At 36.3% G+C, this 72,089-nt stretch overlaps 4 protein-coding genes, 1 long non-coding RNA gene and 1 pseudogene across 9 annotated transcripts; 3 read left to right on the top strand and 3 right to left on the bottom strand.

The window, feature by feature from the left end:
* The first annotated feature begins 6,171 nt into the window (after positions 1-6,171).
* Positions 6,172-10,371, top strand: LOC125187747 (putative glucuronosyltransferase PGSIP7). Its single transcript, XM_048084380.1, has 4 exons — positions 6,172-6,491; positions 8,322-8,782; positions 9,008-9,155; positions 9,526-10,371. The coding sequence occupies exons 1-4, from the start codon at positions 6,262-6,264 to the stop codon at positions 10,064-10,066; spliced, it is 1,380 nt and encodes a 459-aa protein (XP_047940337.1). The 5' UTR covers positions 6,172-6,261; the 3' UTR covers positions 10,067-10,371.
* Positions 10,372-25,456: 15,085 nt separating this feature from the next.
* Positions 25,457-29,736, top strand: LOC125187690 (probable pectinesterase 68). Its single transcript, XM_048084319.1, has 5 exons — positions 25,457-25,814; positions 26,295-26,484; positions 27,014-27,220; positions 29,107-29,345; positions 29,443-29,736. The coding sequence occupies exons 1-5, from the start codon at positions 25,528-25,530 to the stop codon at positions 29,597-29,599; spliced, it is 1,080 nt and encodes a 359-aa protein (XP_047940276.1). The 5' UTR covers positions 25,457-25,527; the 3' UTR covers positions 29,600-29,736.
* A 2,171-nt stretch (positions 29,737-31,907) lies between these two features.
* On the bottom strand, positions 31,908-41,902 carry LOC125190770 (annotated as a pseudogene).
* An 8,943-nt stretch (positions 41,903-50,845) lies between these two features.
* Positions 50,846-54,995, top strand: LOC125189207. 5 transcript variants are annotated; one of them, XM_048086485.1, is made up of 8 exons: positions 50,846-50,947; positions 51,677-52,014; positions 52,627-53,110; positions 53,216-53,221; positions 53,446-53,744; positions 53,982-54,189; positions 54,284-54,344; positions 54,648-54,995. In XM_048086485.1, the coding sequence occupies exons 2-8, from the start codon at positions 51,718-51,720 to the stop codon at positions 54,700-54,702; spliced, it is 1,410 nt and encodes a 469-aa protein (XP_047942442.1). In that variant the 5' UTR covers positions 50,846-50,947; positions 51,677-51,717; the 3' UTR covers positions 54,703-54,995. The 5 variants fall into 5 exon arrangements, with proteins under 5 accessions (XP_047942442.1, XP_047942443.1, XP_047942440.1 ...); XM_048086486.1 differs by having other exon boundaries at positions 53,982-54,211; XM_048086483.1 differs by having other exon boundaries at positions 53,982-54,344.
* Positions 54,996-55,652: 657 nt separating this feature from the next.
* LOC125191087 lies at positions 55,653-56,444 on the bottom strand. Its single transcript, XR_007171047.1, has 2 exons — positions 55,987-56,444; positions 55,653-55,900 (listed from the first exon to the last, which is right to left on the bottom strand). It is a non-coding gene; the product is annotated as an uncharacterized LOC125191087 (long non-coding RNA).
* A 7,333-nt stretch (positions 56,445-63,777) lies between these two features.
* LOC125189929 lies at positions 63,778-64,635 on the bottom strand. Its single transcript, XM_048087146.1, has one exon. It carries the CDS (start codon positions 64,633-64,635, stop codon positions 63,778-63,780), a length of 858 nt encoding a protein of 285 aa, XP_047943103.1.
* Positions 64,636-72,089: the final 7,454 nt, after the last annotated feature.

The raw sequence follows: 72,089 nt of genomic DNA, 5'->3' as shown, positions 1-72,089 counted from the left end.
AGAAATTAAATTTCGTGGGGTCGAACTATATTATAAATATTTTAATTTTATTAATTATTTTTATAAAAATATATTTTAATATCAATAATTCATACGAGCGTGGATATTCTAAAACAACATACTCCCTTCATCGCAATCTTGGATACAAAATTTAAGAAAATGATGTTTAGAGAATTAAGTGAAAAAAAAATAAAGTAGAAAAATAGTAAGTACAAAAGCAACTAAATCTATAAAGTAAAAGAATAATTATATTATATTTTACTAAAGAAAAAAAATGACTTACAATAGACGTCCAAAAAGAAACACGAGTCGCTTGAGTGTACCTTTTTCTGTCACATTCCAAATTTTTAAAAATTAAAATTAATTTGAATATGAATAAGGAGGTTGAAAGTTTAAATTATAAAACTGAAATTAGAAGAAATTAAGAAATATTTACTTCATATTATAAGTATGAGTATATTTTAGATAAGTTTATTCAGTGATAATATATAAAAAAAAAATACTCCCTTCGTCCCCAAAGAGTATGAACATTTGGTTTGGCATGAGTTTTAATGCATAATTGGAAGAGTAAGAGAAAAACAGAAAGAAAAAGTTTTTACAGTATTGTTAATGAAGAATGAGGCTCACCTAATTAGGAAATTCATACTTAGTACAGTCTAAAAAGAAAATAGTTCATACTTTTCAGGGACAGGGTAATACATAACATTAATTAAAATTATTAGACAAGAATATACGTTCAATGACTTCTGGGAATTAATAGAAATAAAGAGGGAAATTTTCAAAGCCATTTTACAATTAGAATTTAAGATTCGTAATCTTTTCAAATTAGCAAATTATGGGTACATCTTTAATGATGCCATTTAATTATAATGTCTAGGTCCCTATATAAATATTGGGAAGAAAAAAACAATAATGACAACCTTCCTTTTCTCTCATCACCCATGAGAAACCCATTTTCTTTTCTCTCTCTTATGCAATACAACCGAAAAGCCTCTTCTTCATTCTCTACATTTCTTCATTCTCGACATCCGCCGCCTCTGCCATCTCGCCGCCTCTAGATTCCGGACTTGGTCCTGCCTCAGTTCCTTTCTTCCTCTCTGCTCGGTCTCATATCACACTGCATGAGGTGGGGGCGAAGACGCGTATGCCGTAGGGTCGGAGGTCAAAGAAAGGAGCTTTCCGGCGGTACTCCGGGCAGGGTGGTGGGGTCGGCCGACCCCACCTGGATCCGCCGCTGAGTATAAGCTATTTTCGAAAAACAAAATAAAAAATAAAAAATATACTCCCTCCGTCCCGGATAATTCGGGTCACTTTGACCGGGCACGGGTTTTAAGAATTGTAATGAAAAATGGGTTGAAAAAATTAGTGGAATATGGGTCCTACATTTTTATATTAGTTTTATAATAAAATGTGAGTAGAAATGAGTTAGTGGAATATGAGGTCCACTGCCAAAAATGGTAAAAGTGAAGTGGAATAAATTATGTGGGATGGACTGAAATGGAAAATTGAGACGAATTATCTGGGACGGAGGGAAAACTACATAACTTAACAATTGATAAAATATTTGTGAATTTTATTCATAACTAGGTACTTCATAGAAGTTAACTACTTAAAAGTCTTATTATATAGTATAAATGTTACAAAACAAATAGACATATAATAACTTCAAAATAGAAAGTAGAATAAATTAATTACAGCAAACTACTCAAGTCTCTTATAGAATATAAGTACAAGTAAAGAGGAGTAAAATTAAAATTAAAATTAAAATACAACAACTAAAAAATAAAATGCAGCAAAATAAAAGGGAATATGTAGTTGAAATCGAATAAGAATACAAATAGACAATCTTCAACAGAGAATGGAGAAACTTCAAATAGGATGGAGAACAAACAAATGCTACAAAATATAACTGTAAAAAGCTCTCCCAACCGGGAATTGAACTTGGGTCTCTTTGTAGACTAGGTGGGTTTCTACCGCTATACTACAAAGGTTTGATTGTAATAGCATTACGATATACTCCATCCGTCCCATATTACTCGCATTTTTCATTTTAGTCTGTAAATTTGGGATTGACTTTTTAGTGTAATTAAATTAGAACTTTAAGTGTAATGAGACATTAAATGAGCTCTTGACTTAATCTAACATATTAATTAAATGCATTAATTCTAACTTAAACTATAAATAGTGTAAGGAGTTTGTGACGAGGCGAAAAGCAACAGTGCAAGTAACATGGGACGGAGGGAGTATGATTAAGGCCTCAAATTTTAGGGGTACAACTGTACCCCCTTGTTCTACACTGGATACGCCAGTGGTGCTCATACAAAACTCAAATCAGTGTATACGGGCAACTCGAGATCTACTTCTCACCCAAAAGAGATAATGTAACATTATCATGACGGGTTTGTTTTGTTATCATTATATGTTAGAAAACATATACTTTCTTTGTCCCCAAATAGTATAAACAATGAGTTCGGCACGAGGTTTAATAAATAAGAGAAAAAGTGAGAGAGAGAGAGAGAGAGAGAGGGTAGTGGAAATAATGTTAGTGGATAGTGATATCCATATTTTTATAATGGTATAATTTGTTAATGGTACTGATTTAAATTGTAAATAAAATTATGTGTATGGGTAATATGTTGTTTAAACTTTTCAAAATTAGAAAGTTCATACTTTTCAGGGACGGACGAAAAAAAAATAGTTCATACCCTTTAGGGATGAAGGGAGTACTTTTTTCCTCCCATTAAGTTGAAACATGCATTTGTTTTTCATCACAGGATCTTATGTAGTATTCCCTCGTCCACGATTAATTGAGTTCGTTTGACTCGACTTAGATTTTTAAAAATTACAGAAAATTACAGTGGAGAGTGGGGTGAAATAAATAAATGCACGTTGCTTTTGTAAAATCGAATTCTCATGGCTTTAATTATTTGAATGTAACATAGAACAAAACTAATTATTTTGAATTAGTTAGATATGCACAATGACTAAATATCTCTACAGAGTCCCGCTTAGTTGATAAGCAATTTACTCTTACACATTCAAATGCTCATTGTATCTGATTTGGTGAGTCAAAAGAGTATGATTTGGTGAAGGGGGTTGTGACCATTAACGTGCCGAGGTGGGATGGACTCTAATTTTGATTAGTTTTACGAGTCTATTTTGCAACATTATTTATGTTCAATCAGTTGACGAACTTGAGATTTATGATTGCTGGACAGAACACGCTTTTATTAACTACAACTATTGATTTGATTTGCTATGTCCAATTTTCACTAGATCCAAATATAAATTTTTTGCTTTTGTCTTCTTTAAGAGTACTATAAAATACATTCTTCTAATCTTAATCTATTGCTCTCAGTAATAATTTTATTTTAATTTAAATTATTAAAATATGTAACTTAACCCAACTTTAAATTTGTATTATTATAGGGGTCAGGTTGTTCTTAAAGTATATATGGGCAAATTTCATCGAAAATGGAGAGTCAAATGTGCAATCATTAAAATCTAACTATTAATATTCCCACTTTACTAGTGTGGCATGCACATTAATTTCTCATTAGTATAGAAAACAATCAGATATATTTTTCAACATTTATGACTAAAATATTTTATAGATGTATAAAATATAAATTTATGTAGGTTTTAAACTTCGGAAAGTTAACTTTTTTTTATTAATTCTTATCATAATTGGTGGAGGTGAAAGGTTTTATTAGAGGAACCTAGCTAACGGTTTTTAGAACATATAAATTTGGTTTTCAATGCATAATAATTGATATTATATACACTTAAAAATGAAATACAATGAATAGTGCATCACATATGTGTGATACTAGCAACAATAACATCAAATTAAACTAATATATTAAAGCAATTTTTAAAAAAAAAATCATATCAATAAATTTTAAATCAGATTTATGGCACAAAATCTTCATAATAAATTTAAATCATATTTATGGCTCAAAATATTTAAAATTAAGGTACGGAAAACACACATCTTGAAGTCCTTATACCAATACATCTTGTTTTATTGGATTCTTTTATAAATATTTGGTTCATTAGGTTCTTGTACCAATTTGTTTTATTTTATTAGATTATTATACAATTTTTTTGTTTTATTAAGTCTTATACTAAAGCATATTGATTTGAAAGGTTCTTTGGTTAGTATTTAACGGCCTTTGATATTTAATTAACATTTTTGTATTAGTTAAACTTATTTGTTTTTTATTTATTTATTTATTTTAAAATTGACTTAGTTGCAATATCGATTCAAGAATTATCTGGAAAAATGATAAATTTATAAGTTGATAACAGACAATATCAATAAAGTTTTCATTTTTAAATGATTTTTTGTGTCAATATTGCAACGGAATTAATTTCAAAATAAAAGAAAAGAAAAATAAATAAATGCAATTAAAAAAAAGTTGATTAAAATCTGAATTTCATTAAATAAAGATCCAACTAAATTAAAAATAAAAAATCTAAACTTTTTTAAGTAAAAATGCGTTAGTATAAGATCCTAGTGAAATAAAAAATTATAAAATAACCTAATCAAGCAAAATACCATATACAAGAAACTTATATACCAAAAATATATATGTGTAAATTTAATGAAATAAAATGCATGAATAAAATGATATATAGACGTGCTTTGTGCACTAAGTAAATTTCCATGAGAGTAAATTAGGGGTGTGCATTCGGGTTTCGGTTCGGTTTTTCGCCCAAACCGAACCGAACCCGAAAAACCGAATTTAGGCTAAAATTGAAACCGAACCGAACCGAAAAACCGAAAAACCGAAAACCGAACTTAAAAAACCGAACCAAACCGAAAAAACCGAAATTTCAAAACAAAACCGAAAAAAATAGTATATTTTAATATATCTAATTTATTTTATTTTATATATACTAATAGAATATAAATATATATAATATAAAATTAATATAATATATATAATATTTATTATATAAAAATATATTAGAAGAATATATATTATATATATGATATAATATACTAAATTAATAAGATAAAAATATATAATAATATATTTAAAGTTGGGTCTTATTCTAATGCTTATAGCACCCTAATCCAAAATCAAGACTAAATCTCCACCCTTGGATTTTAAAATGAGTGGATGAGATTAAAGCTCACAAATCTTAATAAATAGTAGACAAAATATCAACAAAAGGGTAATATCGTCATTATGTTATCATATGATAATTTTCGTGGGTGTTTTTTTATATCAACATTGTGTATTACAAATATCAACAATATGATATAAGAATATCAACATTAGTACAAGAAAATATCAACACATATTTATTGAGATTTTTACATGGTTTTATTGAGATTTTTTGATGTATTTGTTGATAAAAATCTGGTTATCAACATTTACGAAAACTAAAATAAAAAATATCAAATTTCATCATCCGAACGTCGTCGGAACATATGCAATTGAGATATCGTTGGAATCCTTATTAAATTATCTTTAATTTGATATATTTTTTGCGAAAAAATAATTTAAATTGAGAGAGTTACGTAAATTTAAAGATTTGAGATGATTTTGAGGAGAGAGAAAGTAGTTAGTTATAATTACTACACATAGGATTTGACATTAATACCCTTTTAATTTAATTAATAATTATTTAAATTTAAAATATATTACACTTGACATTATATTAACCACAAGATCTTCTAATCTAATGGTTGAAAATTGGTCTCAATTTGGGATTGGTAATTAGTTAGCAATTGATTACATCCCTATATTTAAAATATAATTCGGTTTTTCGATTTTTTTTTCGCCCAAACCGAACCGAACCGAAAAACCAAAAAAACCAAACCGAATTTTAAAATTTCAGTTTGGTTCAGTTCGGATATTCGGTTTTCGGTTATTTTGCTCACGCCTAGAGTAAATGCATAAGTACAACTAATTCATTGCTCCTACCTTTTCCTCTTCTTCCCAAAATTAAGTCAACTAAAATCCTCTTGTGTGATGAGAATTAGCATCTTTTTGATAATTTCAATAGTAATGGAAATTAATTAAATTTGGAAAAACACGCATTAATAACAAGTAAATAGAAAGAAAGAATAATTCAAGAATTAGATTTGACCCCCTCTTTTAAAAGACCATGTTTCCTCTCCCTTTCCCCTCCCAAACACACACACACACACACACACACACACATATATATATATATACACACACATAAAGTGTGTTTCTCGTTCTCTTTTCACGCAGAATAACACACACACCCACACCACAAAGAATGAGGTTGATTTTATTAGGATTGGTGATTTTGGTTAGTTGTGTTGGTGCAGCAGCGGCGACGGTGCACAGAAATGCGTATGCTACCATGATGTATATGGGCACACCAAGGGACTACGAATTCTACGTCGCCACACGTGTCATGCTCAGATCGCTCCGTCACCTTCAAGTCGATGCTGATCTCGTCGTTATAGCATCTCTCGATGTCCCTTCCCGCTGGGTTCAATCTCTGTAAGTCCATTTTTTTTTTCTTGAATTAGTTCTTTATTACTTGATTGTTTAAATGGTAACTCTATTTGATGATTTCTTGCCGTTTTTGCCGATTTATTTTTAAATCTCTAAAATATTGTGCTGATCTCATCATTATTATTTAAAAATATTTTTTGTTTACTGGTGTGATTTTGTATATTTAAATTATGTTTGGTAGTACAGTCAACTAATGTTTGAATTCAAGGTCGGTCGACCAACTTAATTAGGAATTATTCTGCCATTAATCTCTCAATTTTCTAGAGATTTTATATTTACGAGGATATATCATCGTTATATATAGGTCGCTAACAAAATCCATATACTAAATTAGATCGAGGATACATTATTTTTTTGTGTGTGTTTAAAACATTATGAAGAATGCGATTTTATGCTTTAATAATGATTGTGACAAACTATAATAGATTAGCTTATACGTGTTGCATATTAATTGATTTATTTATATGGAGTTGACAATTTAAAGAAGTGGCAAGGGGCACATATATGCAACTTGCTATTACATGAACATAGAAATAGTAAAGTGAATAAAACGAAAGCATAGATTGAGGCAAATATTCCAAAGTGGATTGTCGAGAAAAGGGTGGTTTTCCCAATTCTGACTCGGTTGGATATATATTTTTGTTGCAATTGTTGTTTATTTTATGTTTTTCATATTGATAATATATGAAAAAACAAATATTGTGGTAGACAAAGAAATTCCCCAACCCACTACTTCTATCGATATAAATTGTTAAAAGTCGTATATAATTTGAGTTCAATGTTGACCACATCACTCGAAAAGTATATCTGTATAATTAACTAATTATTCACCGCAATAGTCCTCAAATTTTTTCACCCTTGATATATCTGATTCATATATTATGTTCGAATATCTTATTATCTTCCCAAAACAATGCGTTATAAGGAAATATTCTTTTTCACGAATGTATATGCATTCTTAGTAATTGAAAAGTGTTTGATATTTAATACTACTTTCCATTTTCTTTCATTGGAATATTTTAATGAATAACACTTGAAAAGGAATGTGTGTAATAATGAAGAAAAAGAGTGATGCCCCACTTATTATTAATAAGGAAATATGTGAACATATATAGACTCATTAAAGATGCTAGCCTGGCCTCAGCCTTAAAAATCATGGATATCTGAATACATATGTATTCTTCAATTCTTTTGTTCAAAAGTTTGATTCCTGCTGCTGGATATGGAGCAATCATTGCGTGAAATTTAATCACGCATCTGAGTTTATTTAAATTTATTCAATTTGATGGATTTTGGGACAACTGCGTAGTTAGAGCAGCCTTAAATCCTGGCTTGAAGTTTAATCACACAAAGTTTATTTAAATTTATACAATTTGATGGATTTTGGGACAACCATGTAGTTGGACAGTTGCATGTTATTTAAAACTATCAATTTATATGTACATTATTTAAATTCATGATTGTGATATGGCTTGCAAATATCAAGTTGTAGAATCCTTAAATGGCCTCGGCTGAATAAAAGTCCAGTTGTCCGAAAATATTGACATGTACAAATCATAATTGCATAAATTATTTTTTTCTCTCTTTCTGCAATTCTGATTGATTAAAGTCCCCATCTGTAATATGCCTGGACCATACGACAAGATCAGGCTAATTTTTTTGAACTTGCTTTGTATAGTAGTTGGTAGTATTTAATTTGTGAAGCATCCTCGATCGAGTAGTACATGACATATAATCTTCAAATTTGTTTTCTTTCGTATGATAATGAGTCATGGCAATCAAACGATACCTGATATGATAATATTTGACTTGCAGACAAGAAGAAGATGGGGCTAAGGTGGTGAGTGTTGAGAACATCAAGAATCCTTACAGCGAGCAATCCGAATTCGATTGGAGATTCAAACTTACACTGAACAAGCTATACGCATGGAAGCTCGTACAATACGATCGAGTCGTGATGCTCGATGCCGACAACCTCTTCCTCCACAAAACCGATGAACTCTTCCAATGTGGCCAGTTCTGTGCTGTCTTCATCAATCCATGCATTTTCCACACTGGACTTTTTGTTTTGCAGCCGTCGATGGCCGTTTTCAACGACATGATCCACGAGTTAGACATCGGGAGAAGCAATCCCGATGGCGCGGATCAAGGATTTATTACAAGCTATTTCCCCGATTTGCTGAATTCACCTCTCTTTCTTTCTCCTCCAAATGGAACCAAGCTGGATGGGACTTACCGCCTTCCACTTGGATACCAAATGGATGCTTCCTACTACTGTAAGTGTGATAGATTTCATCCTAAAATCAATTGGTGAATAAGAAATGGCTTATTAAACTTATAAACAATGGTTTAGTTCTCTTCTTTACATTTTGCTGTAGTTATTTATGTTTCATTTGCCGACAGTAAGCATTTTTCTTGATTTAGGGCAGTTGAATATATTCTTACACTGTTTGCTGTTTTGCTTTTTTTGAGATAATGATTTGTTTTTTCCCTTAATTTAGATCTAAAACTCCGGTGGAATGTGCCTTGTGGTCCGAACAGCGTCATCACCTTCCCGGGGGCATCGTGGTTGAAGCCGTGGTACTGGTGGTCGTGGCCGGTCCTCCCGTTGGGCATCGATTGGCATAGGAAGCGCCTTCAAACTATAGGGTTAGTTTTCTTTTTCGTTTCTCTTGAATACGGGATTAAAGAAAATGAGGCGTTCTTCTATGATTGAGGATTAAAGAAAATGATAGTATTTGAAGAGTTAATAGAAAGAAAATGAAGTAGAAAAGTGAAAGAAGGAATAAAGTAAGAGAGAATAAATGTATTGTTTGTTTGCCAATATGGAAATAACTCATTTTAGGTCGGGCATCCCATAAAAGAATACAAATCATTATGGTGGGACGAAGACTGTAATTTCTTATTTAATTATTTATAATATGCACAGTCCATCATTTGGTAGCATATATTGTCAAATGAGATTTATGGATCATATAATCTCAATCTTATGCATTGTTACCTTACTTTTTACCCACAGATATGGTGCAGAGATGTCGATTGTGCTTATCCAGACAGTATTTTACTTGGGGATGATGGCCGTGGCACGCCTAGCTCGGCCTAATTTATCGAAGCTTTTCTACCGTCGCGAAGAGAAGAGTGTCTTCTTGATACAAACCGGGTTCAAGTTGGTCGCCTTATGGTCGATTCTTGCTGCCTATTTAGTCCCAATTCTCTTCATTCCCTACACGATTCATCCAGTGATAGGATGGAGCCTCTACTTTCTTGGATCCATTTCACTCTCGATTGTCGCGGTCAATGCTTTCTTGCTCCCATTGCTGCCTGTTCTGATGCCGTGGCTCGGATTCATGGGAGCTCTTATTGTCATGGCCTATCCGTGGTATTCAGACGGCGTCGTTAGGGCGCTCTCTGTGTTTGGTTACGCATTTTGCAGCTCGCCCTTTTTGTATGTGGCGTTTATGAGGATCGTGTCTTCGTTGCAAGTTTCGCTTGACAGGGAAGGTTTCATGCCCAGATTGGGCGAGAGTGCATTGCCCTCTGGGTTGAACAAGCTCTGTTGAAACATGAAAAAAGCTTGTGAACTGCAAATATATGCTTGAATATTGGAGGGGAATGTGGAATTGGATTTTCACACATTCAAAGTGGTTCTGGAATTGGATTTTCCAATGTAGATGTTGATTTGGTTCATTCTCTTTCTTGTAAATTTCTATAGACAAACTATCAGATTTAACTCTTTTTTTTTTCTAGTTGGTTACCAATTGGAAGGGTAAGTTCATTCTTTAGTAATCTCGAGGTTTAAAATTGTAATTTTTGTATAATACAAAGACTAAAGAAATTTTTTGTATAATATATTTATTTAAAATAAAAGGCTAGTTAAAATGATATTGATTGTAAGTTGTTGCTTCTGTTTTTTATGCATTTAGAAAGAGCCAAAAATGGCAAGCAAAGATCCATCGCACAAAATATGAGGTTGAAATGGCTAACAAAAACAGCAAAACACAAAGAAGACATAAGAGCAACAAAAAGAAGTACTAAAAGCAACCGAGCAAAAAAACACCCCAATACAACATCCAAGAATAGTATAAGAAGAAGAAAAGTCCATCCCCTAACTTGACCAAGCGACACTACTATCACTATTTAGAGCATCCGCATCGCGGCTTGATGTTGTCTCGGTCTCGTCTCGACGAGACGAGACAGCATCGAGACAGCGTTGCGACGCTGGTCTCGTCTCGACGAAACGCGACATCTCATCACGCGACGCGTGCGGAAGAGGCCGGCCTCGAGCTGCCGAGCCACGCACGCGGGCCACGTGTCGCGCGCTGGCGGATGGTGTGACGCCCACTCGCCGGCCCGCGAGTGGGCATCGGAATTATGACGTAATAATTTTTTTTTTGTAATTTGAAAAATTCAAAAAAAACAAAAAAAAAAATTTAAACGGTCAAATAACCGTTGCAAACGGTCGATTTTTTCAATTTTTTTTTCTTTTATTATTCTATAAATACTCCATTCCTCTTTCATTCTCCATTTTACACACAAACACTACACTTACTCATCTATTCTTTTCTCTCCAATTGTTGAAAAAATGTCCGCCGATGGAAACTCCAGCGGCGTCGGCTCCGGCGGCGGCAGGCGACGCTCCGGCGGGTTCGACTTGAACTCGTTCGACGATTGGGCGAGCATGTACAACTTTTTGGGTACTCCCGGTTCGTCACCGGGCACCCAAGCCTCAACGACTCTGCCGGCGTAACAAACACCACATTTTGATGTGGATGCATACTATCGTCCCTCCCACCCCAGAGGTACGGGCAATCGCCGGGATTATCCCAAATTCCAGAGAATTTTTTGCCGCCTGAACGCACTTTGACCGACTGGCCAATAGGCAGGATCGATGTCAATGCCGAGGAGGAAGAGAAGGAAGAGGGAGACCACCACGACGTTGTGGGGGACGGCGGCCGTCTTCCATACAGCGAAAAAGAGACGTTGGCGTTGTACGACGCTTGGATCAGCGTCTCGTACGATCCCGTCGTCGGGAATCAACAAACCCACATGTGCTTCTGGAAAAAAGTCACCGAAGTTTACAACGCATGAAGGCCGAAGAAGACCATTGCCCGCAACATGAAGATGCTCCGCAGTCACTGGGACCGATGCGACAAAGATGTCAAAAAATTTTGCGCGATATACTGGGCAGAAGAGGCGAATTACCAAAGCGGAGCCAGTGGAGCCGACATTCTAAAAGCGGCGTTGCGGGTCTTCAAAGACGACTTGGTAAATATTTCAAGTATGTCGAAGTTTGGTCGCACGTCCACCACCTTGAAAGGTGGGCTGGAGGTGTCGAGTTGGGCTCGGGCTCAAAACGCACGAAGCACACGACGCGTGGCCACTACTCGTCTAGTGATGGCGGCGAAGGCAACACCTCACAAGAGGGCACGCCAACCGATGATTGAGGGGGGTCTTCTTCCGGTTCACGGCGTCGGCCGCAAGGGACCAAGGCGGCGAAGGTGGCGAGAGCGAGGGGGAGAGGGAGGGGGAGGGGGAGGGGCCGCGGCGAATCAAGCCAGGCGGGTGAGGGCTCGGGCTCCGGCATGGGCACGGGCTCGAACACCCTAATGTCCATGTACCTGGTCGCCACGATGGCTGACACTTCAAAAATGAATCCTCGCCAATTTGAAGCCCATATGGACGGAATTGAGCATTTGAAAGCTCAACTTGGTATTCGGGATCGATCTAACTTGGGTGCACCGCCGACTTCGCGGGATGATTCGCCGGCGGAGTAGTTTTTATAATTTAAATTAGAGTATTTTAATTATGTATTTTTAATTTTTTTTAGGATTCTAATTATGTATTTTTTAATTTTTTAGGCCTTTAAATTGTAATTTTTATTTTATTTAATGAAGTGTGTTTTTATTAATTGAATTTGTTGGAATTAAAAATAAAAATTGAAATTGAATGAATAGTTAAGGGATGAGATGGTTAAGAGATTGAGGGATGCAGGTGTTGTCTCTTAGTTAAGAGATGGGGTGAAAAGTACAGTGAGGTCCATGAATAGTGAAGAGATGAGACGGTTAAGAGACAGAGATGCGGATAGCCTTAGGCTCCATTCCAACCTTTAATAACCCTCATAAGAAGATCTTCTGTTGATTAAGTGAGTGAGAGTGCAGACCTAGGGCACCAACTTAGTGCGTGGTAGTTTATAAAATTAGTGGAGTGTAAGTTCTACTTTTATATATTAATTTTATAATAAAATGTAAGTGGATTGAATTAGTGGAATGTGAGGTTGTTTACAAAAAGTAGTAAAGTAAAATGAAACATATATTTGGGCACATCCCAAATGAAAAAGTGGGTCATATAATAAGGGACAGGGGGAGTACTATAGCTACAAGTCAAGTCTACTTGTTAAATAATTAATGAGACCTCGTACTTGGTTTAACCAACAAGAGCAACTTATCTCAACATGATCCATTGAACGTTATACCATACTTCAGTGTCATCAGTCATCTAATATAGGAAGTGTAACATCCCGGAATTTAGAACCCTAATTTTAGAGCCCTAGAATTAATTGTTGATGACGTGGAATCGAGAATGCATTTATTTCATGAGATGTTATGGTCGAATTGAGTTTAGGGTTTGTGTTGAAAGTTTGAAAAGTCAAACTATTTTATCTAAATGATGTGGCATGTGATATATTAAGTTATGAGATTATGTGGCAATTATTTGTTTAAGGGTGAGTGAGAATATTAGAGAAAATTTTCATAAATACTTGTCACCCTAATTCTTGTAATTTTCGAACCCTAGACCCCCTTTGAAGAGAAATTCTATTTCTTCCGGAATTTATTTAAGCCTTGGGATATTTAACCAAATTAAATTCCAAGAGCCAATTATTTCCTTGTTTAAAGATGGAAAAATCGAGCCCCCTTATTTTACTAGTGATTTTCGAAAATCACCATATTTGGGAAGGAAGGAATTATTTTATTTGGCTCCTTACTTGATTTCCTTCCATACCTAGAATTTAATTATTCTACCAAATTTTTCCATACCTCAAGAGATCTTGCCTTACCTTATTCTAGGCAATATTTGAAAATCCATGCCTTATGTAACTAGGCATAGGAGGCGCCATTTTTGACTCCAAGAATGGGAGAATTCTTATTTTATTTTACTCCGTGATATTTTATTCTACTCCGTAAAAATATACCAAAACAAAATCATGGCTAATTGGAAGGCCAAATTTTCGAAAAAATACCATGCTTGATACCTAGCCTATTTTTGTTAATTCTTCTTCCCTACTTCACAATATTATTTTATTTTATTTTATTGGGGAGAATGAGATCTTACCAAATATTCTATTCTAATTACCTAAAGATCTTGTTGAGCACTATAAATAAGAGAAACATCAACCCTAGCCCCCATAATTTTCGGCCCCCACCCTCCCACACACTCTCTCAATTTTTCTTCTACTTTACTCCATTAATCCTTCATCCTTTGAGAAGAAATTGAAGTTTAATCCAAGAACTTTGAAGAATCAAGGCTAATACTTGTTTTCTACCGATTGTTTTTCGCTAAAAAGGTATTTTGTTTATAAGTCCTTCTTATTCTTCTTCTACTTCTTCTTTTTCTTCTTCTAACCGATTAATCGGTCTTCTTGAACCCTCATGCATCTTGGTTGAGTGAAAGAGGGATAAAAAGGGGTGTGAGAACATGTGTATGTGTGTGTGCCGTGTGTGCGTGTGGCGTGTGTGTGTGTGCCGTGTGTGTGTGTGTTGTTGTGTTGTGTAGTGTGTGTTTGATGGTTAAACAATCTTGTGTGATAAACATGATCTTGATTAATTGGTAATGATAAGATAAATCGTGGGAAGAGGGAAAAGTAATGAGACATGCATGAGTAAGAGTAGTATTGAACCTAATTTGTGATATGTGCCTATGTGATTAAAAGGTGAAACTTTGGTTGCAAAGCCGGATAACGGAAAAGCGAAACTACTCGAAAACTAAGCAATCGAGGTGGGCTTTACTCTAAAAACTCTCTTTTATTTTATCAAAACGTTGTTTGGTGTTATAAGGGTGGTTTAACTGTTATGCCATGCCTATGTCTGTTTTATTGTGATATTGTATGCCTGATGCCTAGTTTGTGAGTTCGCTCCATTGGGCTATATGGCTATGGATATGATTGACGAATTCGGGTCTGAGTATAGGCCGCAAACCCTACCAGGCTGTGTACACGAGGGGATCGGGAGCCGTCCTTGCTAGTCGGCCGGTCTCGTGGGCGAAAAGTGTGGCCACACTTTCGTCGCACCATGGAATGATTGTGATTGTGGATTATGTTGAGGAAAATGGGAAGTTATTTTGACTGGCCAGTCTATGGAAACTATATTTTGTGATACTCGTGATATTCTTTTATAACTGCTTAAAACTCGAGTTCACTTGGTAAGGGTGACATAACTTATAAAATGTTTTGGCAATGAGCTCACTGAGTATTTCAAAATACTCAGCCTTGCATGTGTTTTCCTTATGTGCAGGTTGAATGATGACGAGCGGTGGCGGGTGTTGAGCAGCTTAATTAACTAATATGGATATGTTGAACTCTAAGTGTAGTTGTGTCACCATACATAGCTATGCTTCTCTCTTGGTCGTTCTCCGCTGAATTTTTTATACTCTTTAGAATTTCTTTTTGGAATATTTGCATTTCGTTTTCGGTTGTGGCCTTAGCCCTTTACTTGTGACTTTGTCTCGGATACTATGGCGTACTCTTAAGGTTTTGATCATCGTTTATGATATCTATCTTCCTTTGAACTTCTAGGTTAAGTTGTTGCATTAAATACTCTGATATTTCTTCCAATTCTTTTGGTCAGTACTCTTTAAATGAAACCCTAGCCTACGTTTACTTCTTTTGAGTCGGTTTGGGTAGCAGCCGCCGCATTTATTGTACCCTAAGAGGGCGGGCTGTTACAGGAAGTGACTTCGAATGAACACTAGCAACTGTTTGCAAAAGATTGTCCACATGTTACATGTCGAGAATATCCATTACTACCGACTGAAATATTTTTTGCAATCATGACTCTTCCGACCAGTAAGAAATTTAGAAGAATTGTTTGTTCCATTGTATTATTTTATATGAATTTAATAAATAAAAAGTGTTCTCTCCGTCCCCAAAGAATATGCACTTTGGGTTCGGCATAAGTTTTAATGCAAAATTGGTAAAGTAAGAGAGAGGTATAGAGAAAAAGTAATTAAAGTATTGTTATTAGTGGGGAATGAGTCCTACCTAGAGAGAAAAAAGTTTCCAAAATTGGAAAATGCATATTCTTGTGGGATGGACTAAAAAGGAAATAGTGCATATTCTTGTGGGACGGAGGGAGTAATAAATACTCATTCCTTCCCATAAAAATTGGGACTTCGAGGGCGGCACGAGTTTTAATGCAAAATTGGTAAAATGTGAGGAGATAGAAAGGAAAAGTTATTTGAGTTTTCTTAGTGGTAAATGGGACTTACCTATAAGAGAGAAAAAACCTACTAAAATAGAAGATGATTAATTTTGTGGGACACTCCAAAATGGAAAAGAAAGAATAGAGGGAGTAATAAAATACGTGTTATATAAATTTCTTCTCATAAAGGCTTGAAAATTAAGTTTTATAATACAAAAAGTGTATACTATAAAACATGTTTTTTAGTATATATCCTAACTAGAACTGCAACATAAATATCAAATACTATCTACACCACGTGATTTGGTTGGTTTTTAGAGCTAATGAACAAAGATAAATAAAAACTATCGGTATAGCAATGTAGAAACCAGGTTTAGTTAGCCAAAGAAGAAATTCTAGGATTTTCATTTCATTAAATGCATAGTAATTCAATTATGAATTCAACATTCAATTTGACTCGGGTTAATACTATGACGATCAAAATTATCACTTGAACCCACATTTAGATTGTGATTAAAAAGTTGGTCCAATTCCAAATCATGAGGTTGTAACTCCTTATAACATCTAAGTAACATCCTTGAATGTTGTTGACTTAGATGTTAATAATTTATGGAGTATGTTAAAACGTTAGTCTCATCTCTCCAGTTATCTAATAACACATTGAAACATTCAATTATATATTAGCCAAATAATCTAAAGAATAATAGTAGCACACAATTATTAAAGTAACAAAGGTTTAGATAAAGTATAAATAACTAGAAAAATATTCAATGTCAATTAAACTAAAACCGTAGAGTATGAAATGTTTAGCTACTTAAAGAAAAATAAACTGAACCAATTATTAAAAAAAAGGCAAATTGCCAGTAAAGTCATAAACTTTCAAATTAGTTTGGTTTTCCCGTGAATTTTAAATGTTGCATGAAAAAGTTATGAACTTTACTGGTCTGTGTAAATTTCCCAACCGACCCTACCAGATAGATTTCCGGCACAATTACTTATCCTACGTGGCACGTCGGAGGCGTGTCTTGGAAAAACTCCACTAATTCTGATTGTTTCTCTTCTATCTTTGCGATCTCTGACCCTAGATTTATTACGAAGATACAAGTAGCACAAATGAAAACATACAAATCGAATTCAACGTACAAATCGACATAAACATACAAATCGAATTCCAAAAATCGAATTCAGCATAAAAGTAGCACTAATTCTATAATTCGAATTGAATCCTAAATTTGTCATTTTCCAAATCATGCTTCCGGCCCGCCACGTAGGATAAGTTTGTGTCGAAAATCTATCGAGTCAGGTTGGATGGGAAATTTACGCAGTCCGGTAAAGTTCATGACTTTTCGTGCAATATTTAAAGTGTCACGGCCCAGATTTCTGGGGTATAATAAATACGGCGACTGCTACCAAAACGGACTTAAAAGCAATAAAAATATAGGCTAGGGTTTCATTTAAAGAGACTTGACCAAGTTATTAAACGAATTATCAAAGCAATAAGTCAACGGTTTAACCTAGAAAATCAATGAAGAATAGTTACCATAAATTATGATAAAAAATCAAGGGTTCGACATAAATTCAACAAAACCACAACATGTCTCAATCTTCTAAACCAAAGGGAATAAGTTCAAAAAACGGAAGCAACCAAGAGAAAGTGAAGCTATGTATGAAGACACAACCACACTCGAAGTTCAAAATATCCATCTTATTTTATTAATGTGCTCAACACCCGCCACCGCTCGTCGCCGTTCAACCTGCACATAAGGAAAACACATGCATGTCTGAGTATTTTGAAATACCCAGTGGACTCGTTGCCAAAACATTTTATTAGTTATGCCACCCTTACCATAGTGAACTCGAGTTTTGCAATTTATCAAAATAAATATCATCGAGTATCACAAAAATATTTTCATAGACTGGCCAGTCAAACAACTCCCCAATTTCCTCATCAATTTCCACAATCACAACATTTCTATGGTGCGACGAAAGTGTGGCCACACTTTTCGCCCACGAGACCGGCCGACTAGCAAGGACGGCTCCCGATCCCACCGTGTACACTAGCCTGGTAGGGTTTGCGGCCCTACTCAGACCCGAATTCGTTTATACATATCCATAGCCCTATAGCCCAATGGAGCGAACTCTCAAACTGGGCATCAGGCGCACAACATCATCAAAACAATCACAGGCATGGCATAACAATTTAAACCACCCTTATCTCTCCACTTTCATAAATTTGCAACATAAAAGAGTTTAAGAATAAAGCCCACCTTGACTGCTTAGATTTCAAGTATGTTTCTCTCTTTTGTTATCCTGCTTCACAACCGAGGTTTCACCTTTTAATCACATATGCACATATCATGTATCAGTTTCAACATCAACTCCTAAATCATGCATGTCTCAACGTTTCCCCTTTTTCCCACCGATCCGGTTTACATTTATCATTCAAAACCAAAACACGTTCATCATATACTTTTATACACTCAACAATCTTAGATCTAACATCAACTTATGTCACACATGAGTGTTATTCACACGTCACATATACACAAGCGCACACACGCACGCACGCACACACACACACACGCACATGCACCTCCTATATACCATTTATCCCACTTTCACTCAATCTAGATGCATGAGGGTTCAAGAATATCGATTAATCGGTTAGATGAAGAAGATTAATATATAGGTACCTTTTCTTGCCAAAACGAACGGTAGAAACAAAGTACGGACTTGATTCTTCAACGATTCTTGAGGCTCAAACTCTAATTTTTCTCAAAAGATGAAGAATTATTGGAGAAAAGTAGAAGAAAATTGAGAGAGAGTGGAGAGGAGAAAAGGGGCGTGTGATATGGGGTGGTGGCGATTTTTTGGGGGTCTAGGGTTAGGTTTTGCTCCTATTTATAGGGTTCAATAAGATCTCTAGGTAATTAAATAGAATATTTGAGAAGATTTGATTCTCCTTAATTAAATAAATAAAAAAAGATTTGGAGAGATATGGTGGGAGAGATTGGCGTTAATATTGATGAGGAATAAGGGGATTTCGAAATCTTAGGCTATTTAATTAGCCTATGATTTAATTTAGATATTTCACGGAGTAGAATAAAATATCACGGAGCAGAATAAAAATAATAATTCTCCCACTAAGAATAGGGAATATGCGTTAATATTGATTCCTCCATAAGGAATCAATTCCAAATATTAATTAAAATAAGATATGGCAAGATCTCCTTGAGATATGGTAAGATTTGCTAGAATATTTATATTTATTCATGGAAGAGAATAAATAAGTGATCAAATAATATAATTAAATATTCTCCTCTCCCATAAATAGGAGATTTTCGAAAATCTCCTTATAATAGGCATGGGGGTCGAAATTTCATGAAGGAAAATAAGGAAAAATCGGACTTTGGATTTAATTTAGGTAATTATCTCAAACAATAATTAAATCCAAAAAAATAGAATTCCTTCTTCAATAGTAGTAGGGATCGAAAATATCAAATAAAAAAATAATGATCCTATTAAATCTCACTCATCCCTTAGGTAAATAATTCACCACAATATTATCAACAATATTGACTATTTAATTCAATCTCAACTCCAATTCGCAATTAGGTTACAAGGAATCATGCAATAAATCACTAATCATTTAATTCACGTCTCCCACGTCATCAATAGTATTAAATAAAAATTTTACGACTCTAAAATTAAGGTTTGAAATTTCGGGATGTTACATAAAGTTCACAGGAAAAACTAAACTATTCTAAAAGTTTATGACTTTACATGCAATTTGCCAAAAATAAATGTTCAACATAACGTAAGTTATCTCTCATGGTGGAAAACTAGATGAGAAAATATGATGGAATAGTAAATCCTAATGGATCATAATAATAAATCATACTAATGGATTACAATAATAGGCCCTAAGCAGAAGCTAGATTTATAAACAGATTGTGCATGCATGTTTATAGTGTGGATGAGACTGAGATATGGTAGGATATATAGCTTTAAAAGACATACATATCTTGAAAATCCTAAATTTCCGTGAAGTTTCACTTTTTGGACTGGTTTGCAAAGCTTTTATAAAACGATTATAACTTAATTTTTCCATATAACTTTGATTGATATGTGAAAGATATGCATGCGAAACTCTTTTGAATACGGAGACACTCATGTCCTTTATAGACTAATTGGAATTCACCATTTATAGTCTTTTTTCTTCAAATCTAGGCAAACTAGAATCAACTAATAATCACAGATACTGTATCAACAGGCTAGAGAAAACCCATGTATGACTTCTTCAATTTCTCGATAAAGAGAAATATGACCAACACTGATTCGAATATATAGAAAAATAATTTCTTTTTAATACTTCTTACTATTAGATAGTGTCCATAAATCTCATAATAATTGAAGCAGGAACCTTTATGTTTTATGTAAAGTAAATAATTTAGGACAAGAAAGAAAGTGCAGTATCTATAAATCCATAAGAGATTATTTGTAAAAGATCCTTTCTATACAATCAAATAAAAATCCCATAGGGAAACATACTAAATTCGCGCACACAAATCAAACCAAGTTTAATCCTTAAAATGTGTGAATTCTATGTGGATAAGTGTATTAATTGACATTATTTTGACTATATGTATTTTCTATCTGCCACACGTCAAGCTTAATTATTCACAAATTTTGAGATCATAGAACAATTAAAATCTATTTTAAAATAAATGGAAATTGATCTGAAATTGATCGTTTATGCCATTTGCCTGAGAAAAAAACAAAATTTGTTTTGTCTCATCCATCCGTTAGCACTTCCTCGAAAATTTGTTCCTTCTTACAACGTTCTGAAAATACAGACATATTTAATACATGTCCACATTTGATCTACCCCTTTAGTAGGGACCAAATTAATACGTATAGTATTTATTATTTGGGAACTATACTAGAGGAGAAAAACAGTCACATAGTAAATAATCCTATTTAGCCATACTTAATTATAAATCACACCACACCACTTACCACCCACGTCTACTTTTCTTTTTATTCTTTATTATTAGTCTCCATTTGATAGCAAATACTACACCATTTGATAGCAAATACTACACCATTTGATTAATGATTTTGATACAACGCATAAACATCATATAGGGTGTTATACTAATATTCAGAGCTGGATTGAATACAACAAAAAGAGATATTGATATGGATAGCTATCAATTTAGAATGGTGTTTGTAAATATGATTAATTGCTAGTAATACCACATTTATTCAATAATTACGGACTTTCATTAGGCTGACGAGTCAGAGAGTGGAATCGCTTCCGTACATACTACATATATATAGCCTGAATAAATCAAGCAAGTGATTTTACTTTATTTTTAGATGATTTTACTTTATTGTAGAAAGACTGAATTAAAATGATCTTAAAATGAACTACGTGGTATTTAAAAATGAACTATATATATTTTGGTTCGACCGTTCAACACTAGAAATAGTTCTGCATATATCACAACCCATTCCGATCCATAACTCTTAATACATCCATGCACAAATATAATTTATCAATCTCATAAAATATTTTCTCTCTTATATCATTGAAAGAGTGCTAGAGACTAAAGAAGGGTAAGGTGTTAGACCTACATGCATTTTGGTTTAGCAAAATAAATCACAAAAAAAATTGACTCATTATTATAACATTACTCACAAGATCGCAAACGGGCTATTTTTAAAAGGTAACGAATGAAAAGAACACCGTTGTTACTATTTTCAACTAACAACTAGTTTTCTCCTATACTTGTAGACTTGCAGTACCACTGTACCAAGCTATATATATCCAGCCTACTTTGCTGAAATAAAATGCTAGTAATACACATGAATATACACCCTCAATTTCATTAATATATCATGGTGCCTAATTAACATTTTTGGCCATGAATATATATCCAGCCTACTTTGCTGAAATAAAATGCTAGTAATACACATGAATATACACCGTCAATTTCATTAATATATCATGGTGCCTAATTAACAAATGTTTGAGATGGTTAAAAGTAATATAAAATGATATGAATAGCATATATTATTATTTTAAATTAAAGTTGTGTGAGTGATAAAGTAAATGTGATACCTCACGTCACATGGGTTGAATCGGAATACAGATTATAAATAATTGGAGGGAGGGATTTAACATAAAACCCATAAATATTGATCCATGCTCACATTATGAATTCATGAAGTCGCACTAAACCCATAAAATGTGCATCATCGTTACAAGACTCTAGATACAAAATAATAAAACGTCATTGATAATGTTTGTTGACCCACAATAATACAGGTAAGAATTTGTCTTCTAGAAGAAGAGACATGTAATTATCATGTATTTTTAGTTTTTCTCCATGCTAAATGTAAATTTGAAAGTAGTTAGTGCTGGAATAATTGATTAAAAATTACATAAATCTCTATATGATGATTAACCAAGAACAACGGAGAAGGAGCAGAAACTGTAGAGCGGAAACGTACCTTGATCCATAAGGAATTGAAAGGCGGAATTGCTTTGGGCTATGGATCTTCCAAACGATCAGAGACGTCCTTCGCAATAGCCAGCCGAGAGAATATAGAGATATTGAACATTCTTCTGACGTCTGGGACCATAACCATAACTTATATTTATAAATAATATAAGTTTTTTATTTTCTATTTGGTCCCTCAAAAATTAGAAAATCACAAATTGACATCTACACTTATTTTCATAACAAATAACTACACTTTAGTCCAAACTTTAATCTTTATAGGATCATTTTAGTTGAACAACTGAAAGATAGTCATACACATTAAATAAATAATATGAAAAGCCCAAATTTCTAACCGTTACTAGTACTTTTTATATTTTACCTACTTTTCTTTCAATTCATTAATTTTTAAGAAATTATACATTTATCTTTTTGAAAAGGTAATGAAAAATATAACTTGTCAGTACACTCATTCCATTTGGAGATCGTATGGCGTTAACTATATGTTTAGTACTTATATTAATCTCACTGAATGACCCATGTTATTTCTATAGGCCGAGAAAGCTAACCTTAAAGCTCATGTTTCAGACTAGAAAATTAACCTGTTTTGATGGATTAGACTAGCAGCTTTGAAAGTTGGACTTAGTAGGATTACTGTACAATGTCATACTCCATCTTTCTCATCTCTATTTAAGTAGATACATTATTGTGGCTATTTTAGTCCATATAAAAAATAGGGGTAATTGCTTTTAAAATCACCAATTTTCCATGAATTCCGGTTTTTTCCACGAACTTTAAAAAGTTCGTGTAATGCCACAAACTTTATTGTCGGTTGCTATTTTCCCATGTCAGGTTTTCCGGTCTGATTCAAACTGTTCGTTTCCTATTAAGACAATGTCCAAATTCTTTTATCTTACTATCGTTATCTTTGTCTTTGAAATAGCTTCGTGTCGGTACCTTGTACGCCTCAATCGGAACTCGGATCAAGAAGTTATGGCCATTATGATAGTACAAGGTCGCACAAAGGTCGCAGCCTTCATCAAATGGCCATAACTTCTTCATCCGAGTTCCGATTGAGGCGTACAAAGTACCCACGCGAAGCTATTTCAAAGACGAAAATAAGGATAGTAAGATAAAAGAATTTGGACATTGTCTTAATAGGAAACGAACAGTATGAATCAGATCGGAAAACCTGACATGGGAAAATAGCAACCTGACAATAAAGTTCATGACATTACACAAACTTTTGAAAGTTCGTGGGAAAAACCGGAATTCATGGAAAGTTGGTGACTTTAAAAGCAGTTACCCCTAAAAAATAACATGGTATTCTATCTTTTATACTACCTCCGTCTCCCAAAATTTGCTACACTTTGACCCGACACGGATTTTAAGAAATGTAATGGAAAGTGAGTTGAAAAAGTTGGTGGGATGTGGGTCCTACTTTTAAAGTATTAGTTTTATAATAAAATGTGAGTAGGAATGAGTTAGTGGAATATGGGGTCCACTACCAAAAATGGTAAAAATGAAGTGTATCAAATTTTTAGGGACGGACCGAAATGGTAATATGTATCAAATTTTCAGGGACAGAGGTAGTACTTCTTATGTCCATTGTTAAGTCATTCATATTCCTTTTAGAGACATCCCAAGATAAGTAATTTATATCATTTTTTGTCATTCTCTCCCTTACTTTTTTCTTTATACTTTATTCTCTCTCTTACTTTATTCACTTCCCACTTTATTAACTAAACCAAATAATCTTAAATCTCGTGCTGAAAATAAATGTCTCTCTTAGCAAGGACCGGATGGAGTGCCAAACATGGATTAAAAATAGGATAAACTTTAAAAAATTACCAACACACAAATTTAATGTACATAATTAACTAGCACAAATTATCATCATGATCATTATTCTATCTATAGCCGAAACATGAATAGTCTACCAAATGATAATAAGAGCATTTTTATGTTTGATAGTTTATATAAAGCCCGTGAAAATGATAGGCTATCCATTATCCACCTGTGCTTGATTAGGTATTACACTCCTAATGTGTGATAATTGTAATGAAAAACATTATTATAGAAACTGTAATTTAATACATCAACGGAATGGTGAAATAAACATGTAGAGTTATTTAAAGCATAATTAATTTAGAAACATTTGGAATGCACTTAGTACTCCCTCCGTCCCATTGAAGATGACCCACTTTCCTTTTTAGTTTGTCCCAACTAAGATGACCCATTACTTAAAATGGAAACACTTTTATCTCTACTTTATTCCCTCTTTCTTACTTTACTCTCTCCTTTCAACACACAAAATAAATTTGCATAAAATCCCGTGCCGCCCAAGAAAGGGGTCATCTTCCTTGGGACGGAGGGAGTATAAAACAAGTGTATTTCATAAAGCCTAAGCAAATGGAGTACGTCTCAACCTTTGCTAAACCATTTGTTATTATTGAACTGACTGCAGTAAATTCCAAATATTAATTTCCTCACTATTTATCTTGTACGGAGTAGGAGTATTTAACAACGGAATTTCTCATCGATAATTTCGATAAATAAATCACTCTAGTACTTGCCATTCTGATATAGTAATTAATAATAAGTTGGTACACAATTTTTTTGAACTTGGACCCTTCCTATTTATGTATCTGGAAGTGGCTGTAATAAATAACATTTCAATTTAAATTACTTCATTTCAGCAAAAATACAAAATTCGCATACTGACACAGCCTTTATGACATTATTATTAGTACATATCATTAACATTACCACACAAATAATTCCTTCTTATAATAATTACTATTACTTCGGATAATATCAAATTGGCTTCACTCTTTTCCCCTCTAGATCAAGCAATAACGTCTCTAGCTAGCCTTATACTATTATATTTTTGACAAAACATTAAAATGTAACGATCACCAAAATATGACCGTTGCCGTGACCCTATTTGCTCACATGCCAACATACATGTATACTTATATATATACAATACAAACCACAGCATTTTTTCTAGACACAATTTTTTTGATCCTGCAATACAATATCTCTCTGTGAAAACATTCTCTTACATGCCATTTTATTGAATTAAGTTCAATAAAAATGGCTGCTTCTCTTAACTTGTTCTTCTCCTCCTTCAATTTTAATTTAATTAATATTACTACTATTCTCATAATTCTTTCTCTCTCTCTAAATGCAGGAAATTCAGCTAGCGACAATTCAACTTCCGGCAAGCACCACCACAAATGGGTGGGGCCCTCCGGACACCGTGTCATCACAGTCGACGTCAACGGCCTGGCGGACTACCCGACAGTTCAGGAGGCAGTGGACGCCGTCCCTCCGAATAACATGAAGAATGTCCTCATTCTCATCGCTGCTGGTTGCTACATGTAATTATTCATTCATCACAATAATATAGGAATCATTAAAACAAAATTGAATAATTATATATATCCCACTTTTTAGCATCACTTTTATGCTTCCTCCTTCTCATAGCAAATGTCACACTTTTTTTCTCTCTTTTTAATAAAATGATAAGTGGAGAGAGAGTAAAGTAAGAGAAAGAATAATGTAGAGAAAATTTGTTATGGGTCGGAGGGAGTACTATTTTCACTTTATTTTTTCTTCTTTCTTGTCTTTAAACTCAAATATTTGTGTTTTATTGGTTTAGGGTTGAGTATAACTTGTATTTCAAATTAGGGTTTGTAAAATTTGATTTCTTAGGAGTATTATTTAATTTAGGAATTTACCACACAAGTGAAACTGTATATTTGCTAAGTTAGATAACTTCATGTGTCTTGGAGTTATCTGACCTGAAATGTGTGTTATAATCATGTTTTTCCTTATCTATTTTTTCTACCAAATGGCAGAGAAAAGGTGGTGGTTCCAGCGTCCAAACCGTACATAACGTTTCAAGGAGCGGGAAGAGAGAGAACGGTGATCGAGTGGCATGATAGAGCAAGTGATAAGGGAGCAGATGGGCAGCAGCTCCGGACTTATCACACTGCTTCTGTCTCCGTTTTTGCTAATTATTTTATCGCCAGAAATATTAGCTTCAAGGTATATTAATATATCATAGTACATTATTATTTACTTGTGTTGTTTTCGATATAATATGGTTTATTTCTAATACATGGAGATAATAGTACTTGCATCTGAGATTAATTAGAATTGCACTAATTGTTAAATACTAACAAGAAGTTTCTGTCTCACATATTTTGTCCTCATTTTAAACCTTTTCTTTTCTTTGTTTGTATTCATATTGTCTTGGTATGACTAACTTTACTGGATTTCGGATTTAAGTCTCATATTTATATAGCCGTTCACACACTGAGATTTTGTCAGTTAATAATACTAACAATAACCAATAAAGATAATGATAATTACCATAATTATATTAATATTAATATTCTTATGATAGGACACTGGTCCAATAATTTTTCTTTTCTAATCTCGATTTTTTGCAACATACTGTGTTTTCCTTTTTGATATTTAACTATAATTGCACATCCAATCGATCGAACATAGTTAAATAAATAAGCATTATTTTTATAATTTTTAAAAATGCTAATAGAGTTGTAAATTGTAGAACACTGCACCGGCGCCAATGCCGGGGATGCAAGGATGGCAGGCGGTGGCGTTCAGAATTTCCGGCGACAAGGCCTTCTTCTCCGGCTGCGGTTTCTATGGAGCTCAGGATACTCTTTGCGACGACGCCGGCCGCCATTATTTCAAGGAATGTTACATTGAGGGTTCTATAGACTTCATTTTTGGCAATGGAAGGTCTATGTACAAAGTAAGTTTATACTAACACTCTTTGTCCTAACTAAAATATATGTGAAGTCTAGTTTTAATTAAATGATGTTCTAATTTGGATGTGATGAATATGGTAGGGCTTACTAGCTAGCTTATGATTTTTATTTAAAATTGATATAATTAGTCACGCACAAAATTAATTGCTACCAATTAATTAATTTGGAAGCAATATAGTACTCCTACTATCTCGTTTTTATAACTATCATTTTGAGTGTTTTGAAATTCAATTCATAATTGTCTTATCTAAGTTTCTAAGAGCATCTACAATAGAAGGGGTAAATGGAGAGGTAAAAAGAAATAACTACCATATTTACCTTTTCTTGATAAAATTTCATGCTCCAAAGGAAAAGGTATTTGGGGAGGTATTATACCTTCTATCATTTTGAGAAGGTATTTTTACCTCTTCTTGGAAGAGAAGGTAAGAAGTTAGTTATTTTTGTTTGCCTTTTTAATTTACCTTCTTCTCTTGGAGTCCACTACTTTTTAAAAAGATATAATTACCTTTTTGAGGAGGTAAATTAGAAATATACTTTCTCAACTTACCTTTTCCCCCTGGAGATGCTCTAAATATAATCCAGATGGAGTGTCCCAAATTCTCCAATTTTCAAAATATTTTGTAAACTCCAAGAAAACACACTTTTCTTTTTTCTTGTTAACATATGAAAAAAGTTGTTTTGTTATTTAAAAAGCTGTATAGTACTGTCCCTTTCACTTGTCTGGTCCCTTTTTGTCTATGCATCTTTATAAGAAATTTCAAAAGGGCTTTTACTTTTTGAGATTTTAAATAAATTATTAAAACTATTGAGCTGAATGCGTGCACTCCACAGCATGTATGGTATGGGCATATTTAATTCTTTATTTATGCTGAAGAATAGCATATACATTATGGCCTTGATTGCCATCTTATGGATAATATTAATTTTAAACTCCATAAATCTTTAAATTATCTTACATGTAGCCGGAACACTATATTTTTAGATGATGGAACTATTATTATTTTTTCCGAGTAGGGTGACAAACCATTAATGGACCCAACATTGTATTTTTCCGGATAAGTTTTGTATGTATAGGAACCTCATACAATAAATAATTGAAATATCCATTATGTTAAAAACTTTAGGAGGGAACGCCAAAAAAATAGAATATCCAATCTCAGTCCAAATTCAAAATCGTCTCTATATTGAACTCAAAGTTCAAACCATTTTCTTGTTCATGTATCCCATGCCGTAGGGTTATCTCTTATTTAATGATCTCAGGTTATCAAACTATATACTAGGTGTACAATATGCACTAGGGCTACTTGAAAATTCATATCACAAAAAATATAAATCATCTAGGAGTACAATAATTTCATGTATCGAGTATGTACTAGCTAGGTCTACTTTGAAAATTCATATCACATAAATTATAAATCATCGAAATAGTATGTTAGTTATTTCAGGTGCATTGGTTAATAATAAGGTTATAAGTTTGAGTCTATGGTTAGACATTTAATTTATTTGTTCATTCACAAAAAAGGTACATTATTAGTCCTAAGTTTTATGATTGGTCATCATATGTTTTACTATGAGCCTGTGGCATGATTAGTAGAGGTGGATTATATTCGGATTTAGTTGTATTATGATATTCATTCCAAGTCTATGCAAAGCATACTTTCATGATACCAAAACTAACTTACCCATCTTCCTTTTGTGAACTAAACATTTTGATAATTAGAAAATCTAAACTAGAACTATGATTTATATGGACTATGAATGCAATAAAATATTTCTCCTCCTATCAATAGATTGAGAGTTCAAGTCACTTCGGATGTGTGTCTTAAGTGTAGCAAAAGAAACTAGAACCCTAATATAATTGTTGCAACAGGATTGTGAGCTACATTCTATTGCAACGAGATTCGGGTCCATAGCGGCCCAAGATAGAAACTTGCCCGATGAAAAGACCGGGTTTGCATTTCTAAATTGCCGGGTCACCGGAACCGGTCCACTCTACGTGGGGCGTGCAATGGGCCAGTACTCCCGGATTGTCTTCTCGTACACCTACTTCGAGGATGTGGTCGCTCGCGGGGGATGGGACGATTGGGATCACGTCAGCAACAAAAACAAGTAAGCTATTAAGAACTAATTTGGATTGTTCATCTTTGTGTTAAATACATTGTCAAAAAGGTACTTACATTTTTTTGTGGTATTGAAAAAATTGTAGGACTGTATTTTTTGGAGTGTACAAATGTTCTGGGCCGGGAGCAGCAGCGGTACGTGGAGTGTCATGGGCCCGAGAATTGGACTACGATACGGCCCATCCATTTCTTGCTAAGAGTTTTGTCAATGGAAGGCATTGGATTTCACCTACAGATGCTTAATATTATTCGATTATTCTTTTTTGCTCCGTGTATATTTATTCTTTATTCATTTCATTCCTATCATTTATTTATTAAATCCGAATAAACTTCTACACCTGTAATATCATTTTAGTATACTGAATTTATTTTTTTAGTGAGAGCATTGAAGCCCAATAACATTGAACATGTGATATTTATATTTATAGATTATTTATTTATGCAATTACTAAGAGGGTGTTGATTTTTAATCGATTGCCAAATTGATTAAAATGGAAAACATCAAATGTGAACACGTTAAATCGAAATTTACAATTTATTAATTTACATTTACATTTACATATTTAGTTATAGTTTTAATTTTTAGCGCTCACTATTTATTACTCCCCCGTCCCTGAAAATTTGTCACTTATTTCCTTTTTCGTCCGTCCCTAAAAATTTGTCACCTTTCACTTTTACTACCATTTTTTATAGTGGACTCTACATTCCACTAACTCATTCACACTCACATTTTATTATAAACTAAGGGCATGTTTGATAAGTTAGTAATACCAAGATAGAGAATTATATATGGATATTTCTAATTGTTTGATATCATAGTTAAGCTTAACTCAAAGCCCAATATAAGATCAGGGCCCTATCTAATCTTACCAAAATTATAACATTAACCTTGTTTATGTATCCCACCAATTTGTCAAGTTAAGCCATGTTATTTAATATACAATACAAATTTAGATAATTTCTTTTATATCAAACAACAACGGAAAAAAATCATATCTTTGCATATCTTGACATGAAGTCCGTATTTCTTATCTTATTTTACATATCTTCTCATATCCCATCTTTTTTATCAAACGAGTCATAATACTCCCTCCGTCCCAAGATAAGCGAGCATAAACTTTTTGGCATGGGATTTAAGAAAATGAGGCTTTGTTAGTAAAGTGGAAAGTGAATAAAGTAAGAGAGTTAATAAAGTAGAGAGAAAAAGTAAGAGAGAGAATACCAAAAAAGGAAATGGGTCACTTATCTTGGGACGTCCCAAAAAGGAATGTGAGTCGCTTATCTTGGGACGGAGGGAGTATATAAAAGTAGGACCCACATGCCACCAATTTTTTCAACCCACTTTCTATTACATTTCTTAAAACCCGTGTCGGGTCAAATAGTGACGAATTATTAGGGATGGAGGGAATAAAAAGAATCGGACATAGTATCGAAGGATGAGGAAATATTAAATTGAAGTTTGGGACACTTGTCTAAATTGGATTATGTTCCTTATTTTTGGAAAATATACACAAATATCACAAATATGGAAGACATAAACACAAGAAATTGTTTATTCAGCTTATTGCATATGAAATATATTATAAGGATCAAATCATGGTCAATATCTCAAATCAATGCACCACATAGAAAAGAGGAACAAGTGTTGATGTACAAGATATCACAAGAACCCTAGTTACACTTAGATATCAACAATCTAAGTCCAAGTCGTTCACTGATATCACCTGCACACTTAATACACGAATTAGTGGATAACAAGACAATAGTTAAATAAGAAAGTAAGGAACGATTCATCACAACCACACACGAATATGCAACTGTAAAGTGCCTTAGCTCACACTAGCATTGACCACACGTGAACCCTCCTTTAACCGAAAGTCGCAAGGTAAGCCAAGTGGAACCACACCCGAAGCACCTGACTCTTAGGTTCCACAGGAATACTGCACACAGTCGCCAACTCAACACACAATCACATCGTGTATCACAAAACACACACCCAAGACTCAGAAACACATGAAACTCTCGAATCTTAAAAAAAACATTGAGATCTCTTCCGACTTAACAGATCGAACCAAAAAGTTTAACTAGTGCTGGACTTCACAAGGAAACCAAAAAGGTTACCACTAAAAAATCAAATGTTTCATATTTATTAAGACGGAGGGTGTATATTTTAATAACAAATTATTTCCATCCCTTAGTACTTGAGGCGTTTCTTTTGAGCACAAGGGTTTTAAAATAAATGTAAAGTGAATTAAGTAAAAAGAAAATAAAATAGATAGAAACATATTTTTTGTTAAGAAAAAAGTAATTAAGTACTCAACTCCGTGAAACGGAAAGAGTATATATTTATTTAATGTTTTGATTTAAGCAATTGTATGACTGATTCAACCAATTGAACCATGAACCAATAAATGCACTAATTCGCTTACCAATCTGATTTTTAAAACATTGGTTCTTACAGTAATTTAACATTAAATTGTTGTCGTTCAAATTAAATATTTATTTAAGAAAGTTTATATGAGCTCGCCCGTGAGGGTTCAAGTCAATACTATTAACAATAATGCTCTCTCTGACCAGACGAGCACCAACCATATTTATACAAGACATTACACATGATTTGACATTATTCAATTCAAACCTCTTTCCAGGCACCATGCTACCTAAGTATACAAAGGGACTTTCAGGATATCAAAAGAGATGAATAAAACATAAAGCAACAAATAGTCCAGGTCATTGAGGATGTGGAAGATTGACTACGTTTTCTGCTATTAAGGTTTCTTCAGGTCCGTGACTGCAGTGAGCATTGAAGAGAAATCAATATCATCTCTCAAAATCAAAGAAACTTAGAAAAAGTTTCGATCTGAAAGGATAAATACATTACCTAAGGTAGCTTAAGGCAGACATCCTGTAGAGGCAGGTGAATACCAATATGTGCAATCCTATTGTATTGAAAAATGCAAAGGTTCTTGCATACCTGCCAGATCTCATGTCAGTTGGGATAAGGTGATGTTCAAGTCACAGCTCATCACCTCATTATCTCAGACAACAGTGGTATCAGGAATATAATTGGATCTTAGAAAAATCTGGCAAAATTTCCGGGTTAGACTAATGTGCAGTGTGGAGATAGACAGATTATGTTGGGGAAGGTTGCAAAGTCATGTGGTTTAATATGGTAGAGATAAAACAGAAGGAAATAACCTTTATAAAAGCTGGTGAAACATGGGGAAAACATATTTTTTCTCTCTTTTGGTGAAACCAAGACCAGAAACAACCGTAGTTTGAGTGGCAAAAACTTTAATTCCAGGAAATTATTTTTAAATAATAATGAAAAAATGTAATAATATTAGTAGTAATAATAGCTAAACTCCAGAAGTACCAATTTCTCTTTCCACTGAAAACATTATTTTCTAAGTTATTATTGTCAAAATATTAACCTCAAAAATAAAATGAAGAAAAAATCATGCACAGCTACATCACCATTGCAGTCGGTGTTTTAGTTTGCATCTGAAACAGCAAGCAGCAATGTCTATAAATTGAGCAAGGCAATGGAGTAAGGTAACACCAGAATACACATGAGAAACAGAATATGTGTAACCAGAGTTACATTATTTTTATATCAAAAAGATAAGGACGCATACTTGTTCCCTAGAAGAAACCGCCCACTGCTGAGGGTAATTTTATCTCTCAATCCTAGTTCCTTGTACCTTTGATCTCTTTCCTGTTTTGCATTATCATGAAAAGTATAAAAGAAAATCAGCTAGAATATACATTAAAAGAGGGTACAGAATACACATAATGCAACTCATAGCTATAGCTTTGATTTTATTATGCCAATAGGAAAAAAAAAAATTAAAGTCTTTGGCAGCAACCACAAGCAGGAATTATAGATAAAGATGACTCACCTTTTTTGAAAATGCTGCAAATGGATTAATATTGCCCTTATATATCTTTTTATACTTTGATTCAACATCAGAACTAAAACCACTCTCCAGATCTTCAGCATACTGAAAATAAGTACACAGATTATTTAAGATATGTATATTTGGCTTGAAATATAATGTAGTTATCTTATGTCAGCACCTTCTTTGATCCTCTAGACACAACTTTCTCAGAATTATAATCCTGAACATAACGTATTTTCCCGTAGAGTTTGACATTATCTGCCTTTGTTTTCTCAAGCTCGGTGGTAAGGATTCCAATCTTCTCATTCATTATTCTTATTTCCTGAAGACAAAATTAAGTTATCAATTTGAACAGCAGAAAAGAAAACTGAAAGAGTACCAGAAACATGTTACAGCCAATGTACAAATAAAAATGTTCAGAGGAATGTAGACCTCTTCAGTCTCCCGCAAACGTGCCCGGAATCGATCACGCTGGTTGCATATCACCTTAAGCATAGAGTTTTGGTCTAAATCAACAGGAGCACGTCTTTGTTCTGCATTCTGTCCCAGGAAGCATTTAGCTTAAAAAAGTTGAACAAAAAGGTCACATGTGTACATAAGCCACTTGATGCGACAACAATCCAAGATTTTACATGCTTCTTACTCTAAACCATGATCATGTGTCCTCTTTAAACAAGATACACACATATCTCTACAAAATGGAGCTCTTGCAGCTTAGAAAGAAAGAACTTCAGTTTGACACTATTATTAAAACCCTCCATCACCCTTTTAGCATAATTATTGTCTATACACTTATGCCAAATGTTAAAATCTATGTACCTCATAACCAAGTGCCAGCACATTTAATAATGATCAACTCTTCAATTTTCTAAGAAGGAAAAAAATGTTTCTTTGCGTACCAAAATTGACTTCGTAATTACAAGTTACAACAACAACATATGCTTTTTTCTGGTTCTCTAGTGCTCATTAAATATGTAGAATGCAACAAACAACCCAAATTTCATAGACTCGATTAGAAATAATATTAGCTCCCATCCAGAAAAAGCTCTGACAAGTGGGGACACAAAGTAGTAGATATATTTGATGCCTTGATGTCAATCATCCGAATCATATGCAGTTATACAGAAGGAACTAGAATATCACAACTCACCTCGACTTGATTTGTCCCTCCAGATTTCGACAGGTCCCAGTCATTGAAGAAACCGCTCTTTTTATCATTGGAACTGCAACCCTGTATTTAAAGGAGTTAATCAGAATACTTGGTGGTGGTGACCTATTAATGCCATCACTATGGTATAAGAAATTTTTTAAAACACTGGCAAGACAATCCCAACCCCTTGATAAGCAACACCCAGTGGAGGCTTCATACTTCAATTAGGAATTATCATCAAACATATAGTTGTAAGTACCAGCAGTGCAAGTCCACGAGAAGAACTGAGAAAAATAACTAACCTTTAGTATATCATCTTCAAGTTTTTGTATAAGCCTTTGTTGTTCATCAATCTGTGTTGATAGGTCTTTAATCTTTCAGCTGCTTCTAGGAGAGAGGACGTTTCAGCAATTTTGACCTAAGCATAAGGAGACAGTTAAGCCAACTTTTTCATACTGAGACTGAGCAATTCTATTAGTCAGCAGTCACCTCAGCAATCCATTTGGTGAAGTGATAATTAATTGTATTTCATTCTTTCTTATTAGTCTCAAATATTAAAAGAAAATTAATTAAATAAGTTTCAAAATGTTGGAGGAAGAAAGATAGATAACCCAGAGAAAATACCTTTAGAATTTGATATTTAACAACTTACATATACTCCCTGAATATAACAAAAAATCAAACTGGTTTTGACTGAATTATTTGGCTTGTAACAAGCTGAAAAAGGGTTTCTATTTTTTAGCCAGTAGAAATGTACCAATTGATGGCTCCTGGTTGAACAGGATCATCCAGTCTGGTTATAAATGTTGCAACTTCTTTATGAAAATGATCTAATAGCCTCAGTTTCATATTATCTGTTTCTCCTGGAAACTTCATCTCATAGTTAGTATGCCAGGGCCATAGTAACAAGTATTACATCCTCAGACTCAGATGTACCTTATATTGAGTCAGTTCGTGCTCCATTTTTCGATTCTTGTCCAGAAGTAATGACTCCAATTTGCTCATCTCTTCACCGCTTGTAGCTGTTTCCCAATCCTCAGCTTCAATTGAATTATAGCCAACAGCCTACGAATGTAACAATGATCGTACAACTCCAAATCAATAGAGTAACTTTGGTCATATTTCCAAAACAATATTCTATACAAAATAGTAGGCATAAGAATTTATTTAACTAAGCTCATAAGTAGGGCTACCCATTTAATTTCAATAAAATGCTTAGACAATACCAAAAGTTATTGTTCACTAAGTCTCAGTCAAGACGTTCTGTAGGAAATAAGTAGAGAAGTCTGAGAAAGATATTCCCATGCTACATTTTGAGAAGCCAAAAATTGGATGCTTGTTATACACCTTGATAAAAAAATAAAAAAAAAACTTTTCAGGCTCTCATGGTTCACATATAAATTCAAGTTTAAGGTTTACAAATTGTTATGTTAATAGTTAAATGTTTCTCACTCCCAGCCTAAGGACCTTTCAGACTTCATCTATGTACTCTCATTTACCCAGTCAAAGCATAAGAAGCTAATGTTAGATTCCTCCATAGTGGTCAACTGGTCATGTTCACATCACCTGCAAAATTTTTACTTTCTTGCGCAAATCTTCAACTAGTTTTTCAGTTGGTCGCGTCTGAATCTCCTTTTTCAACTCCTCAAGCTCGAATTCCTGAGAATGTGTTACAAGAAAGAGATAGATGAATACAAATTGAAGATATGTCTACGAAAAATAACTTGAAGCATTTGCAAAGACAAATGGAAGAACGAAACTGTAAAGTAGAAAAGTTGTAAGTAATTGGAGAACACTCAAATTTTGGAAAGAAAATGAGGGCAGGATTGTTAATGACAATATCAGTCCTACTGCAGAGATAGACCACCATAACCGGAATATAATCGAACTCAAGCAAGGTTGTAGATAGCAGGACTCAAACATTATCTCCTCTACTGTCAAATAAGATTAGTGACAATTAAATTATTTTTAATACTGGTCATGGCTTATATCTGACACCCTAACTTGTAGTCAAATAATGCAACTGCATGACAAATTTTATCAGACCCTGGCTTATGCATGATTCATACCAAAAAAACTGACCTGCTAGCAAATAGTCAGGTGTAAGAATATTTCCTGCTTGCCTAGGAGCTAAGTGAGATTCAATATATAATCGATTATTTGATATTTCTAGCTTCCACTTCCGTCTGTCTCTTTGCACCCATTCAAAAGCAGCCCTCTTAAAGTGATATCGATTACTAGGAATGGAAAGGATGGTGATTGGATCCAAGTGATTGCTGATTTCTAGACCTATTGCATTATCTTTTAATTTGTTTTAAATTAAGTTAGGATTTCATGGGACTTGAATAAATTAGGGATTGATTGAATAATTGAATTAATTAGAGCAAATTTAATGGGATTTGTCTACGACACTCTTATATATTATATAGGGGAGTTTGAAGAATGTATCCAGAGAGATCAAAGTTATTATCTACTCCCTCCGTCCCCAAAGAATATGCACTTTGGATTCGGCACGGGTTTTAATATAAAATTGGTAAAGTAAGAGAAAGGTAGAGAAAAAAAGTAATTAAAGTATTGTTACTGGAGAATGGGTCCCATCTCATTAGAGAGAAAAGACTTTCCAAAATTAGAAAGTGCATAGTCTTGTGGGAGGGACTAAAAAGGAAAGAGTGCATATTCTTGTGGGACGGAGGGAGTATTTTATTTCCAAGTTCTGTTGGTTCTACTTCTTGTTTACAAAAGCTTGATAGTTACTTTCTGTTCTTTATCTTCGAGTTGTTTATTCACTGGTTCTTAACTGCCTTATCACTCCATATCATAAAGAAGTAAAAAACACGTCATAAAAATAAAATGCAGTTGTAATCACCTTTTCATTGAGTAAAGCCTTCAACTTCTTTAGCTCATTCAAATTATATTCTCGCTCATTTGATAGTGTTGTCTCAATGTTGTGCAGTTCTGTATTCAGTTCAGAGATTATCTTTTCCTTTGCACTAGGAGAATTCTCAAGTATAGTGTTTGCATCTGAACTATCACTACAACACAATCACCAGATTAATCGAAAGAAAATACATGACACAAAAAAAGGCACCTACAAGTCCTAGAGGCCAGAGCAAAAAGGAAACTTACATAGCATGACAACTAATGAAGCAGAAAATGAGAAGAAAAAAAATCAAGCCAGCATTTAACAAGCTCCCTCCCGTTCATAATGATATGGGTGATCACTATCAATTTTTCAGGCATTGGTTGATAAGAATAGTGTTACCAACTTTTACCTTTAATTAGACAACAATATAAAGAATTGACCCATCTAACTATGTAGTTCAAGATAGAGCGTATATGACAAAATGCCTATCTCAGACGATTTAATTCTTTAATTCCCTCAGGCATCAGTTCCAATGAAAAGCATGCCATTCTCCTAAAAGAAACAAAATAATACAAATAGGATAAGGATGCCTTTAATCTTTTTAAGAAACATCACATTTTCCTTATATCATGACTAGTCCCCATCAGTTACTTGCTCAAAAGCCGCAATGCCAATTACTGCAGATATTTTCTATCATCCAACTTCAGATATGATTATACAAAAGTCTTAGGTCCAGCAGTTTTTATGTGTATTTGGCATGTTACTCATTCCTTACCACTAAAAGAAGTCAAACTTTAAGAAATACAAAAGATGGAAGCACAATATTTTGTAATTTGATGACTTCTGACTTGCGGTAAGAAAGACAAAAAATACTCCAAGCGAGAAAATTATTTATGTATTCGTTACACCAAAAACATACCTTCTCTTATGTCCACTCTCTTCATTAGCTGATTGTAACTGAGAGCGCAGAAGCCCCTGTTAATAATGCAACATGAGCTATCAATTAGCACTGTCCACATTTGAAAGTTGGAAAAATCAAAGGAAACCTCAATTGAATTTTCTTGATTCTTTATCTAGGCATACACAAATAATACCCAGCACTATGCCACACCAATAATCACCACCATTTTCAATGATAGAACTCTAAAGATATGTAAAATTTTCCATGTGATCTTATGTATAGTAATATTGCTTGTCAGCTCAAACAGAGTGGCATCTAAAACAATCCCAGTAATCTTATCTTATTGTCACACAAGGTATACTATTAAAGGTCACCTTTAAAGTTACAAGATATAGAACAAACTATTCATTAGTAATGACTAATGATATTATCTGGAAAATGGCTGAAAAATTTTTGAAAAACGAAAGCATCGCACTACATAAGAATGTAGGCTCACCTTTTCTCTCTCAAGGCTTAAAAGACGTGTCTGAGCTTCTTCAACTTCATCCATCAAAAGATTAACTTCTGATTGTTTCGTAGCTCTATCCTCATCTGTGCTTAAACAAGTACAATTGTGTATATTGGTTCTGGTAACATAATAAACAGATTCTTAGCTGCTTATTAGTATGTGGATGTAATATTAAACAGTACAAAAGAAGGCAGAAATCTTATAAGCATTCTGACCTGATTGGGCACGAAGTTCAAACAACTGGCTCTGAGCAAATTCATGAAGTTTCCGCATAGTAGATACACTTTCTTGAGCTTGGCGCAGTTGATCTTGTAACATTCGTTCCCTGAATTATCACAACAAATGGCACTCAACCTATGGGAATTTATAATAACTGAAAGGTTGCACATAAAGATTATCCTCGATACGGCGTAATATTTCTTCTACCATCTGTTTGTGAGAAATATAACCACTATGATCAGACCTTATACTCGGCAACTAAAAGTCAGCTATGGAGCTCATAGAATATATAGTACCTTTCTTTTAGAACTTCCATAGTTTTCTGATTCTATCCGGCCAAATTTCGTTGCTTAATCTCAACAATTTCTTTCACTTTTTCCTCCATCTTCAAGACCAAGAGAGATAAGCTAAATGAAATGAGGAAATAAAAAAAAGTGTATGCTAGTCACTCAAAAAAAAAACTAAACAGCTGCAAGCTTTTCTGGATAACAGAGAATTTTGACGGATGCCACTAAAGTCCATACCACAAATGATTGGAAAAAGATGTCTTATAATTGCAAAAAAAATGCCAAAGATTAAAAAAAAAAGATTGACACAAAAAATCCACTCGTTTTAGCCATCTGAGCCTAACAAAATATCAACACACATAATCTACCAACAAAGGCACTGAACCCATAGCCCCATACGCCAATCAGTATTCCTCCATCAATATGGGGGGGTTGAGGGAGTTGGAGTTTTCAGCAACAATTGTTCTTTGGTCTAACAAAGAAAAACCCCTCACAAAATGCTTTCTTGAGATAAGAATTTTAAGTCCCTTCAGATAAAATGAATGTACATATCTTTCATATGTCTAAGCCTTTCTATGTCAAGCTTAAATGAAAAATCCTATTATGATCTATGACTTATTAATCATTTCTTTGTTAGATTTGAACTTCTCAACAATTACAATAGTAGCTTATTTTCCTTGTAGAATGAATAGTGTAATTCATGATCAACACGGCGGGTAAGTTGGTACTTCCACATGTCTAAAGCGACCCAACTACTGCAGCATGAAAAAATGACATGCAAGTACTTACTATTGCTAACATCAAAGAGCCTACTTAATGTTGAACACGGAGATATATAGTGACCTGTTGTTCTAACTGACGGGTGCGCTCTTCAAGTCTTCTTATTGTTGCTTGTTGGTTTTTCAGGTGAGTTGATTCAGTGTGGAATTCCTCAAGCTCAACCTTCATCCTTCTGTTTTCAGACTCCAGTTCAAACAACTTGGCATCCTTCTCCTATATAAGAAGAAGAGAAGGTGTCAAAATAGATACAATTTAGATTAATTAATAACCAATGAGGTTTTTTATAGCAACATCACACATGGATGTGGATGGTAGCGTTGAATACCCATGGACTGCCTGATTAACCCAACTTAAAATATAGAGAATTCATGTGAAGCATGCAGGCATGTTCAGTTTCAAAACTCAAAGTTTTATAATCCCTCCGTCCCAAGATAAGCGAAGTCACATTCCTTTTTGGGATGTCCCACTATAAGTGAGTCATTTCCCTTTTTAGCAAAAAATCATCTCTCTTACTTTATTATCCACCTACTTTATCCTCTCTTTACTTCTCTACTTTTTCTCTGTCTCGTACTTTACTTGCTCTACTTCAACTCTTTAAATATCAATTCCTTAAATCCCATGCCCAAAAGAAGTGCTTCGCTTATCTAGGGACGGAGGGAGTATGTTAATTACTAATCAATTCCACTTGTAGTTTAATGGGTCAATTTGGACCCAAAGTATACAGATTCAAACTAACTAAATGATTCCATAAGAAAAACTAAGAAAACGATTCCTGTGCCACTATGCTTCGAAATTTCAAATATCAATATCATGAGTAATTACTTAGCACATAATTTTTATTATTTCATGATACAAACAATGTTTACCCCATGTTTTGGTTAGTGTAACTGGATCCCCCAAAATAAGAGTAAATCGAAAGGACCAGTTCATGGGTACTTACTGCAACTGAGTTTAGAACTGGGTAAGGATTCGGAGCTTCGTAAAGTTTCTGGTAAATGTTGAGAAAATAATTTTCCCCAAATTTTGCTCTCTTGGTAAGTTTATCAACCTCTTCTTGATAACCCTTAAGTAAAGAGTTGAACAATTTCAACTTCTCTTCATTTGAAGCCTTCTTGAAGTTTGTTACAAGTTAACTTTCATATGGTGACAAACAGTACTGTACATGTGTCCATGATCTCGATCAGGACAGGTGATCACTAAAAGCACAACATATGTCTAGGCAAAACGTGGAGGCAGCATGAGAACGCAAAACATGCTAAAAGTGGAAGAGAATACCTCTAGTGTTCTCTGCAAGCTTCCTACGATTCTTCTTACTGTTCTCCTGATTCTCTGCAATTCTAAGCCCCTGTTCATCCAGGATAGTCCTTTCTTTCTCTAAATCAAAATCTGGAAGGATCAAAAGAGTTTGTTGTAATTTATATAATCACACACCAAATATCTTTTCGGAAGTCCACGCAGATAATAAAATGTAGATATTTGTTCCCATAATCATCACAGAGGTCAGTTTAAGAATCCCCTTATCAGCATAGGGCTTATGTTGCATAACCACACAGGAGATCAACAACATTAAGAAAATAGAGAAATGTGAATTAGTCAAAGGTTTGCTTGGGGTTCGGTACCGACAGGGTGAAAATTCAAGGGTACTTGTTTGAGAATAGGTAAGTATGAATTAGGAACTGCATCAGATTGAAGAGTCTTCTCAGGTTTACGCATTTTGGTACATTCTCATTAGCTACAACTACGAAAGGGAGAACTATCCTAGTTAACAGTACGAACTGAAGAAGATAGTTATGAAACAAATTTAGGTTACAATGGATTATATGTGAAGAGTACCTTTCCAGAAAGTAGCAACAACAGAAACAGGAGCAGAGGTCAATGATGAGTTCGGTTTTTCTCTCTCGGATCCTCCTCCACCACCACCTTGCAAACTGTCCATTACTGATTACTGATCTCAATGTCCGGGGCTTTTAGTCTCCCCGATCACCCTCCTCCTCCTCCTCCTCCTCCTCCTCCACTTCCACTTTGTAGGCCTTATATTGCTGATCTCAATGCACACGAAACCTCAACTCTTAGATAATGGAAGAGAATTACCGTGATGATGATGATGAAGAAGGAGAATTCTAGGGCTCTTGTCAATTTTGATAACTGATCTCAATGTCGGGCACTCAAAACCTCACTTCGTTTCACCTTATGTTCAATTAAGATTTATTAAAGGTTAACTAAATGGTTTTATACTTTAAATCCTCCCGAGGCCTTCGACAAGGGGATCCCCTCTCCCCATCTTTATTCATCTTGGCGGCTGATTATCTATCTAGAGCCTTGGATCGAACCATCCTTGGCAATAAGGACCTGAGGTTCTGTACTGCTAGGTATTCAATGGGTATCTCACATCTTGCTTATGCGGATGACATAGTTATTTTCACGCAGGCCAAGAGGGCCTCCATCCGGAAAGTCATGGGCTGCCTCAAACATTACATGGCAGTTTCTGGTCAGAAGATTAATGAGGGTAAGAGCAGCTTTTACATTGGGAAAAAACATGCTAGATCGGCAGCAGGGGTCACAGCAGAGGGAGGTTTTCAGCAAGGTTCCTTGCCGTGTACTTATCTTGGGATTCCCATATTCAATGGTCGGAAGAAGACGAGTTTGTTTATGTTTCTTCGCGATAAGATATCCCAAAGGATCCATTGTTGGAGTCACAAGCATCTCTCTTTTGGAGGCCGACTCACTTTGGTTAAGAGTATCCTTGAGGCAATCCCGGTTCATATATTTCAAGTGCTAGAGCCGACTAAAGGGGCGATCAGAATGATGGAACAGGTCTTGGCTAGGTTTTTCTGGGGTTCATGTAACACAACATCGAAAACACACTGGATCAAATGGAAGGATGTCTGTAGGCCTACTTTGGAAGGCGGGCTGGGTCTAAGGAGTATGGCTGATACAGTAGAGGCCTACAGTTATAAGCTCTGGTGGAGATTTCGTGAGAGGAAGTCCTTATGGGCAGAATACATGTACAAGAAGTATTGGTCGATTTCATCATCTTTAAACATCTACCGCTCAATTAGGTTCAGCCCCACTTGGAGAAGAATGTTCAAGGCTGGGCTGAAGTGCCAAAGCTTGATCAGATGGATGCTGGGGGACGGCAAGGTTAGCTTCTGGGACGATTATTGGTTGAAGGACCAGCCGATCATTTCTCTGATTTCTACAGCTGGAGTTCCAGATTTTGTGAGGGTGGAGGAGTTCTGGGCAGAATCTGGATGGAGGGAGGAGGTCCTTGTTGAATTGCTGAATGATTGGGGGGTCCCGGGAGAGGTGAGGGAGGCAATACTGCGAGTCCCGATCAAATCTGCAGAAAAGGATATTGCTCGCTGGACTCTAACTCCTCAGGGTGAATTTTCTGTGGCTTCGGCTTGGGATCTGATTCGACACAGAGGGGATATTTTAGAAGTATATGATTTCATCTGGGGCAAAAATATCAGTCCTTCAGTCTCGATTTTCCTATGGAGGCTTTTGGCAAACCGAGTTCCTGTGGATGCAAAAATCCAGTGGAGAGGGGTATCCCTTGCATCTAAATGCCGCTGCTGTATCTCTCCAAAAGAAGAAACAAGACTGCACCTCTTTGTGAATGGTGAGGCAGCTATTGGGGTGTGGAGCTTCTTTTTAAAATGGTTCCCTAAGGTTCCAGATTTTGTGCGTGAGGGCCACAGCATAGAGGGCCGCTTGAAGTGGTGGCAGGTACACATGGCAAGTAAGCAGAAACATCATATTTGTATCTTAATCCCTTGTCTGATTTTCTGGTATATTTGGACTGAGAGGAACGGGTGCGTTCATCGGGAAAAGAAGTTCAAGGTGGAGAGGGTTTGCAAGAGAATTGAATGGCAACTGAGAAACTTGGTGCTAGCCGGGCAGATTGGTCCAGATCAGTGGGGAGGATGTGATCCAAGAGTGGACTTTATGGTGGACCAGCCAAGACAATGCTAGCCGAGAAGAGTAGAGAGAGTTCAGTGGCGACCTCCGGACTGGCCATGGTTGAAAATTAACTCGGATGGTGCGTTTGTGGAAGCAACAGGTAAGGCTTTAGGGAGAGGAATATTGAGGAACCATTTAAGGGAGTCCCTGGAGGCTTTTATTACCCCAGTAAATGTGTCATCGAGTTTAGAAGCAGAACTGGAAGCTGTGTTAGAATGAATTGTAATGGCAAAGAAGCACGGTAATTACCTGTGGATAGAATCTGATGCGGAGGTGCTGTGTTTGCTTCTGAGTAAAGATCAATTCGGTCCAGCAGGGGTAAGGCACACTATGGCTAGGATTCGGTTGGAGTTAAGGGAGATTCAGTGGAAAATTTCGCACATCCGTCGAGAAGGCAATAAAGTGGCGGATTTCTTGGCTTCGTTGGGAAAAATCAGTGAGTCGTTGGTGAGATTTGAGGAGAATGAGATCCTCCCCCGAGCAAAAGCGTTGGCCAGACTTGATCAGCTGGGCATGCCTAGCTTTAGATTTTGACTTTGGGTTTCTTTGTCCGGTTTTGGTAATTTGTAATGTTTGCATTTTGGGCCTCCTACTTTTGGGGATTGGTCTTTGTATATCCTTTTGTTTAATGATATATATGGGATGAGGGACCTGCTCAACCCTCCACCGTGAAGGTGTTAAAAAAAAAAAAAAAAAAAAAAAAAAAAAAAGACAAACTAAATGGTTTTATACATTGTAACCAAAGATTTACATCTAAAATTTGGTTGATTGGAAAGCAGAGTTTAAGAAGATCAGAGCAAGAAGAAATAGAAGTTTGGGTAGTCGAATGTGTTGGGCCACATGTGGGGAAAGAGAGTGATAATGGGTTCTCCCTCCAACCCAGATAATTTGGGTTAGTTTGACCTGGCACGGATTTTAAGAAATGTTTGTTTGACTTTGATTTAAATGAAGATAGGTAGTGAAAAGGGGTCTCACCTTGTTTTTTTTTCTTCTATTTTTATGGCAATCTTAAATTAGTGATGATTTGAGTATAATTAAAATTTTTGGTTCAATTTTTAAATTTTAGTTAGTGTTATTAACTGGGCAAAATAAAAACATGCTGCTTAAATTACCACACGAAATTCTGCAGCTCAAAAAAATTTCAAAATTTAAAACCTATACAGATTACTAACTAAACATGGTGCTCAAATAATTCTTTCATACAACTCCATAAAATACAAATTCTCAATGAGATTTAATCAAATTACACACAAAGGACTTTTGGGAGGGAAATGCCAACTACCACTTGCTATAAAAGGACTACCTACAAAACAAAAGGAGAGTTTTAGAAGTATTGCCCTCAGAAATTTTTTATCATAGAGCTATGGATTCTGCTGCTGGAGACATTGCCGGAGACAAAGACAAGCGAATCATAAGAGTGGACACCAAAAATCTGATAGCTCAAAGCATGCTACAAGCGAGCCATTTAGGTAAAATACCATATGGAGGTTTTGTCAAGGCAACAAAAGAATTTAGAGTGAGCAGGAATACAGTGCATAGAATCTGGGCAGAGGCTAGCAAGCAAATCCAGAGTGGAGTACCTGTGATCATAAAAGATCGTGTTAAAGGCTTCAAGCGCAATGATGAAATTCAGCTAGATCAAAACAGGGTAAGAGCTCTTTCAGTCCTTGGAAGATCTACCATCCGCAAGATGGCTGTCAAGCTTGATTTAAGTAAGAACACAATAGGCATTGTGGTAAAAGCAGGAGTTCTGAGGAAGAATGAAATGGGGTCTCACTCATGTTCAGCCTGTTGTTCACAATGGTATGCTCAAATACCACACAATGCATAATGTAGTGCATATTGATGAAAAATGATTTTTCATGACTAAAAGTACGGATAGATACTACCTGCTGCCAGATGAGGAAGAACCATAAGCTCATGCAAGTCAAAGAGGTTCATCACAAAGGTGATGTTTATGTGTGCAGTGTGTAGACCATACTTTGGAGAAAGTGGAGATGTCATATTTGGTGGAAAAATAGGCATATTTCCATTCACAACACAAGAGCCAGCAAAGAGAAAATCCAAGAACAGACTAAGAGGCACCTTAGAGACCAAGCCCATTCAATCAGTGAACAAAGAGTCATGAGAGAATGTCTTATTCAAAAGGTACACTGTTTTTGCATCCATTTTTTTATTTCCAACTGTATCAAATTATACTCCAGACCTCACACACTGAAATAAGGGTGCAGATCATACCACCAGCAATCAAGGCTAAATGGCCAGATAACATAAGCAAGGAGATATTCATTCAACAAGACAATGTCAGACCTTACATCATGCATAATGATGCAGAATTTCAGTCAGTTGCAAACACAAATGGGTTCAACTTCCATATCATTTGCCAATCAACTAATTCCCCTGATTGTAATGTGTTGGATTTAAGTTTTTTCAGAGCTATCTAGTCTATACAGGATGACAAATTGGCTAGGAGAGTGGATGACTTGTTGACTAATGTGCGTTTACTCTTTTGATGAACTTAGTGCACAAACACTCAACAATATTTTTCTGACTCTTCAAGGTTGTTTAATAGAGATTTTGAAGGTGGAAGTGGGAAATGGCTACAAAACTCCATACATAAACAAAGAAAGGTTGTCAAGGCTGGGGATACTGCCAAAAATATTGGAGGTTGAAGAACATATTGTGAAGGCTGCAGTGGCATACCTCCAACAACCAGAAAATGATAAGAGCACCTCATATGACAACTCAGGTATCAGTAGAGCTGTAATCTTCTAAGATCAGTAAGTTAGGAAGCATTTTTTGGCAGTTGGGTGTGGAAGCCTCAAGATTAAGTGTGGCTTATGCTATCAACTGTTTTTTGTCCTCTTTTATAAAGCCTTTAAACCTACATGTGTAGGGGTGGCTTCTAAAATCCTAATCCCTCAGAGAATTGTCATCACAGGGTAGCCTCCATACCATACATGTGTATGGGGTGGCTTCTAAGGCTACCTAACTAACTAAACAGCCTCCTAACCATGTAAAGGGGTGCCTTTTGTAATATCAGTGTATGGTTTTTATGATATATTTTCCCTCAGATATTGGTGTTTATATCAACTCATAAATAAGCCTACTAACCTAACAAGAGGGGTGGCTTAGTAATCAACACATATCAGTAATAGCAACACATGCAAATCATCATAGGGGTATGATTAACACAATTAACAGAAACACAATTAGCATCATCTCAATATCTGCATAGAACAGATCATAAGGAGCAACATTAAATCAACAATTACTAATGCACACAACCTCCAACCCACACAAACACACCAACAACCACAGACTCGCCCCCAAACAAACACCCACATACTCCAACCCATCATCAAACCATAGCCTCCGGCCTACACAATCAACCACAGCCTCAAACACAACATCAAACCACAACCTCCAACCCAAACCAACAACCACAACCTCAAACACATCATCAAACCACAACCTCCAGCATACACAAACAAACCACAGCCTCCAACCCAACTAAAACCAAACCAACAAACAACAGCCTCCAACCCAACTAAAACCACAGCCTCCAACCCAAACCAACAAACCACAGTCTCCTACCCAATCGAAAAAACAATAAAATTGAGGGAAAAAAAATACTTAGATTAAATCTAAAATCCTAGGCTGCAAAATAGCAAGAATCTACCTCTCAAATTCCAAATACACGATTGGGTGAGCTGGATCGGCGGAAAAGACTGGTGGACCGTGGGAGGGGGTGGCTAGTGGTGCAGGACCGTTGTAGGGGGTGGCTGGTGGTGGTGGCCGGTTGTAGAGGGGGGCTGTTGGTGGTGGCCCGTAGTAGGGGAAACCACAGTCCAAGTAATCGATGGTGGAGTGAGAAGGCCAAACATCTACGGGAATGAAGGAATCCAGTTGGGTTTCGGAGATAACGGTGTCAGTTAGGGTTCCGCGCGACGAAAGAGTCGTCGATGGCGGAGTCAGAACCCCACATATACTCCGGCGTGTCTGGGACGACGAGATCGTCCAGATTGACCGATAAAATACCAGGAGGAGAGTCGGGATAATCAGCCACCGCAGTGGGATCTCTCGGGGCGGTAGAAATAGTGGAAAGAGAGTCGATTTTTGTGGAGGCGGTGGGATTTGAGGAGAAATCGGTGTAGATCTAGGGTTTTCAGAGGGAGTAATTGCAGTATTTGGAGTGGATGAGGAGTCAATTTGTGTGGAGGCTGTGGAAATGGTGGAGGAATCGGTGTAGATCTAGGGTTTTCAGAGGGAGTTTAGGGAGGAAGAAGGCTAATCGATTTAGGGGGAGTATATTTGGAGTAAACCATTCAATTAACAAAGGTGGTTGAGTGGAGTAATGAAGAAGGGGATGAATTGAAGTGGAGTAAATGGTGGAAATGGGGTAGGCGAAATTGTAATTAAGAGGGGAGTAATTTGTTGCCATAAATGGAATAATTGAAGTGAGACAAATTATGTGGGACGGACCGACAAGGAATACTAGGACAAATTATCCGAGACGGAGGGAGTATTATTTAAAGAGTAAAGCCAAAATTAGTCCTAAATATATAGCCAGAATACGAATTTGGTCTAAAACATTCACTTTTTAAAAATCGGGTCCAAAATATTTGAAATTGTTATCGAAGTGGTCCTAAACATTTGAAATCGTTGTCGAAGTGGTCCTTTTCCGTGAAAAACTAACAGTCAACGCCTAATTAATGATTTTTAACTTAATTAATATACTAATGCATAATTAATTAAATAAAATTAAATATAAAATTAATAAAATGCTAAGAAATTTCAAAATCGACTATTTCTCCCTTTTTTTCCTTCTCTTTCACCTCTCATTCGTTCTTCCTAAATCGGAATCTCTCTCTTCTTCTCTCCGGCGCTCAACGTCGTCGCGTCTTTCTCTCTTAATTTTCTTTCTACGCGGTCCGGCGTTGTTATCTCCGCCGACGCGGTCGCTGTTGCTAGAAGATGGTTTCGCTTTCGTCGCCTCTGCCTGCTCGTTGTCAGTCGAGAGAAAGACGCGATGGCGTTGAGCGCCAAAGAGAAGAAGAGAGAGATTCCGATTTAGGAAGAACGAAGGAAAAAGAGAGAGAAATAGTCGATTTTAAAATTTCTTTGCATTTCATTAATTTTATTTAATTAATTATGCATTAGTATATTAATTAAGTTAAAAAAATCATTAATTAGCCGTTGACCGTTAGTTTTTGACGGAAAAGGACCACTTCGACAACGATTTCAAATGTTTAGGACCACTTCGATATTGATTTCAAATGTTTTGGACGCGATTTTCAAAAAGTGAATGTTTTTTTACCAAATTCGTATTCTGGCTATAGTTTATGACCAATTTTGACCTTTACTCTTATTTAAATAATAGAGTGAACTGTATATATGGTACTTGGTCTTAACTTTCGCACATAAATGGTACATGATCATTATTTTATATCGTTTTTGGTACCTATAAATCACATTTTTGGTACCTGATGCAATTTTCACCGCAAAATACCCTTTAAACAAATTTATTTTTCTATTTGTGTCATAAAGGATATTTTAGGCATTGACAATATCTTCTCTCATTCTCCTCACTCTTTATACTATTATTATTAATCAATATTAATATTGTTATTTTGATTCTATAAATTAATAATTAATTTATTTTTTAATATCATTTAAATATACTTAATCATAATTATACTTAATTATTATAATAATATTATTATTATAATAGTAAAAATTAGTAGTAATGAATAAATAATAATAATTATTTTATATTAAATTAAAAATTAATCAATATAGTCTTAATTAAAATTTAAAATTGTGAATTGTATTTGATAAAGAGTTGAATATTTTTAGTTAGGTGTTTCAACCCTAAAACGTGTATAAATAATTTAATTAAAAATATTTAATTGATTTAATTACTTTAAATAATAATTTAATTAGGTGTTTGGTTATTTATTTATATTATGAATGCAATAATTAGATGTATGTATAAAACACTAAAAAGAAAGAAGAAAAAGAAGAGAAAAAGAAAAAAAGAGGAAACATAAACTAAGGAGGATAAAAAAAGAAGGAAGGAAGATAAAATACTAAAAGAAAGAAAATTAAGAAAAAAGAAAGAAGAATAAACTAAAGGAGAAAAAAAGAAATAAGAAAGGAAGAAAAAAATCACATATTTGGTTCTATTTAATTGAAATTTTCAAAAATATCCTCCATAACAAAAAAATCACATGTTTGGTGTCTAGGGTTATTTTTGTCATATGATACCAAAAATAATATAAAATAAAGATCAGATACTATTTATGTGCGAAAGTGAAAAATCAGGTATTAGTTCACTCTAAATAATAAAACCCCGTAAATAATGAGTAGAGTTTAATAGGTGATGAATAATTGGACTAGTAAATAAACTATCACTTCATTGTTATTCTCTCAATTCCATTGAAGTAGAGTTATTTTTTTCCTATTTTAATATAGTAGTAATATAGTCATTTTTCTTTTTAATAAAAGTCAATATATTATTTCTCACTTACTTTATTCTTTCTTACGAATATTTTATTCTCTTTTCATTAATTTTTTATTTTACTATACTTCATTTACTTAACTCACTTAAATAAATTATTTTTATATGAAAATTCAAACATAAATAATTACTATAAAGAATTATTCAACTTGGTAGCATATGCATCCCTACCAAGGACTTATCCATATATTTTAAGACATACTAATACTAATTGTAGTACGAAATAATAATTTTTAAAAATAAGTTAATAATACTATTTAAACATTATCTAATTTGCCTAGTAAACAAGTCATAAATAAAGACAAAATATATTACTAGCACAAATTGGTTAGTTTATAAAAAAAATAATTATTATTATTGAATAAAATGGGAGTGATGCCAAGTAGAAATAGGAAAGCTGCAAGGTGCAAAGTAGAAAGAACTATCGAGCCCTAGCGGTTTTGCCATCTTCTCTCACTCACTCTACTGCTCGCCGCCCTCTCTCTTTCTCTCGAGGTAACAATCCCAGTTTCTTCTATCTGTTGTTTCATGTAAATTTGCCTTCCTATTCATGGTTTTGAGTGAACTGTCAGGCCTGAATTCGAGGTGTTCTCAAGTTTTGAAATGGCGGAGAGCTTTTGCTTTAATGTTTTTCAATTTTCACGTAATCAAACATGATGTATCCTAAATTTGCTTGCAAGTTAAAAGTCTGTGCGATTTTGTTGATTATCTCACCTGCATAAACCCTACTTTCGTCCATTTTATCTCCACATTTAGAAAATGTTTTTCAATCCGCAATATTTTTATTGGAAATGAGCCACGATCCAAATTTGATTGGTCAATGGATTGATTTTGAGGTTAACTCTGTGTTACAACTCCAATTGTCCACATTGCTGCCATTTAGATGCATTTATGGTTCCATTGTCACAATGCCGGAATGGCTGTGTGGTCTTGCAACGAGTTCTGTCAATTAGAAGTTTAACTGCTTCTTGTATTTTAGCCTCTATTATTTTGACTGGAATACAATATGATTAAGTGAGATATACATCGATGATTAGGTATGAGTGCATATCCAATTCTAATCACGTATAAGGATATCTGTAATTTCTTGTATATATGTTTTAATTGGGGGCAGTTAGTACTCTAACTAAAAAACACATTTAAACTTGAAAACTAAACTTCTGTAGATTGTGATTATTTGCCTTTGGTTACTTGTCAATTTTTGTTTTTATTTTGTCCCATCAGTCAATCAAAGCAGATCCAACCAGTTGGTCCAGTTTTCTGGCATGGGAAGCAGAGAAGAGTCGGATGTTGATGACGACTTTAATGAAATTTACAAGGCATACACTGGCCCCGTGGTTTCTAATTTACCAAATGAACCAGAAAAAACAAGCAAAAGGTCACATGCAGGTTCTGACGAAGAGGAGCAAACTCGTGATCCTAATGCTGTCCCAACAGATTTTACTAGCCGCGAAGCAAAAGTTTGGGAAGCCAAATCTAAGGCTACAGAGAGGAATTGGAAGAAGAGGAAAGAAGAAGAAATGATTTGCAAACTATGTGGTGAATCTGGTCACTTTACTCAGGTGCTTTTCGTGTACTAGTATTAATTGATTGCAGCTTTGTCCATGTGTATGTATGAGAGTAAGAGAGAGAGAAGTTATTCTTTTGGCCCCTTCAGTACCTGTGCACATTTTGACATCTTGATTCATTGATATTATATATTGTTCTATATGAAACTCTTTGAGTTTACTACCTATGAAAGAACTTCTTCCATGCACTAATATCGATTAATGTAAATGCTGCTTAAGTTTTCTGATTTTTTTAGCTTTCTCAAATTCTATTGTCTTGCTCTGAGTTGTTCCCGTAGTCTTGGATTTGTGAAAGAAGATAATTGAGTGTCTAGGTGTTGGGTTATCTATTACTTAACCTTTTTCAAATTACAAATGCAGGGATTTCAACTTTTCATCTTACTTCAACACATTCTACCGATTTTTCTCCAATTTATATAATCTAAAAATGGACTTCCTTAATCTTTCAAATCCTAACTGAATCTTTTTCAGGATTCAACCAGTTGGACTTGATGATACCAAAAATAGCTCTTACATGATCCTTCACATGAATTCTTGTTCTACTTTGCTTATGTATTGAAACCATTCTCATTTCATTATTATAGTTTCTAATAAATAGTGTTTTAGGGTTGCCCGTCTACTCTTGGAGCTAATCGCAAGTCGCAAGACTTCTTTGAAAGGGTACCTGCAAGAGATCCTCACGTGAAGGCTTTGTTCTCAGAAGATGTAGTAAACAAGATTGAGAAAGATATTGGATGTACTATAAAAATCAACGAGAAATTCATAATTGTCAGTGGCAAGGACAGGTTGATCTTGAAGAAAGGTGTCGATGCTGTTCATAAGATTAGAGAAGAGGGTGATAATAAGGGTGTTCATAAATATGTTGAGGAGGGTGAGCGCAAAGGTTCGTCAAGCTCCCCAATTTCACAGTCCAGATCATTTGAACGTAGAAGTCCTGTTATCTCTCGACTAGGACGATCTGGATCCCAAAAGTCCAATTCCAGCCCCCACCGTGCTGCACATATATATCATAGATATGGCAGACAAGAGAAAAGTGTGGAAAATCGTGTGCGAGAAGATCTTCAAAAACTCTCAAGTGTCTCTCCCCGTGGTAGGTGGAATTTGGATATATTAGTGCCTTACATCATATAAGCTTCATATTTGTCTGGTCCATCGTTTTCAGTAATATTGCTTGTTTTTATAATCTTTTTTGCAGCAAAAGGTAAGTTCTTAGGCCCAAGCATTATGTTCGATTCTGATATTACTTACATGGTGGTTCTGAATTGAAAAAGGATGGTCTCCCAAATGACTTTTTTCAAAGACTCCCAAGTCTTGCTTGCCCCAGATGGATACAATAAGAGGATTTAAGATAGTGTCATGATAAAGCTGCAAGAATTGTTAAACATCTTGAAAGGAAGTGCTAAACAATACTTTCCTTTGGTGAAGCTTATGGTATTGATGGAGGTAGAGGTCGGTCAAGCCATTCCAAGTCTCCAGTCCGTCCTTCTTACGCAGCAAACTCCTTTAACTCATATGAAGGCCATTCTCAGAATAGAAGCAGCTTCAGGGCAGATGGATGGAGTGCTGACAGAGGTAGATCTGCTATGCAGCCGGAAAGTAAGTTTGAATGCCCTTCCTTTCTCCAGACACTGGAGGATTTGGAGTTGCAGTATAAAAGGGAGGCTATGGAACTTGCTAAACTTCGGGACAAAGAAGAAGATGATGAAAATTTCAAGCATCGTGAGGTTTGTTATGCTTCTAGATTTGTAAATGGAGTCATTTCGAGCTTAATTTTGTGCATATTGCATAGCCTGAGTGCACTTAAGCTAGAATATTAGTTAAATATTATATTTTCCCAAACACATGAAGTATGATATGTAATGGTGTTGCTATATTCATTTTGGGCCAGTCCATTTTTATGTTTTAGGCTATTAGCAAAGTAGTTATTAATCTCTGTCATTTTTCCCCATCTCCAATTTTAGGCTGTTACAGAGATGAGGGAGAATTTCATGAGAAAAGTAGCTACACTAAAGAATGAACATGCGAATATGTGGGAAGAGTTTCTTCAGTTACATGAACAGAGGAGGCAACAAGCATGTCAACACATTCCTGAATCTGGTTTTGCTGGTTATAAGCAACCGAGTTACCCAGACTTTGACGGTTCCGAAAATCTTTATCACTCTGGACCTGGTAGTATGCACTCAAGGGGCAGGTTTCCAAATGCTATGGAGTGTTATCCCTCTAATAGGTCTCATGACAATTATGACGATTTCCAGCATCGCAGGCGTGGTGACTTTGGGAAAGCTTATAATCGATACTGAATTTTCTTGGAAAAATGGAAATCGGTGAGTCGACAACCTTTAAATCCCCTTGTGTCATTTGTGACAGTTTAGGTGAGGTTCACAACAGAGTGAATTTCTTGCAACCAAATTACCTTGTTATGAATCAGAGAACAGCACTCCAAAGCAAATATAATAATTCTTCGGCATAGAACTATAGGTATTTAGGGTATGGATAGGAAGAATCTTGTGAATATAGTATAGTTACAGGTTGCTGTCACAGTGCCAGATGAAGATTTTGTAAATTGGTGTCTTTATTTTTGCTTAAAATGCAATCATAAGCTGAATTACCGCTTCCATAATTTTCAGGCTATTATTGTTGGTTGGCTGCACATGTTGCACTCGGAGCACTCTGTCTAGGTAAGTATGCATATTTGTCATGCATTCATGTCAGCCCTAGAATGCAGCATTTTTTCTCCCTCGTGGGTAGCATCTCTGTTGCTTCCAGTCTTCGTAGGAATGCCTCTGTAATCCAAAAATCCACTGTTTACAATGCAACTATGTAATTTTGGGTTTTAGGTAAGAGATTGGTAAAGAGAGGTTTATTGATCCTATTGATGTTAGGGGCTTTTCGAATCAATTTTTTTTTTGTTTTGTCAGCAAATCAGATGATCTGTTGTTACATGGCCTCGTTAATGAGCCAGCTGTGTTTCTATACATTCTTTATGAGGATGATTTTGTTTTATCCTAACAATGTGGAGTAGTAGAACGAGTCCAACCTTCATTTATGCCCCAAGCTATATATGGATGAGTTCAAGGGTGGGGTTTTTTGTAACATCCCGACTTTTCTAATCTTTTTAATTGACCTTGAAACGACGTCGAATGGATAGCCCATTTTTTTTACAAATTTTTATTTCTTTTGACAATTTAAAAGAGTTGATTTAATGAGCCTTTGGTACGAAGCATCTTCGAGCAAAAACATAATACTCTTTTCGTTTGCTACACGTACACAATGAAATAAAATATAGATTACTAAAATATACTAGGAGTAGTATATACTGACGCACGAAAAAAAAAATTGGAGAGAGATTCATTCTCTACTTAATTTCCATTCTTTATCAGGAAAGAGAAAATATGTAATCTTTCCACTAATCCTCCTCAAAATCATGCAACGTGTAAGCTATAGAAACAATGAGCTGTACCCATGAGACTTACTAAGGAAGATTGCATGTCATATGCAGTTTTATTTTCTTTTCTTCTTCCTCCACCATATGACCAAAACGTTCACTCCCAACTGTTTTGGAAACTAAGGAATCAAGACTTTCATTCCCAAGTAAATAGAGAAATCAATTCTCACTATCATGTGCATCATAGTAGGTATATAGGAATATAGAAGTTTCCTCAATTAAGAGCAGAAATTAAGAACAAATCTTCCATCAAACAATTAGCTCTCAAAATAATCAACATAAGTTATCTCAGAATCATGAAACAAGACCTACGACTATAACAATTAGATAGTTGGAAAGCTAAGATTCTACTCCAGCTGTGGTGCTCCTGCAGTACGGTAGGAATGGCGGCCTAGCACCTCTCATGAGGAAGGTAGTCGCATAATCGATACGAGTCTACAGAAGAATAAGGAAAAATATCTAAAAATATACATAAAGCAATATGAAGATACAAAAGAAAGGATGGAGAGAAGGATCTAAACTCGCCGGAGACATCCCTGGAGGCGGCACAAGGCTGGGCCGAGAGAGGAGGAGACGATGGTCAACTGCTGTCACACATCCGCAGCAACCACCACACGCACCGTGTGACGGCGTCAGGAAGGGAGATAAATCAGACAGCAGCAGCGGCTGGCGCCATGTGCCATAAAAACGGTGAGAGAGCACTGAGGGGGAGAGAGCGATGGCGGGCTCAACTGCCGCATGCAAGCGGCGGTGCAAGCGAGAGGCGTCGTGGTGGCGGTAGTAGTCGCAAAAGAGAGAGAGAGGTAGGGAAAGAGAAGAGGAAAGAGGTTGATAGAAAGACGTGATCAAACATGAATGGTCGCCGGAGGAAGAGGCGTCGCCGGCGGCTGACGGCGAGAGGTTTAGAGAGAGGGAAGACCATCTCTCCAGAACGAGGGTTCGGATAGAGAAAAGCGAGGAGGAAAAAGAAGGGTGTATATTATTTCCTTAAACTGAGATTAAAGCAAGAGTCTAAATTATTCGGACTGGGAATGAAAGGAAATTATTGGAGCGTAATTACCAAATTAATTAAGTACTGATTCTTTTAAATTTTTAATGTCAGGTGACACAAAATAATCCCTTGGTCTAGTTCCGAATTAAATTTTTGAGTTCGAATAATTTATTTCCTTTGTAATTAAATGTTCTGACTTAATTAAATACTAAAATCTAGATTGATAAGTTGTCTGTGGGATTTAATTCCTTCGAATTAAATTTTTGAGTTCGAATAATTTATTTCCTTTTGTAATTAAATGTTCTGACTTAATTAAATACTAAAATCTAGATTGATAAGTTGTCTGTGGGATTTAATTCCTTGATGACTGTAATGGGGACGGGGTGTAGGATTTTTGGGACATGCGACGTCGGGCGGCGCATAAATTGGAAGAGAAAGTAATTTAACGTAACTCTGATCTAATTACCATACAAGAATTTTAGAACGTCGCTAAAAAAGAACAAAGCATAAAATGAAAACACGTGCACGATGCATGCATTCTAAGTATATATTTTCCTTGAGTCTGATTAAGTATATGCTATTACTTTCAAAGGGCTATCTCTACGAGAGAAATTCAAGCTAAGGAATTTAAACACACGAGGTGAACTTTTCTATCCTACATACTAATGTGGATAAAATTTCAAATATTTTGAGATGATATTTAGTTATGCAAATGATGTTGTCTTTGTCACACCTCAACCCTCCTTTATGACGTATGCACTTACTATAAATAAATTCAAAATTTAAAATAAGCAATCCACACTTCAAGTAAATGAGACACACATATTATATAATATCAAAATAAACGTTTATCAAGTACATATTTCCAAAACATTCTAAACCATAGTGGGACCCTCTCACCACTCTATATAATACACATTTATCTACATGTAAAAATGATGAGGAGGAGAAGGTTGCCAAAATGTGTCAGCTACCGACCTCGATAACATGTGCAATTCCTACGACCCATGTCAATGAAAAACTTCACTGATATCATATTCCTGAAAAATGTTAGTGGTTTATATGAGCCACAACTCAGTGTATATAAACCTTACCTTTAATTCCACATGCCAGATATCAAACATAATCATTCACCAACATATATCACCGGAAGTAATAAATATCGTAAACAATTTAATATTTATATGCATATGCCTCTCTGTTCTTTTTATTATTCTGTGACATATGAAGCTTAGTATCTGTCCGGGATTTCCATTGTATATGACCCGAAGATCCTTTTTATTTATTTGACCTTTCCACGAAGGCCCCTCTTTGCATTTTGACCTTTCCACGAAGGCCCCTCTTTGCATATTTTCTTTGACCCGTAGGTCCATTATCCTTGAATATGACCTGTAGAACCCAGGGCAAGACTGTAACATATCGTCTTTAATCCAATGATTCAAGTACTTCTAATGCCATATAAATATATCAATTGCACCACTGACATATCCATTGCACCAATCACATACCCACATCATATTACTCCATCAATATCAAATAACATATAACCATTTCAGGCTCATATCATATAGTTCAAATATTCACTCCAATTTAACACATAACAATTAGTCATATAAAATATGTAAAATTAAATGTGTGATTTATACATACCTGATTACGACAGAGAACCCACATTCTGAATCTGTCTCCTAGTCAGTTTCTCGATCCTGAATCCGAGAGCAGCAATTCTATTTCATTTTAGTGCAACTATATAAAATTTTACTTTTTAACCTACGTCTCCAACTCTACTTTCCTTATTTTTTATTTTTCTTTTTCCTTCCGCAAACTGACTTTCATCTCTTATTTATATATAATGTCGGCTTAAGCATGGTTACTCACCTTACTCATTTTTAAAGAAAGACACGTAAATATGTAAAACTAGAAACGTGTTATTCCATAGAACTTGGTACCGCAAAAATATTATATATATATATATATAGGGGTGCGTTAAAATGAAAATACTCTTAAAATGACACTGTGATACCACGCTAGACTGCTATTGTAACAGTCCGCCCTCCTAGGATACAATAAATGCGGCGGCTGCTATCCAAACGGACTCCCAAGAAGTAAACATAGGCTAGGGTTTCATTTAAAGAGCGTTGGCCAAATTAATAAAGGAAACATCAGAGCATTTAAAACAACTACTAAACCTAGAAGTTTAAAAGAAGAAGGAAGGTATCATAAATGGTGATCAAAATATCTGAAGAGTACGACAAAATATCCAAGATATAAATCAAAAGCCAAGAGTAAGGTGCAATTATCCCAAAAGAAATTCTAAGAGTATCATGGTTCAGCGGAAAACGACCAAGAGAAAGAATAGCTATGTATGAAGACACAACTACGCTTGAAGTTCAACATGTCCATATTAATTAATTAATCTGCTCAACACCCGCCACCGCTCGTCATCATTCAACCTGCACATAGGAAAACACATGCGGGCTGAGTATTTTGAAATACTCAGTGAGTTCATTGCCAAAACATTTTATAAGTTATGCCACCCTTACCAAATGAACTCGAGTTTTAAGCAGTTATAAGAGAAATATCACGAGTATCACAAAATATATTTTCCATAGACTGGCCAGTCAAAATAACTCCCCATTTTCCTCAACAAAATCCATTATCACAATCATTCCAATGTGCGACGAAAGTGTGGCCACACTTTTCGCCCACGAGACCGGCCGACTAGCAAGGACGGCTCCCGATCCCCTCGTGTACACAGCCTGGTAGGGCTTGCGGCCCATGCTCAGACCCGAATTCGTATAAACATATCCATAGCCATATAGCCCAATGGAGCGAACTCACAAACTAGGCATCAGACACACAATATCACAATAAAACAGACATAGGCATGGCATAACAGTTAAACCACCCTTATAACACCAAACAACGTTTTGATAAAATAAAAGAGAGTTTTTAGAGTAAAGCCCACCTCGATTGCTTAGTTTTCAAGTAGTTTCGCTTTTCCGTTATCCGGCTTCGCAACCAAAGTTTCACCTTTTAATCACATAGGCACATATCACAAATTAGGTTCAATACTAGTCTTACTCATGCATGTCTTATTACTTTTCCCTCTTCCCAACGATTAATCTTATCATTACTAATAAATCAAGATCATGTTTATCACACAAGATTATTTAACCATCAAACACACACTACACAACACAACAACACACACACACACACGGCACACACACACACACACACACACACACACACACGACACACACACATACACATGTTCCCACATCCCTTTTTATCCCTCTTTCACTCAACCAAGATGCATGAGGGTTCAAGAAGACCGATTAATCGGTTAGAAGAAGAAAAAGAAGAAGTAGAAGAAGATCAAGCATAACTCTTAAACAAAAATATCTTTTTGAGAAAAACGATCGGTATAAAACAAGTATTAGCCTTGATTCTTCAAAGTTCTTGGATTAAACTTCAATTCTTCTCCAAAAGATAGCAAAATATTGGAGAGTAGAAGAAGAAAATTTGAGAGAGTGTATGGGAGGGTGGGGGCCGAAAATATGGGGCTAGGGTTAGGGGTTTTGGTTCTTATTTATAGAGTCCAAATAAAATCTTTGTTAAATAAATAGAATATTTGGTAAGATCTCATTCTCCATAATTAAATAAATAAATATTGTGAAGTAGGGAAGAAGAATTAACAAAAATAGATCCTAGGGCAAATCCCATAGGTTTCGAAAATTATGGCTTCTATATAGCCAAGATTTTATTTTTTTTTGGTATATTTTACGGAGTAGAATAAAATATCACGGAGCAAAATAAAATAAGAATTCTCCCATTCTTGGAGTCAAAAGTGGCGCCTCCTAGGCCTAATTAAATAAGGCATGGATTTTCAAATATTGCCTAGAATAAGGTAAGACAAGATCTCTTGAGGTATGGAAAGATTTGGTAGAATAATTAAATTCTAGGTATGGAAGGAAATCAAGTAAGGAACCAAATAAAATAAAATAATTCATTCCTTCCCAAATATGGTGATTTTCGAAAATCACTAGTAAAATAAGGGGGCTCGATTTTTCCATCTTTAAACAAGGAAATAATTGGCTCTTGGAATTTAATTTGGATAAATATCCCAAGGATTAAATAAATTCCGGAAGAAATAGAATTTCCCTTCAAAGGGGGTCTAGGGTTCGAAAATTACAAGAATTAGGGTGACAAGTATTTATGGAAATTTTCTCTAATATTCTCACTCACCCTTAAACAAATAATTGCCACATAATCTCACCAATAAATAAATCACATGCCACATCATTAAATCAATAAGTTTGACTTTTCAAACATTCAACACAAACTCATCTCATTAAATAAATGCATTCTCGATTCCACGTCATCAACAATTAATTCTAGGGCTCAAAATTTGGGTTCTAAATTCCGGGATGTTACTGCAATATTATATATGCTAGACTGCAATAGTATAAACGCTAGACTGCAATCTATAGATTGCAGTCTAGCGTATTGGATATTGCAGTCGGGAAAAATTGCAGTCTAATGTATTGGATATTGCAGTCCGCGAAAATTTACCCTTGAGCAATTTTTATGATTGCCACATGGCAGCTTATTATTCGTCCACATGTACAAATGATTGGCTAGGAATGATGGTATGGTGTTATTTAAGAGGTGTTGTCATTTTAACACAATCCTATATATATATATATATATATATATTCATTTGATTAGTAACATATACTCTCACACATACATTCACGTGTAATACTATGTATCCATACACGTATTCCCATTATTACACATACCCACACTTATACACGACCATTTCTTCGACTGCATCGAGTCCAAGCGCTCTTCGTTCGCCAACTTCATCCCAGTAGAGCGGAGATCTACACTTTCACTCATAAAGTGCTTCGTATGGCGCCATGCCGATCGTTGCTTGAAAGCTGTTGTTGTAGGCGAACTCGATCAAAGGGAGTGCGGTCTCCCAACTTCCGCCTCGGTCGAGCACCACGGCTCTTAACATATCCTCGAGAGTTAGTATCGTCCTCTCGGATTGTCCATCGGATTGTGGGTGAAAAGCGGTGCTAAAGTTTAAGTGTGTTCCAAGCTCGCGTTGTAAACTAACCCAAAATTTCGAGGTAAACTTCGGGTCACGATCAGACGTAATTGTCACTGGGACTCCATGTAGTTGCTAGATCTCTTGGATGTAGATCCGAGCTAACCTGTCCGATCCATGGGTTACGGGGATTGGTATGAAATGCGCACTCTTGGTAAGTCGATCGATGATCACCCAGATCGCGGTGTTCCCTTTAAGGGTCTTTGGCAACGCAGTCACGAAATCCATAGCGATGTGCTCCCACTTCCACTCGGGTATCTCAAGCGGTTGTAGCTTCCCGTACGGTCGTTGGTGTAAGGCTTTCACCTGTTGGCAGGCTAAGCAACGCTCCACGAAAGCTGCGACGTCTCTCTTCATGTCGTTCCACCAAAAGGACTTCTTCAGATCCTGGTACATCTTCGTACTCCCGGGGTGAGCAGTGTATGGGGTTTCGTGCGCTTCGCTCATGATCTCGTTCCTAAGTCCCTCGTCGTTCGGCACGCACAGTCTCCCTCCAAAGGTGAGAGCGTTATCCGAAGCCTCACTAAAATTTTCGGATTCACCGGTTCTCACTTCGACTCGAATCTCTTCTAATTTCTCATCTAGCCGTTATGCTGCAACGATCCTCGTCCTTAGATCAGGTTCTACTATTAACGCGGCGATTCGACCCTTCACGGTATCGGGTGTTCTAACTACTTCTATCCGCAACTTACTCAACTCTCGCACCAAACTTTCCTCTCCTGTTAGAAAAACAGCGAGTTGCGAATGGTCTCTACGGCTTAAAGCGTCTGCTACTACGTTTGCCTTGCCGGGGTGGTAGTTGATACCACAATCGTAGTCCTTCACTAGCTCGAGCCATCTCCGTTGTCGCATGTTCAGGTCTTTCTGCTCGAAAAAGTACTTCAAACTCTTATGGTCCGTAAAGATTTCACACCTAACTCCGTAGAGATGGTGTCTCCAAATCTTTAGGGCATGCACTACAGCGGCTAACTCTAAATCGTGGGTAGGGTAGTTCAACTCGTGCGGTTTCAACTGTCGCGACGCGTAAGCGATCACCTTGTTGTTCTGCATCAACACGCATCCTAATCCGACTTTCGAAGCGTCGGTGTAAACTACGTAATTCGCTCCAAGCTCTGGCACAGCTAGCACTGGTGCGGTGGTCAATTTCTCCTTCAAGAGTTGGAAACTCGCTTCACACTCCGGCGTCCAATTCACCTTGATTCCTTTCTTGAGCTGCTGGGTCATTGGTCTCGCTATCTTAGAGAATCCTTCTATGAACCTTCGGTAGTATCCTGCCAAACCTAGGAAACTCCGAATCTCGTTCGGCGTCGATGGCGACTTCCATTGTTGTACCGCCTCAACCTTGGCGGGGTCCACTCGGATTCCTTCTGCCGACACGATGTGCCCTAAAAAGTTGACTTCCTTCAGCCAGAATTCACACTTGCTGAATTTGGCGTACAACTTCTCCTTCCTCAACGTCTCCAGCGCGATCCGTAGGTGCTCCGCGTGCTCCTCCTCGTCCTTCGAGTAGACTAAGATATCATCTATGAATACTAAGACGAACGTATCTAGGTACGGGTGGAAAACGCGGTTCATCAAATCCATAAACACGGCTGGGGCGTTTGTCAGACCGAACGGCATCACGACGAACTCATAGTGACCATATCTGGTACGGAATGCGGTTTTAGGGATATCCTCCTTTCGCACTTTCAGCTGGTGGTATCCGGACTTCAAATCCATCTTAGAGAACACTCCGGCTCCTCGGAGTTGGTCGAACATGTCATCTATCCTCGGCAAAGGGTACTTGTTCTTGAGGGTCAATTTGTTCAACTCTCTATAGTCGATACACATTCTCATTGACCCGTCTTTCTTCTTAACGAAGAGCACCGGTGCGCCCCATGGCGAAACACTGGGCCTAACGAATCCTAAGTCCATGAGCTCTTGCAGCTGAATCTTTAACTCCTCTAACTCCTTAGGTGCCATGCGGTACGGCGCCTATGATATGGGTGCGGCTCCAGGTTCAAGATCGATCGTGAACTCCAACTGCCTATCTGGCGGCGGTCCAGGTAACTCCTCGGGAAAAACGTCGGGAAAATCTCGTACGACAGCAACGTCTTCAAGCCTCGCTTCCTCCTTCTCTTCTCCGTGGAGATAGACAAGGTAGGCCGGGCGTCCTTTCTTCAGCATGGCAGTGGCTTGTAACGCGGAGACTATAGCGATTCATCGGTTCATCGAGATTCCGTGGTACACGGCGGGTTCCACACCTGGGGTTTGTAGGGTTATCTGTCGCTTCTTACAACTAATCGTCGCAAAGTTCTCAGTTAACCAATCCATTCCTAAGATTACGTCAACGTCTCTCATCGCCATAACTCGCAGGTCGTGAGCAACTAACTTAAGTTCTCCTAGTACGATTTCTACGTTCAAGCAAAAACGAGAGATCTCAACCAATCCTCCTACTGGTGAGGACACCATCATTCTATGTTCAGACTTCCTAGTAGGCAAGCTCAAGGTATGCACACATAACTCAGAGATGAACGAATGAGATGCGCCTGTGTCGAACAAAACAACAATAGGGGTATCAAGGATTTCGCCTATACCTGCTAGATTTCCACTCTCGGGCTTTCCTTGCTCGACCTTGGGCTGCTTCTGCTCTATAGCGTACGCTCTAGCCGGGGCGGGAAGTCTTGGGCGGACAGGCTGCTGCAGCCGTAGTGGTTGATCTCGGTTTGTTCCCGAGCCCGTAGGTGGCGCCCTCGGCTGCTGACGGATGCCTTGTTGGTTCTGCCTCAACCCGATTCCTACGTTCCTACTCGGACACTCCCTAGAGAAGTGACCATTCCCTCTGCAGTCGAAGCACCTGGTCGGGTTCGGTCCTCTACACTCCCCGAAATGGTACCTGGCGCAAACGTTACACTGAGGCGGTCTGGCACGGGGGTCGTTCCTTGGATTGAACGAAGTCTGTCCTCCTCCGTACGGCGGCCTGTTCTGAGTGGGGCGGTATCGCTTGTTGTCATAGGGAATCCTACTTTCCTCCCATCTCCTCTTGTCATGGTTAGGACATGGCGGGGGTAATGTCATTGGGTGTTCCCCGCGCTCTTCTCCTTTGGCATTGCTGCCTCTACATCCAGTGCGAGGGCTAGCGCCTCGGCGTACGTAAGGGTTCCGCGGACTGCCAATGCCATCCTAATCTCGTGTCTAAGGCCCTCACGAAACTTATCAGCCAACTTCTCATCAGTATCGGTCTGTTCCGGCACGTAGCGGGTCATGTCACAAAGTGCACGGTCATACTCGGTTACGGACAGACGTCCTTGGGTGTGGTTGTGAAACTCGGCGGCCTTTGCCTTGCGGTAGCTCTTGGGTACGTACTTGTCGTAAACCTCAGTCTTGAATTCTTCCCAAGTCATCTCGTCTACGCGATCCTGGGGCATGGTCTTTTAGCTTGGTATCCCACCAAAAATCGGCGGATCCAGTCAGCTGATGCGTCACACAGATCATCTTCTCCGCATCGTTGCACACTAAGGTCTTGAAGATGCGCTCCAAGGCACGTATCCAAGTTCCAGCTTTCGCAGGTTCACCCATTCCGTCGAAGGTAGGAGGCTTTTGGTCAAGAAAAAGCTTTACGACTTCCCTATCTACTCGTGGAGGTGGTGGTGGTGACGGCGGTCTTGGTTGCGTCACACTTTCTTCTACCGAAGCCTGGGAGGTAGGTTCCTCGTTCCTCACGTTGCGTCTACGCGGCATTCTGATTTATCACACTCGAATTGTTAGCGTACTTAATTTAAAATCTCAAGATGGTGATAGGGTACTTTGAAAGGAAGAAAAGAAATTTTTAACTCATTCACAAGTATGGTCTAAAGAAAGACCACACAAAACAGTTGTTAGGAAAATAGAGAACATAATAAGATTGCACCATAAGGTGGAAAACACTTGGAGGATAATAGAACGAGTAAGTATATTCACGCAATAAGGACAGAAAAGAGTGAAGACGGCTTCATTGCCATATAATAGAATGAAAGGTGCGAATTCCCCATTAAATTTCAAAAAGTGATCCCAAAAGGTCTTGGTACAATGAATGGAAAAGAGCGATTCAATCGCGGAAGAAAATAACAATCATAAAAAGAAGTTCTAGAATTCAAAACATAGGGAAAGGGAAAACAAAATTTCTATTCGGGCACTAGACATCTCCGCCCTCGTCCTCTTCGGGTTCTCCCGACTCTCCGACACTCTCCGCGTTCGAACTCTCTCCTCTCTCGAACGATCCCATCTCCTCGTCCTTCTTCTCGTTGCTTAGGGGCGAAGGAATCGAAGTAAGCATCTCTTCGGCCTCTCTTATGATCCTTCGAGGTGCCGAAACGCGCATCCTAAGGGTCCTTTTACGGGGAACGCGAGCAACATGCGGTTCCTCGTCATCGCGATACTTCATCCGACGTGCTGCTCCTGACGAGTACCTCTGTGTTGGCTGATGAAGTGGGGGTCCGTCAACGACGGTAGACATGGCCGGAAGTAAAACTCCCATTAGGCCGACGAATTCTCCTCGAGGCGTATATTTGGGAGGGCTAAACCAAGTGTAGGATACTGAGGCTTGAGCGGTCCACTCGCTCCAAGGGGAAGGCAGTATATGGATAAGTCGCATGATTCCCTCGTGATGGGTAGTTCCGTACGCGTAGGCGTCCAGCCAATGACCATAGAAGTCGGTAACGAAGTTCAGAAGGAACTGCTCTCCGTCCCATTCCAGCTCTCTATAGCGCTCCACCGGAAAGTTCCTATTCTTGGCGTAACGGTGACGCATAAGGGCGTGATAGGGTTGGACCATCTACAAAAGGGGAAAAGGAACAAGTCAGCATCATCACAAAGGTGGAAAATAATAGATAGTGCGTGATCTCAAATGGTGCTGCGAAAGTGTATAAAAGTCAAAAGATGGTGGTTCGAAACGTCGCGTCCAAGGTTCTCGGTTTTAAGACAACTATTCGTGCGTTTTCTGTTCGCGTTTCGTCGAATCTCCACATACACTAACGGCCTTATACTAGTTCTTCCACGTTTCTAGTGTTGGTACAAGCGCTGTGATAGTATAGCTAAAGCATGCTAAGTCCGAAAGTCCAAGTCTAAGCATAGCAATATTCTAACTCAGTTTCACGTGGTCACATTCGCATTTCACAAATTTTCACAAAGTCTCATGTAACATTCAACAAATCATTCAAGAAGCATCGCTTCGCGTTCATAATATTTCTATCACATAAAGCATGCTTTTCACAAGTTCTCATATTCAACAAATCATCATTCAGAAAGCGTCACTTCTCATTCACAATATTTCCAAAAACATCAAGTTTCAAGCACAAGTCACAAAATATCTAGTACCTCTTTCCTTGCGGTTGAACGAGACGAGTTGCGGTGTTGAGCCTTCCACATTTAGTACATTTACACAAAAAGACTACATGGACAACCTAAAGTTTGAAAAGACTCTTGGGTCCAGAGCGGAAAGAACTGAGGCTCTGATACCAACTGTAACAGCCCGCCCTCCTAGGGTACAATAAATGCGGCGGCTGCTACCCAAACGGACTCCCAAGAAGTAAACATAGGCTAGGGTTTCATTTAAAGAGTGTTGGCCAAATTAATAAAGGAAATATCAGAGCATTTAAAACAACTACTAAACCTAGAAGTTTAAAAGAAGAAGGAAGGTATCATAAATGGTGATCAAAATATCTGAAGAGTACGACAAAATATCCAAGATATAAACCACAAGCCAAGAGTAAGGTGCAATTATCCCAAAAGAAATTCTAAGAGTATCAAGGTTCAGCGGAAAACGACCAAGAGAAAGAATAGCTATGTATGAAGACAAAACTACGCTTGAAGTTCAACATGTTCATATTAATTAATTAATCTGCTCAACACCCGCCTCCGCTCGTCATCATTCAACCTGCACATAGGGAAAACACATGCAGGGCTGAGTATTTTGAAATACTCAGTGAGCTCATTGCCAAAACATTTTATAAGTTATGCCACCCTTACCAAGTGAACTCGAGTTTTAAGCAGTTATAAGAGAAATATCACGAGTATCACAAAATATATTTTCCATAGACTGGCCAGTCAAAATGACTCCCCATTTTCCTCAACAAAATCCATTATCACAATCATTCCAATGTGCGACGAAAGTGTGGCCACACTTTTCGCCCACGAGACCGACCGACTAGCAAGGACGGCTCCCGATCCCCTCGTGTACACAGCCTGGTAGGGCTTGCGGCCCATACTCAGACCCGAATTCGTATAAACATATCCATAGCCATATAGCCCAATGGAGCGAACTCACAAACTAGGCATCAGGCACACAATATCACAATAAAACAGACATAGGCATGACATAACAGTTAAACACCCTTATAACACCAAACAACGTTTTGATAAAATAAAAGAGAGTTTTTAGAGTAAAGCCCACCTCGATTGCTTAGTTTTCAAGTAGTTTCGCTTTTCCGTTATCCGGCTTCGCAACCAAAGTTTCACCTTTTAATTACATAGGCACATATCACAAATTAGGTTCAATACTAGTCTTACTCATGCATGTCTTATTACTTTTCCCTCTTCCCAACGATTCATCTTATCATTACTAATAAATCAAGATCATGTTTATCACACAAGATTATTTAACCATCAAACACACACTACACAACACAACAACACACACACACACACGGCACACACACACACACCACACACACACACACGGCACACACACATACACATGTTCCCACATCCCTTTTTATCCCTCTTACACTCAAACCAAGATGCATGAGGGTTCAAGAAGACCGATTAATCGGTTAGAAGAAGAAAAAGAAGAAGTAGAAGAAGATCAAGCATAACTCTTAAACAAAAATACCTTTTTGAGAAAAACGATCGGTAGAAAACAAGTATTAGCCTTGATTCTTCAAAGTTCTTGGATTAAACTTCAATTCTTCTCCAAAAGATAGCAAATATTGGAGAGTAGAAGAAGAAAATTTGGGAGAGTGTATGGGAGGGTGGGGGCCGAAAATATGGGGCTAGGGTTAGGGGTTTTGGTTCTTATTTATAGAGTCCAAATAAAATCTTTGGTAAATAAATAGAATATTTGGTAAGATCTCATTCTCCACAATTAAATAAATAAATATTGTGAAGTAGGGAAGAAGAATTAACAAAAATAGATCCTAGGGCAAATCCCATAGGTTTCGAAAATTATGGCTTCTATATAGCCAAGATTTTGTTTTTTTTTGGTATATTTTACGGAGTAGAATAAAATAACACGGAGCAAAATAAAATAAGAATTCTCCCATTCTTGGAGTCAAAAGTGGCGCCTCCTAGGCCTAATTAAATAAGGCATGGATTTTCAAATATTGCCTAGAATAAGGTAAGACAAGATCTCTTGAGGTATGGAAAGATTTGGTAGAATAATTAAATTCTAGGTATGGAAGGAAATCAAGTAAGGAACCAAATAAAATAAAATAATTCCTTCCTTCCCAAATATGGTGATTTTCGAAAATCACTAGTAAAATAAGGGGGCTCGATTTTTCCATCTTTAAACAAGGAAATAATTGGCTCTTGGAATTTAATTTGGATAAATATCCCAAGGATTAAATAAATTCCGGAAGAAATAGAATTTCCCTTCAAAGGGGGTCTAGGGTTCGAAAATTACAAGAATTAGGGTGACAAGTATTTATGGAAATTTTCTCTAATATTCTCACTCACCCTTAAATAAATAATTGCCACATAATCTCACCAATAAATAAATCACATGCCACATCATTAAATCAATAAGTTTGACTTTTCAAACATTCAACACAAACTCATCTCATTAAATAAATGCATTCTCGATTCCACGTCATCAACAATTAATTCTAGGGCTCAAAATTTGGGTTCTAAATTCCGGAATGTTACAACAATATTATATATGCTAGACTGCAATAGTATAAACGCTAGACTGCAATCTATAGATTGCAGTCTAGCATATTGGATATTGCAGTCGGGAAAAATTGCAGTCTAATGTATTGGATATTGCAGTCCGCGAAAATTTACCCTTGAGCAATTTTTATGATTGCCACATGGAAGCTTATTATTCATCCACATGTACAAATGATTGGCTAGGAATGATGGTATGGTGTAAAATGAGGCATGTTTTGGGATAGGAATGTCACAGTCTTGCCATAAATGATTTGTTTTATGTGTATGAAGCCTATCTGTTTGGTTGGAACTTAAGAATCGAATTCGGGTCCGAGTGAAGGTGGTGTCCCTACTCGGATTAGTGTACACAGGTGACCGTGGAAGGTGGCCACCTTCCACGGCACAAAGATGATGTAGAGGAGGCCGTTGGGAGGTGGCCACCTCCCCGGCTGGAGAAAGATGTAGGTGACCGTGGGAGAGCACCATCTCCACGGCACTTGGTGTTCAGATATGGCAGAAGTATATAAAGAACTTAGCTTGTGATCAGTCGAACTTTAGCTCACAAAGAATTTAGTAAGCTCGGGCCTTTAAGTGAAAACTCTCGAGTGTTACTGTGATGGCATGACAATATTTTCAATGTATATATGTATATTTCGGCAATGTGTTCACTGAGTATCTTTGTACTCAGCCCTGCATGTATTTCTAAATGTGCAGGTTGAGTAATGATGGTGGAAATGCTGAGCAAAGTTTAATGATTTCTCTTTCACTTAAGCAAAGATTCTTGGGGTGCATGTCTCCATACATGTAACCGCATTAAATTCAGCTGCGTAGTAAGTCCTGGACAACGTCGCCTGTTCTTGTATACTCTGATAAATATTTATTGATGGATAAGGTTTTGAATTTTGAAAAGTAAGATTTCCATTCAAATTCTAGTGATTACGAGTTAAATTGAAGTTGTTCCCCTTTATTTCTAAGTGAATATTGAGTCACTGTTTATCCCTTTTCTTTTCCCCTCTTCTTATTTCCCACCCTAGTCACGGATTCCCGGCTTTGCTATCCTTAGCAAAGTGCAGTCGTGACAAAGTGGTATCAGAGCAGTTTCTTTGATGCTCTGAACCCAAGAGTCTCTTTTAGTTACCAGTCTAGACTTGTTTAACTAGACTATCTAATTAGTCCACGAACTCTCAAGATTCCTATCAATCGTGCTCAACAAGAGAAAGGTAATTTGTCATTTCTTTTAAAATCAAGTAGAGATGTATAAAAAGTTTAAAAAGAGAAATTTGCAGGGACCGACGGTCAAATGAACGGGTCCGGTGTTAAAATATGAGATTTTAAAGAAAGGGGTGATGAGTCCTTATCAGGTTGTTGTTTCAAGCAAATGAAAGAAAAAAAAATGAGACTAATGAGAAAGATGAGTTTTATCGAGTAGAGGCTCGAAAGAAAGAGTTGGAAATGAGAGTTATAAAGAAAATAGTAGTTGTTCCATTCGAGAAAGAGCTGGAAACTTTTTTAGAAAGAAAGTGAGGTGTTTTTATTCTGTAAAAGTTTTAAGGGAAGAGTTGTTGTGTCTTTATCGAGTAAAGACTTTATATGATGAAGGAAGAAGTAACTTTTGATTTTAGTAAAAACAGTGAAATGTGAAAGTGGAAGAATATATTAGTTCTTTGCCAAAAAAAAAAATTTTACAAAATAAAAGGTAGTTCTTTATCAAGAAAAGTTGAATTTTTTTTGGTATGAATACATCTTTTTGAGTTAGCGTATGAATCATGTTGCAAGTAAAGAGAAAATAAAGGTTCAAAGAATTTAGAATGTTTTTAAGTTGTGCATTCCTTTAGAACACAATATGAACTTGAACATTGAAGGGCAGTTGCTAACAATTTCTCGCTTTCCCGAGCGATGATGAGAAAATGCGCTATCTAAAACAAAGTTCATGAGAAAAACGTTTGATCTGAGAATGAACTATATTTCCAGAAAATAAGAGAAACTAGATATCTCTCTACTATCTCCTAACAAAGTGAACAATCTGGGTTGTCCACAATCCTTGGTGGCAATCTAGTCATAACAAAAGATAGTATCTTCGATTCAATTGAATGATGTATCTGTGCATGGTCAAAGAATATGATTTCAATCTAGTTAAAGAAATTCAGTCTTGGGTAATAAAGAGAAAAATAACGTGTTTCCAGAATTATCGTTATGACGTGCCGAACAATATGATGCCATGATTTTCAACTATGGTCGTCGGACATAGTTGTGAAACAAACTAGTTCCCAAAATTTTCTTTATCATCCACAAAAGAGACGAAAGGTGGTGAACCACCCTTGTAGATTACGAAAACGACTTTAGTCAATAGTTTTTACCTTTATCCCTGTTAAGTAACTATTACCTTTATCCCAGCTAAGTGGTTACGTTTTCCCATATAGTCTTTTGTATAGTGCCATATTAATGGTCATATGGTTAGTATTATTATATACAAAATTCTTTTATTAGGGGCAAGACAAATTCCAGTTGTTCCCTCTATCATGCCTGATTGTTCTTAGCGTATCCTTCGAATTTGAAGTAGTTATAGATTGTTATATGTTTTTGAGTGAAATGTTGTGTTACAATTTAGTCTAGTGCCTAGTTCATTTTGA

The sequence above is a fragment of the Salvia hispanica genome, chromosome 5 (assembly GCF_023119035.1).
Source record: "Salvia hispanica cultivar TCC Black 2014 chromosome 5, UniMelb_Shisp_WGS_1.0, whole genome shotgun sequence".
Classification (NCBI taxonomy): Eukaryota; Viridiplantae; Streptophyta; class Magnoliopsida; order Lamiales; family Lamiaceae; genus Salvia; species Salvia hispanica.
Note: the sequence above shows the minus strand (reverse complement) of the source record. Positions and strands in the feature narration are given on the sequence as shown.

Excerpts from the sequence above, each read along its gene's own strand:
- LOC125187747 (XM_048084380.1), top strand. The coding sequence starts at position 6,262 with ATGAGGTTGATTTTATTAGGATTGGTGATTTTGGTTAGTTGTGTTGGT. Across the intron at positions 6,492-8,321 it reads TCCCGCTGGGTTCAATCTCT|ACAAGAAGAAGATGGGGCTA; the intron begins GTAAGTCCATTT and ends TTTGACTTGCAG. Across the intron at positions 8,783-9,007 it reads AATGGATGCTTCCTACTACT|ATCTAAAACTCCGGTGGAAT; the intron begins GTAAGTGTGATA and ends CCCTTAATTTAG.
- LOC125187690 (XM_048084319.1), top strand. The coding sequence starts at position 25,528 with ATGGCTGCTTCTCTTAACTTGTTCTTCTCCTCCTTCAATTTTAATTTA. Across the intron at positions 25,815-26,294 it reads ATCGCTGCTGGTTGCTACAT|AGAAAAGGTGGTGGTTCCAG; the intron begins GTAATTATTCAT and ends ACCAAATGGCAG. Across the intron at positions 29,346-29,442 it reads CACGTCAGCAACAAAAACAA|GACTGTATTTTTTGGAGTGT; the intron begins GTAAGCTATTAA and ends AAAAAATTGTAG.
- LOC125189207 (XM_048086483.1), top strand. The coding sequence starts at position 51,718 with ATGGGAAGCAGAGAAGAGTCGGATGTTGATGACGACTTTAATGAAATT. Across the intron at positions 52,015-52,626 it reads AATCTGGTCACTTTACTCAG|GGTTGCCCGTCTACTCTTGG; the intron begins GTGCTTTTCGTG and ends ATAGTGTTTTAG. Across the intron at positions 53,745-53,981 it reads AAAATTTCAAGCATCGTGAG|GCTGTTACAGAGATGAGGGA; the intron begins GTTTGTTATGCT and ends CTCCAATTTTAG.
- LOC125189929 (XM_048087146.1), bottom strand. The coding sequence starts at position 64,635 with ATGACATTACCCCCGCCATGTCCTAACCATGACAAGAGGAGATGGGAG.